Raw genomic sequence first — 66,117 nt, forward strand, 5'->3', positions numbered from 1 at the left:
TTGACTTTCCTAAATAAACAGGAATGAACTTGGGCCAAAGCATTAAAACCTTTTATCTCTTTGCCAAGCAGAACATGTAGAAAAGGAGAACTTTGAACCAAGAATTGCAAAATTCAATACTCCTATATTCATTACTGGCATCCAGGACTTCTCATGAGTTTCACTCTTCCTTTGAAACTCTCTACAACATCATATCTGTCAGGCTCTCACACCCTTAAAAAGCACCACCTAATATAAGCATACAATTTGTCATAGTCCTCCTTTAGACACATATTCACATCTGACTCCTTCTCCACCAAGTTAAAGGACTCACTGTCACTGCTGCTACATTTTCATAACCTAATGTTGTGTCTCCACCCCACTTCTTCTAGATTGTAAGCTTGCATGGGCAGGTCATCACTCTCATGTATCTTGTCTTTGCTGTACTAGTTCTATCAAATCTACATGAATTGCTGGATGTGGTAATAGTCTGCCTAAACCATATATATGTATATTTGTGTTTGTTTCATATTGCATTGTGCATGAGCTATGCATTTGCACTCACTATACTCTACGTCAGTGTTTTTCAACCTGGGCTCCTCAAAAGGTTGCTAGGGGTTCTTTGAGCATGGAGCAATTTGTGACTTCCAGGTCAGTGGCACCAATTATCTTTTTGGCAATTTTTAAGGGTGTAAGAAGCATTCTTCCTACTGACCACCATATTAATGTAGAGTGAGCTGTGGATATAGTAAATATAGATGGGGTCCTTAAGACCTGAAAGTTATTTTAGGGGTTCCCCTATGTTGAGAAACATTGTTCTGTGTTGTACTCTGTACGGCACCACAGAGGATGATAGAGCTAAATAAATAAAATAAAATAATACAAAAAATAATAATAAAAAATATCTTGATGGAAATGTAAAAGTCCTAATGAAACAGGATCTTTTCACTGTGACCTTCCATTTCTTGAGCAAAAATTTTATTTTGATTCCGAACAACAATTTGTGTAAGTTTCATGTTTACAGTATTTATGTTAATACTTAGATAATCTGTGTACAGCAAATCCTTTTTTTATGTCCCTGTAAAACATAGAGAGTATATCTATAGGCTGAAAGAAAGCAAACAATAAAGCATGACAAGTCACAGAATCCTTATACCCTTCAAGAAAATGAATAAAATACTGCCTCTTCACATGGACTCATATGTAATCAAACACTAGAGGTGACGGATGGAGCATGGCACTGAAAAGATGGTGACAAACTTTTAAATTAAAGCTCACATTGAAACTGAAACTTCAGGTAATTTAGAGGCCAAAAGGGGATACATGAAAAAATAGTACCTGCTTTTTTCTAATATTGCTCTTGATTGAAAGTATGTAATAACTGATGATGCTTGGCAGTATTATTAGCAAAAACCAGAGACGAGCCTTTGGGGAATAAGAGTAAGTGTGTACTCACTGGGCCGAGTACAATCCAACATATTAGAACCAGAAAAGATTATCTAAAGACATAAGGATTCAAATCAAATATGTTTAGTTAAAAACATCAAGTCTGGAATATTTTTTATAAAAAATGTTGTATAATATGCAGAAGGCCTATAGTATAACCAGTTGTTAAATGACGTTATATTCATGAATTGTTGCTGGATTTAATGTCCTGGCTTTTGCAATAGATAGGCATTCAGCTGGCAGATTCAATGCAGGCTTTGAGTTGACAGCATTGCCAGTACTATTCACCCCAGTGTTCTGATGTATTTGTCAGGGGATAGTAAATGGGTCCTCCTGGGGGTGTGGACCCTCTACAATGAAAACTCACCCTTCCCAAATATAGGCCACACAAAATTCTGACAGCCCAGTCCTGATAGTGCCTGACTGGCATTGAGAGGTACCAGATCTACATATGTAAAGTTACTGCTATCAATTAGGACCAATAAATTTTCTATTTTTCTAAACATTGCATACATACTATTTTTTCTTAATGTTCTAGTCAGTGACATTGGTATCCTGGGTTCTCCTCTATTAATGGCAGTGTTATATGGCTCTGTATATGGAACAGTGGTACTCACAGGGAAATATGCACTATTCTCTGAAGCATTGCCTTAAAAACCCAAGCTAGAGTTATGTCACACCCTCAGGGTATGTGTCCAAGGTGCCCGGGGCTCACAGAACAAAGGTTGAAGGATACCACCATGAAGTATTACAGTAGAGCCTACATTTTTTACTGTAACAGCAGCAAAGCTTTTAATAGTTTTTTTGTTTTTTTTTAGATGATTAACTGGAATTCAGTTCTAAAGTCTGTATTGCAGAAGTTAGCGCTATTATAGATAAATTGTAAAGATTATACATCTTTCTAACTATAGACTCCAGTCATCACTTCCAACACAGAGAACAGTAATAAACATCTCAGGAGACAGGGAAGACAGGGAAAAAACAAAAAAGTTAAGGTCAGAAGAACAAAAAATTAATAGGAAAGTACAGGAAAGACTAAGCTAGATTTCCAAGGAAAGGTTATACATGTGAACAGGCTAAGAGAACTCATTACTGTTCAGCAGTGATATTCTATAAAATACATATCTTTTTCATTCTCAAGACCAGCAATTCATTTAAGGGGCAAATGTATTAAGAAGCTTAGTGACTTGCCATTTTGTAAAATTGTCACTTGTTTTTTTTTAACCTACTGCAAACCAACAAAGATTTGATGAACTTCCACAATAATTAAAGTGGACTGTAAAAAAACTAGTAGATACTCAGCAGACTTTTTTTGTACAGGCTCCTTTCTTGTACTGAATTTTTTTACCCACACAGGTAACCTCTGCCTGCCTTATCATTTGGCGGATGAACCTCATGCAATAATTCCACTTTTAGCTTTATTGTCACTGAGATGCAGCTTTTATTTTTCAAATAATGTTTTTTATTCTTTTTATTCATCATAACATGAGCATTAGATATGGTGGTCATCATAAGGCAGGATGTTGTGATGTATTCAAGTAACTAGCCATGATCTGCTTGCATTGCACATGTGATGATGTCACTAGGTCTAAAATAAGGTATGTAAATTTAAAAATTTAATTAACATTTTTATGAGGGGGGGAAGGATGAGCCAGGGAATGCAATATATTAGCAGATTAAATTTCACTTTTATGTAAATATGGGTCCCAGGAGGTCCTAGTTGCCATACTGTGCAAGTATACACTTTTCCTGCAGGTACTAAACATGCCCCTTGTCTTACCAATTACATTATAGTACACAACATTACACCAAATGCAAAGCTTTATTTATGTATTTATACAAGGTAATCATATCCTCCTTAATTGCCTTTGCTCAAGAAAGCACCAATTAAATTCAGTTAATCTTTGCTCATAGCTGAGATCCTTCATACCCTTTATTAATTTTGCTGCTGCTCTTTGCACTTTTCTTTTTTTCTTACATCCAGCTTTGTGAAAACTGAACTGTATATTTAATTTAACTTTTTAATATTGCTTTGTATATGGGTAGGATTATGTCTATTTAATAACACAAAAGTATTGTGTGTAGCCTAAAAGCTGAAGGTTGGAATTTCATGATAATATTAAGTCTATGGTCCGCCACTATCCACTGGATAATTGCACTTCTCCTGCTTTATAAAATATGTGCATAGTTTTAGCCCCTACATTCACAACTTTACATTAAGCAACATTAAACCTTATTTGCAATGTAGCCATGTAATTAAACAGTGCTTCCTTGTCAGCTTTAAAGTCTGAGACTTTCGAAAGGGACTTATTTTCAGTGCAGTAGAAAGAAGTTTAATTTACAGCTACATGTAATCCCAAACTCTATATCATTTATATATATATATTGCATACATGCTGTTTTCATAATCATCTGTACCTTGTTTGTTTAGCTTAACCTTATGCAGATTGCATAAGAAACTGTAAAGTCTGCGATTGATGAGCGTCTCAATAGCCTAGAAAATAAATAACTATTTTGTAGTTGACAATCACTAATTTGTTTTACCTTAGGTTATAGCACCTCCAACATTTTCAGACATAGCTTCATTTTATATTCATCTAACAACTTGTAAACATGTTTATCAGCACCTCTTGAGAAAATATCCCTGTAGTACAAATAATCCACATAAACAGAAGAAAACAAGCACAAAAGAAAATAAATAATGCTGCCTGATTGCTTGAAGATTGCACTGACAAAATTACCCTAAAAAATAGGAAATTTTTAACCAAAAATGGCGTAACTCAAACATTACAGATATAGGAGCTGAGCCCAAAGAGCAACACACAGCTAAGCCAACAAATAGCTGTGTGTTGTCAGTCCACAATAGGAAGTCTAAATCCAAATGTATTGCAGTGATGTACTGCATACATTTTTTTTGCATTTTACACGAAATATCCTGGTACCTAAACTGATCCACTGATCCTTTTAGGGTTGCAGTAAGTTCCTTCCTGACCATCAGCCTATTGATTCTGAAAAACCACATTATTGGTGTGTGGATTTACGATTGATGCCAGGGTGCTGGAATACAGGCTCTGGCAGTATCATTTAATCGCATTTTATGACTCTTAAGTGTAGGGAAATCAAATGATGCAGGAGGGAGAATACAGGCTCATTGGAAATCTGTAGGTCTGTATATTTCTAAATAATCTGATGGACTTGATGCCAAAAAGGTTGAAGTTTGGGACACTCTCAATAAATATGGAGACGTGACCCCACACAGGTCTCCCGGTATATACAATAGAGAAAGGCTGGCATTCTATACCATCTTGTGAGGAGCTTGTACCCCAAATCTACTCATAGTACTCATAGAGGATTTATAAGCCAAAGACTTACACTAAAAAGCTGCTCCTGTGAAAAAGGTAACTTCTAAATCCCTTTCCCATTTTGATATAAAGAGTAAAATTGAGCTTGGGTCAGATGCAACTAGGGCTGCATAGACTTGTGACACTGGATGTTTTGCCAGGCTCTTTTCGGTGCACATTCTATCAAATGATGTTTGAGGACGGTTAAAGTACTCTGAATTTGTAAGTATAACTATAAGATGGTGGAGCTGTAAAAGTCGCCTAAAGGATCATAGAGTAGATCACCCCCAATTTCCCAAAATAGAGAGCCAGAAAGCTTGAAAACAAGGGAGCACGAGAACACTGAACACTTTTGATGTGTAAACTTTAACGGTTTTGCTTTATTTAGTTTATGTATATGGTAATAGTGCAATTCATGTTTATTATTTTGTAAGGATATTAGGGGCCTTTGTCAATGAATGTTTGTTTGCACAGAGCAGACAAACATTCAGTTTTTTGTATTCCCTAAGGGATTGTAAAACCTACTTCAAGCTGGTCACAAGGAAGTCATGTGCACCTACCAATTAATTCTACATTAATTTAGAAATGTCTTAAATTGTTGCCATCAACACAAGCCGAACTCATGCTGACCCTAATACAACTGATGGCTAGTGGTCAAATGGATATTTAATTTGTGTAATACAGAATTTTGTTGTTTGCCTATAAATTGAAATCTAGCATAACAAAATGAAGCTGCTATGGTAAAATGTAATCTGCAGGAATGCACCACCACTCTGGGTGTCCAAACATTGATTTGGGCATGAAAGTTGTCTCCTATAGCTGCTGAGATGACTGGCTACATTAACTCATAGACTGGGTGGTACAAACAATGAGTAGAAGAAAATCAGATTGTTGAGGCCTTATTTAGATTCAGATCAGTGTGGAGTCAACTATTGTGATGTGCCTCGAGAAAAGGGTGACTCAGAGGTTAGCACTCTGGCCTTTGTATCGCTAGGTCCCAGGTTCGAATCTGGTCCAGGACACTAATTGGATGGAGGTTGCATGTTCCTCCCTCCTCTCACCGTGTTTGCATGGGTTTCCCCCGGGTACTCCGGTTCTACAATCCAAAAACATGCAGTTGGGTAATTCCCCTCCCCCCGCCCAAAAAAAAAATGCCATTTGACTGTGGTAATAGCATATGACTATGGTAGGGACATTAGATTGTTATCCTCTTTAAGAGACAGCTAGTGACATGATTATGGACTTTGTAAAACACTGCATAATATTTTGGCACTATATAAATACTTGTTACTGTAATAAAATTAATTAAATAGGATGATCAATGAAATTGAGTGTCTAGAACAAGACATTGGATAGGGCTGGTCTTAGGGACTAATACTGGGTCTTTCCTGTCGTTTAGTAGAATGGCCACCTTTATCTTCTACTACTGTCAGTACAGTATAGTTATTTGTCTCTTCTATGTCCAAGTACTGATACACAGAGGTCCAACAGTATCAGTATGGACCTAGAAGGATGGTGTAAATTCCTGGAAGCTTGTCCTACAAATAAAATGTTAGTAAAAATAAAAAAAATATAATTTACAATTCCAAACTGTGTACCAAAACAGCTACAATCTCCTTACACATCAAACAAAAAGAACCTAAGAAAGGTGCTGTAAAAATGACATTACATACAATAAGGTTATTTTCAATAGAATAAGCTAATTTTTTATTAGACTTCATCAAATCACATGCAAATGTTTAATTTGCTTAATTTCACTATAGAATAATCAGTGTTCTTGCTGCAATAAAGAATCTGCTGGGTGTTCATTACTGCTTCACATCCCACTGTTCTGCTTAGTTTACTTGAATTACTCACTGTGCTCTGTGTGAGCTTGCTTTAAAGTAGGTATGTGATTGTAACTGTCAATGGTGTTCCCTTGGTATGCATAAAGTTGTGTCTGAAATGCAAAAGCACCCTCTCTGGTGTCATGGTTCAACTAAATGAATGCAAAGTGCAATGTTCCACATCAGTACTATCAGCACAGTTATATAAAAACATCTTTATGCTAATTATGGGTAACTTCAGATTTTTTTTTTTAAGTTTGAGAGTTACTAGTGAATTCAGCTTTTATGATTCATATTGGCCTGTATAATGCCTTGAAAGAAAGGAAAACTGTAAAGCTCTGAATCCGTTATTAATCAGGTAAAGCTAAGCATGGGAAAGACCACAAGAAATAGACACTCCTGGACATATCTGTTAAAAAAATAAATAAATGAGATGATTCAGTCAGCAGGGTGGGAGAGAGAAGATAGCTGGAAGTCTGCCATGAAGAAGCAGTGAAAATTAGTGATAAGTGAGCGAGTTTTTAAAACTCGATCTCGCAACGAATTTGGCTGTTCTTGCTTACCGAAAATTTTGGTAAGCGAGAACAGCCCGTGTAAATTAGTCAAACAAGATCGAATAAAAATTTTTTCATTTTAATTTGATATTTAATAGATTAACATTTTGGCAAATCAAATTTCAGTCTACATTCTACAAAATTGTTTTTCATTATGCAGTCACTTGAAATTACACAGTTTGATACACGCTTACGTGTATGTAACAGGGACATAAATTGCCATTGAACATTTCCTTTCGCTTTCTGTTATTTGTTTATCTATATGTCTAAATGAATTATTTGTTGTTTTCACCCCATACAGGAAGCTGAGCTGTAGACATACCTTCTGCTCGCATAGATTTACAGGTTTCTGTCTTGTACTAAAATTGTTTACTATGATTTCACTGCAAACTGTGAACTTTTAACAATGGGCCTGATTTATTAAAGCTCTCCAAGAATAGTGAAGATCAACTATCATTGGAGAACCTGAATGATACAGCATACCTGAAATGGATTTTATAAAATTATTCTAAAATTAATTCTAAATTATTGTAATTAATTTAGAAGATACCAGTACCTTTTTATTAAACCACCCATGAATAATTTTAAAGCATTTGTATTTTCCATGTTCTACAAACATTTTTTTGGAGTTCTTGAATGCTCGGTTCCAATTTTAAGATGAAGAGACATTTTCATGTTAAAAGCTACAGTCTGATTATTCATAAGGTTAAGTGCGCATACTGAATAAATCAATTGTCTTAGAACTGGAAGCTTTGTTTACCAGATTATAATGGACACAGACCTGAATACACAAACTCATGAATGCAATGTTTTATTTATGCTTCAGTATTACCAATGAAATTGCCACTTCATTTCTTTTAAACTACAGATGTATCAGCCCTTGTAAAGCTTTGATACATTGTTGACTGCAAGACCTGGTATTTTGTTTGTTTTCCTGAAGATTACAGATGTCCTCACCTGCATTCATTTTATTAGGTGTGTATTGATTTTTAGTGGAGATACAATAGCATAAAACTATATATATATATATATATATATATATATATATATATATATGTGTGTGTGTGTGTGTTATTTTACCTGACAAAATATTCCCATTGTGGGTTAGTTCTGAGAATGCAAGGCTTTGATTAATTGTTGACTGCGAGCCCTGACATTTTGTTTGTTTTCTGGAAGATTATAGATCTGTCCTCAGCTGGGAGCAAAAGTTGTGCATACATTTTAATGGATGTGTATTGATTTTTATTGGGGGATACAATAGCATAAAAGATGGACTCTTGGGTGGCCAGGAAAGTTACACCACTTTCATGTATGAACATGTTCAGACTAATGTTTTTGCAAATAGTTTTGAACAATTCTTCAACTCACAACAACTTGCAAAAATAGTTACCACTGTGTTACCATCTGCCCTGTGTGTTTAGGAACGGCATTAATTGAAACCCCACCTATATATAATTGCAAGTTGAATTGTCACAAATATTTATTAATAATCCAATACATATTTAAAAGTGTTACATTTTAATGTTAGTTTTCTCTTTTTTCAATATTTTCATTTTCTAATTTATAAGTTTGCTAGAATTGTTATGCAATCACGTATGGTAATATATAATTAAAACTGAGAGAGCAGAATTATTGTAAACTTTGTAACACAGATCAGAAAATACAAGACTTGAATATTTAACTGAACTGTAGAACTTTCATCAGTGAAATAACATGGAATATATAATAATACTGAAAATGAATAATGAAGCAGTCATAATATTTAATACTTCTGGTTTTAGATGAATTTCTTGAAAAGAAACCAATTATGAGGGAAATAAAAATGGTGATAGAGTTGACCTCTCTTGTTCCAAATGATAGTTGCTTTCACTGGAATGACTTTACTAAAGCAAGTATGCAGATAAGACATTCCTGATGTACAAACTTTTTCCAAGTCAGTGATTGAGAAAGGACTGAACCCAGGTAGTCAGCATGGCACTTAGTCAGCTAGACGTTTGTCGCAAAAAATTCATGATTTCAGCACACGTTTTTATGTCAACCTTGCCAAGTTGTCTTCTGCTAAGCTACCTAAAACCTTTCACTTCCATTTTACTACTATACAGACAATAATTATTCTATATTCCAAGATAAAAATACTGGAAGAGCTGATTAGACTCCTGAAGATAACACAACAAGTGTGCACCAGACACAGGAAAGATCTGCATTTCTAACACTATGCAGTTACTTTGACTTAATTATTATGTTTAAAAGACTAAAATAAAGCAAGCAGAAGTTCATATTTAGGGTATATATACACGTTACCCTGTGTAGGTGACTATGGTCATCTCCAATGAATTTGAAAAATTTGAGAGGCTTCCTGAACACTGGTATAGTGTGTTATAAGTCTGTACTAAACTCTTCTGATATTATATGAGGAAACATTATACCAGCTTTGAGCCCACTCCAATGTTGTTGCCTTGTCTATAAGTCCTTTATATGTATCAGAGACTGTTTATTGCTTTGTATCGGAATGATAATGGCTTCTGTTAGAGATATTGCTATCTTCAGTCACTGATGTTTGTATCAGGAAGCTGTCATTCACATTTGTCTTTCTGGAAAAAAGAAGGAATTTATAGCTCGTCAGAGGAAAACATAGCCTAGGAGAGTGGATAAAAGTCAAATGGATTGTCATTTATTTCCCATTTTGTTAGGCTGGGAACAGATGTTACAGATTGTTCCAGATGACTGTTCATGAAAATCTAGCATTAGTACAGCTGTCCCACTTTTGAGCAATTTACTGTGTCGGGCAACATAACAACTGTCATGAACAATAGAATGAGTGGGATGCATCCACTCAACCTCCCCCCTTCCCTGTCCAAAGAACAGAAAGACTACTGAGAAGCCCATATGTAGAGTGCTCATTTGTTACTACTGTCAAGCATCACTGAAGATCATTTTGGGTGACAGTGATTTAGGGTTGGTACAGGGCTTTAGGCCTTGGATGACTGGTTGATTTTTTTGACCTGTAAGAGTGTTGTGCCTAATGATAGCATTTTTTTTTTTGTCTCAGTGCCTAGTACTCTAGCCTTTTGCAGTACTGGGGTCCCATGTTCAAGACTTAGCCAGGATACTATCTGTAATGAGTTTGTTCTCTTTCTGTTTGCGTGGGTTTCCGGCCACATCCAAAACACATGCAGTTAGGTTGTTTCCCCTCAAAATTGTCCTTAGACTGTGTCGGAGATATATGACTATGATAGGAACATTAGACCGTGAACCTGCTTGAGTGCTGCATCATGTGTTGGTGCTATATAAACACATGTAAATAATAAAATAAGTAATAACAATAATCCTTCTAACCATAATGGGCAACTATATGGATTTTGAAACTAGTATTACTTGAAGTGCTCTAGTTACATCCTATTTGTATTATGTCACACTTACCTGTTCCTCACTAAAGCACAGGTTTCACTCTTCTGCGCATGCTTGCAGTTGTGTTTCCAAGCGTGCCTGTGTTTCCAAGCTTTATCAACTTCGTCCCTGGCTATTTAGTTTGTTCACAGACTCTATTTTGTGTTCGTGCAATGTCTTTTAAGGCCTCTAGTTCTGTGAGCTAGTTCCTGTTCACCTGTGGCTAAATTCAGTGTTTTCTGTGTCCAGCTCCTGCAATAACCCCTCGTTGTCTAGTCTGTTGGTTCCCAGCCAACTTCCCTGTGCTGTTCCAGTGTTCCTTGTGCCTCCTGTTGCTTCCAGTGTTTCCTGTGTTCCCTGTGCCTGCAGTGGCCCCTGTGTCACTAGTGTCTGTCTCCTGGATCCCTGGTTGTTGGCACCTGGCGTGTGACCTGACCTTTCTTGTTTGCTGCCTGTCTTGATCCCGGCTTTCCTTGACTATGCGCCTGCATTGTGATTTTGTAGCGTACTTGCGCACCTTGGTGTGCCCAAGGACGGCAACCTGTCCGTAACCAGCAGCGCATCATCCTCACCATCAGAGGCTCCGGAGAAAACCTGGTTACGGCTTAGACTCTGCGCCTTGGCCCTTCTTAGGGCTCACACCACCTCCATACAAGCCACAGTGCCCCCTAGTGGTCCTGTCTCTCCGTGCATGACAGTTTGCACAAACCATGTAAACACCCTCCCAGACCTCTGCAGACCCCAGCCAATTACTCGCCCAGAGGATGGACATCCAGGAAGCCACTCAAACCCAGGTACTCTGCCAGCTTCATGTGCTCACCACCACAAGCACATTTATAAAAAAACAAAAAACAATTGTGTGCTAAAAAAATGTGCTTAGGTCTCTCCTGTTTTGGGTACTTTAGGGGTGAAGAACAAACTAACTTTACAGTCCACAGTACAAACATTCTTACACTGATTGGGTCCCTTACTACCACAATTTACATTTGTAGTAACTGTGCCTCATTGTAAGCCAAATCATTTTGTCCCTTTTTTTCCTGATTTGTCCTTACCTTAGGTCTGATGTGTAGACCCCTAAAAAAGTGTACGCTTACTAACCAAAAGTGGTATACTGCACCAAACCTTTCAAAAAACCTCTGAATTATTGCAATAAATGCAAGGTTTCAGGGCTACCTGTATGCAGGTAGGAGTATCCAGGCAGAATAATGTACACAGGGGTGGCCACACTGAGACCAGGTGCCTGAAAGGAAATGTAGCCACCCCCAAATGCACAAATGCTGGACCAAAAAAAATGGGACAAGTATAAATAAATTAAAGCCTATTTTGTAAAAGAGAATTGCAAGGAAGAAAAAAGTTGAGGTAAGCTTTTAGAGCTATTTTTTTAAACCAAATAATTAATGTAACTATCACCCCTGAGCCCTTCATTAGGTGAGGACTGCCAGTATCACTTTTACTTACCAAGGAATCCCATGGCGCTCTGTCCATGCCGGCATGTTGCAGGCTGATGTCCTCAGACGAGGTGGGTAAAAGAGGGGCCCCCTGATTTCTCATGCCTCCCCTGCTACTGGGGCTTTCATGACACCTTATTGTGTCATCTTAAGCCTTTTGCCTCTGAGCTGAAAATTCTTTTACACCTAGCTTTTTTTTTTTTATTTACATTTTTGTCAATGGAATTAGTGCTTCCCAGACTGTTGACCTATATGTCACACCTTCACTATTCATTCTTTTATCCATTTTGTATGCAATATTACCCAAAACAGTGACTGTTCTGGTAACATAACAACATAAATATACTATTCACTTGTCAGTCACCTATCTAATTTACGTCCCACACATCTGCATATCCCTGGGCTTTGTTTCGCCTTACACTGTGGAGTGATTTAATTAAGGATTGATTTTGCACCAGGTAAAGTGAATCTTGGATTGCTTTAAATATGCAGTTAAAATTGCTTTACCAAAAATAAAAATACAAAAATGAAAATGGCTCTTTTAGTAAATCATTCCCTGTATGTCTATGTGAGATCTAAAAATACTTATTGCCATGGCAGCATTTATTCTTCCAACAATGTGAGCTACTGTAGATTCTATTTGTACAGACATGCAGAAATAATTTAGTAGATTTCTCTCAGTCCCAGGAGAGAGTAATATGGTTGAATGCCTATTGCTTTCTTTGCCTACCATGGATTAGAGCAGTTGAAAGATGTTGTATAAACCTTAGAATTCCACATTTAAGATCCTGCTGGAGAGAAATCTGACACAGCTGACACACAGTTCTCCCGTACAATTTTATTTTGTGTCCATTCTTGGGAAATTGCCCAGAAAAGGAGAACACTGGGTAATATTAAATACAGAATAACCTAATGAAATCTATGATATTCACAGTCATAGCATACTGGGAGGCCTGAGAAAATTGTAAATCTGGTGGCAAATCAAATATTCTCCCTGACACTTTCAGTTCTCTCATACAGAAAAATGGAGAGCAGAGGAAAACATAAAACAATTCAGCTTTCTCTGCCTGGAAAAAACTGACGTTGATGGCGTCTATTACCAGGGTAAATATGATGTTCTTCATTCATTTTCTCACACAATATTATACCATTAATGAATGGCTGCCCCCATAAGGCTTGAGGTTTGCAACAAATGAGAATGACCCAGATCAATCATCACTAGACATAATCAGAATTAGGGTTAAATGAAATGCTCAGCTGCAAAAATATAAAAGCTTACATATTGGTAATAGGAAATTGCATTTGGAAAGTCAAATGAATATATTTTATATACCTGGAAAGACAGAGAGAACAAATCCATTTTACTGGCAACCTTATTTTTTCCAGGCAGTTCTTGGAAACCCAAAGTACTCCTAAACTCAACAGGTATTCAGGCTGACAAAATGCAAAATTACTGGCTGGACTGTTTCCTGGTACCTTACCATAAGACCATATTTTGCAGTTACCTTTTTTTTACACCTTGCACTGTGAGATAATCCCAGCAGCAGCATCAGAGCTGTGTCTGTGTCCATGCTGTGTCCTTATGCCCATGTATAAACCTTCATATCCCCTACAAACATATCTCATACAATTCATATCTCCTACATATCCTCTTTACATAGTAACGTGCTACTAATCTAATTTTCAGCCCCCTGAACATAACAAGTAGCTAGATACAGAGTCACAAGCATAAAATCCTAATAACAATCAGGAAAATTTTAACATTAGGGCGACTATTTCAGGACCAGGGTCCCCAAATTAGGTTTGCATGTTTACCCCCAGGGAACACTTCCCTAGCATTGTGCACTAGGGGACTAACAAATATAGGGTGCCCCAAATATATACTTGCTCGTTCACAAAACTTCAAGGCTGTGTTCAGACTAGCGGTTAGGTTGCGTTGTGGTTACCCCTTCTTCATGCCAAAGAACCCTACTAGGAGGAGACACTCAGTACCACTTATTGCAGCCTGGAGTCAAATCTGCAGACGCTGTGGTTTGACGGACTAAGCGGCTGCTGGGATAATACATAGCTGGCCCCTTACTTTCTCTGAACCCCAATTTCTCTGAAACAGAAGAATGTTGGCAAATGGAAATGTGGGAGTACGTTATTTTTTCCCCCAATTCCCCATTAAAATGTTATACCCATCATATCATGCTACCCTGTCTCGTATAGCTATCCGCTTACTCTCTATAAACCCCGATTTCCCTGTAAGTAAAAGGGAAATGTAACTGCAAGTGCAGGAGCTTACTCCCCCTTAAATTTCATCACTATGTCGCCATCACAAAATACAAAAAGTATGCCTGTCATACCCCTGCTACCCTGTGACACATAGCTGGCCACTCACCTTCTGTAAAGTCCAATTTCTCTTTAACAGTAGAAAAAGGTAAATGTGAGATAAAATTGGGACTTTTGTGGCAACCCCCCCACCCCCCGCACACACTAAAACTTTATCACTTGTATCATACCATGGTGCCCTGTCTCCTTAGGTTCTTTGAACCCCAATTTCTCCTGAAAGGGGAGCTGTAGGTATAATAATGGCCACTTACCTTCTGTGAACCCTAATTTCCTAGGAATGGGGAGATGTAGGGACCTGAAGATGTAACAGTAGGAACATATACACCTTGGCTATCTGTCACACGAATTTCATTTCTCTGGAAGTATCCATTGCAGAGATTTGGGGGTACGAAGAAGGTTAGCGGCCCCCTATAACTGACAACACGCATTGTATGGTCTAGATTCTGCTCTTTGGTACAGGAATGGTGAACGGGGAGCAATAAATGAACGACCAGCACTGTATGATAGCTTTAGTTTTGTATCTTTTATTATTAAAATGTCACATTAATAAAATGAGCATCAAATGGTGAGTGCAGAAATTCTTAATTTGTCAGTTCCTTTATTTGGTGCATGTACGTTACAGTAACTAGAAACATTTCAATTTAATTTCATTTTAAATTAAAATTATTCTAGTTTTATACATATATCTTTATTGCTTGTTTGCATTCAAGTCCGCAGGTTTCATCTCAATGTCAACAGCAGCCCCCTGGTCCTAAAATTTAAAGAGTAAGGCTCTTGTTATTTAATATGATACTACCACTTTAATATTCAGAAATAAAAGTGATGAATAAATAAAAGAAATGAATTATACAGCTAGTAAATTAGTTCATATCATTTACACCAAATCAATGAAAAAGTGATTGAATGTGCTCTTTGCAATCATAATTAGTACAGCTAAGTACATTAACATTAGCATAACTAAGAGCATGAGATGACTCTAAAAAATACAGGAACAGGAAGAAAGGAAAAAATTTAGTCACTTGACATAAGTATAGGTTGATTGTGTAACTTTATTTTCCCAGACACCTACAATTAGTAACTGAATATTTGTTGGAGATACATGACGTATCCCACATATTCCCAGCTGTAAATTATTCTACCTTACATAGAAAACCACATTTTATTTAGATAATATGTATTAAATAATACTTTTGTTTAAAAAGCATTTGTTTTTTTCAGTTTTTTTGTTGTTGGTTTTTGCTTCTGACAAAGAAAGATTTTTTTTAAATCTTAAATTTTGGTATATTCCTGATACCTGCTTAGAAAGGGACCAAGATTCCTATATTTAAGGTACAGTACCAGAGAAAAAGTATTTTCCTAGCAACATAGCTTTTGAAGAAAAAACAGGCGGTGAGTTTGTTTGATTGAGGCATTATTGGTATAAATGGAAAAACCCACGCAAGCCTCCTCCACTGATCAAACTTGCCTTCTGGCATTACAAAAAAGTTAATAGGCAGACTGATGATAATCTGTGTGAGAATGTGATATATTTTTAGACTGGTAGATAATGATTGGTATGGACCAGTCATGGTAAGGTTGGGGCCAGTCACAGGTAGGGCCATTTATCCATTCCAGCAAACCTGGAATGGATTTTTCAAAGTCATTTGCAATTTGCTAGCAAATGTTTTGAATCCTGGACCAGATCCATTCCAGGTTTGCTGGATCACCCAGCTTCATTAACAAAAGTATATCCTCTCCAGCCTTGAAGAGCTTTAATATCAGGTCCCTTAAATCTGAACGCAAAGAAGTAACTAGAAAGCAAACTGGTATTTTTTAAGAGGAATTTGTAACAAAATCAAGACTTTTCCGTGTACTGCTATGGCACAATTAACATTTCCTAATGTTCCATTCAGGTAGCAAATCCTTACTTTTGAGGTCACATCCTCTTTAAATTAAACATTAAATTAAACATTGCATTACACTTTTTCTTATTTGGTTTCTCACCTTTATTTTTACACACAGGGAAACCCTGAATATGTTGTTAATTCTGGAAGGCTCCAAATGATAATTAGATTATTGATTCATATGTCTGGTTCTTATATGCCATCCCAAATAATGTACAACAAAATATCCATAAGTAAGGATTCTGCAAAAAAAAATAAGCAACCATTTCCATTCATCTGCCATTTTTATTTAGATTTTTGTAACATTTCTTTCATAATGTCTCACACTGACCAATACTAGAGACATTATCATACAGTGTGAGGACTACTTTAATATAAATAAGACTGTACAAAGACAAACCTGCTGAGAAAAATATTCTTTGTTTTTTGATCACTTATCTTAAATGGAAGAAGGTTATACAAAATACAAATACAACTTATTGGTTGAATATTCTAATAACTTTAAGATCACTGATTAGGGTTATCATGGTAAAAAAGACAGAAATCGAAATGAACAAATTCCCCTTGGCAGAGTTTCAAAAAGGAACTTATTACCGTTTGTACTTCTTGCACTGCCGAACACTGCACTGTTGAAAAGATATACTCTTGTAAACTTTGATGAGAGACCAATACTTTCAGGATTGTTGATCACCCATGCCCCCTCAGAGGCTTAATGGTTTCTCCCACCATAATATACATCACTACTATGTCCAATAGTGACATGAAAGTCCATGGATGGAACCAATAACAGCTGCAGGGGACACAGGACATTCACACACCATAAGTGCAATTGTTTCAGCAAAGCAGTCAGACATTTGGACATCTAGAAAAGTTCAAACCCACTATTATTTTGCAGCGTATTCTTTTTGTCAGGATTCATTTTTCTGATATAGTTGCTTTGAAATGTTCTACCTAGTATCAATATTTAAATGTAAATTTTTTATATAGCAACAGCATTTGGTAAGGGTTACTGTTAATTTACTCCTAATAAAATATAAGGAGATTATATATTTTCAGTAAAGCCACAAAGAGTAATAGGCTACAGCAGCCACTGTTGGTTGTAGGCGGGGTCAATGCCTTATCCTCAATCAAATGAGTTGGGGGTTTGGTAACACTAAATTACTGTAAGATAAAACCAAACCTGTGGCAAAGATAAAGCTAATGAACTAATTAATGAAGCAGGAAACTCAAGGCAGAAACTCTAACCTAGCGTATACATTTATTTTTGTTGCCTGTCAATGGACCATTGTACTATACAGTAGTAAAGAACAGCAATTTATCATACCTTATACTACAATAGCAGATGGTTTGGCAACCTATCGACAAGCATTGGTTTCATCTATATTATTAAAAAGCACAGCTACTCTCCCAAGCCTCTAGGTTTCACAACATGGTTTGGTGTTTAATGACAACCAATGCTAGTTTTGTCTTTGTCACAAGCTACCTATAAATGTTAATGCTTGCTTTGGGTAATGCACTTTGTACTACACCTTTGTTCTTTGCACTTACTGATTACCATAAGTAATCCATCAAATTGATATGCATTCAGCATCAATAATTAATGCTTCTTTGTATTATTAAAAGAAATGACAAAAATGTATGGTTTGTTATCTAAAATTGTAGCTTCTCTTTAACCTTAAGGAGGTATCGAGGTATTAGAGGGATAATAACTTGTACTTTGGCAAATGTTAGTTTTTGATAACGGTTACAGTCAATTGTTAGTCAATATAGCCCTTAAGATGTTGCTGTTACAGAATTCCTTGAATTCCTATTAATTCCCTAGATTGTGAATATAGTGCTGCCTTTCTCACGTTTTAAACCCTCAAATTGCTCTTCATCAAAACATGCATCCTAAAAACAATTAAGAGCACTGCTACCTACTTGGAAGTTTTGACTTTTTGTCAAATTGCTAAGCCGTTATCTTCATCTCTGCTCATGTATGCAGACAAAAGTGAAAAATGACTGCTAAACAAATGACATCCTGGTTCCCCTTTCTGTGTGCTGTGTTTGTTGGGACCCAATGGAATAACAACCAAGTCTCAAGAAGAGACTTTAACAAAGCTCACAGATTTTCTTCTGGTATATTTGTTATAAACTGATAAGTTTATATTAGGCACAGGTTTCTTTAAACATATATAATGGAAAAAAAACTCTTGAAGAGCAAATCTCCATGCAAGCAATTTAATACACATATTGGAACTGTTTTATCATCTAAATTACCTGTCATGTTGTTCAGCCATTTGTGTGATACACACAGTTCTGCCAAACTGTATAATATGATAATTATTTTATTCCTTGTTCCATTTTTTAGCTTTTAATAAGATCTGCCTATTTGCTGGACAATTAAGCAAGACTGGCTGAACTACTACTTTTCAAGCAGGTAAACCAAAATACAAACATGCATTTGAATCTATAATAATGAAATATAAGAGAATCACTTACAATGCAAGTTTTATGAAGCAAAATTATAGTAAAGTTGTGCAATAAGGTAAGGATTTAGGAAAGCAGCATTTCAGTAGTTTGATATTAAATGTAATGGACAAGCAAATATATAAATGTCAGAAATTAAGCTTTTGGCTGGAGTAAAGAACATTTTTCTAGATTTAGAAATCAAAATAAAAAATAAAAAAGGTAAATACCCAAAGAGGAAAATCTGTCTACTTGTATGTCTTACATATATACATACCAGCTAATGTATTTATATGTGTAGTTGGAGTTTATTTGTATGTCTATGTTTAGTTTACAGAATTTAACAGCCATTACTTGATATCCATTATACATGAAACTGTGTTAAAATGACCATCAACCAACAGTTTTAGTAGATCTGATACATAGGATCTTATAACCTAACATAGAAATGGTGTCCTAAAATCCAACTTCTGCCAAAAATGTTTAACTTTTTAAAAGTACAGAAAGTCAAGAAAAAATTCTCAAACGGGGAAGTAAAATAGAGTAGGGTTAAAATTCATCAGATTCACTAAATATACGTTCCAAACATTCTTCCTACTATACAAAGGGCAGTGGAGAAGGATTGGCAGACCAGGTATCCTTAAGAAAGACCATTTGAAACTTGTATATTTGGCATTAATCTTTGAGCAAATTGACTCCGGATACAATCTATTACTATGGATGTCACAGACATACCAATCCTTTGAGGCTCACAAATGAACTTCTATGATTTGGCAAAGAAGTGCTTTTTTGGGCTGTGAGGTGTTGTGTGCATCTACCTCCCCTTTCCCCCTTGTAATTGTTACTGATCCCACAGTTTTTGAGGAGTCTGCCTACATGTAATTGGATGTTTGTTTACAAAAGAGGGCCTGATGTATTAAAATTCTCCAAGGCCAGGGGAGATACACTTTCATCAGTGAAGCTGAGTGATTCAGAAACACTGGAATGGATTTATTAAAAGTCATTTGTGGTTTAGTAGCAAATAGGAATAGGAAAGTAAGAAATCCATTCCAGGTTTGTTGTATCACTGAGGTTCACCGATGAAAATGTATCGTCCCCATTCTTGAACTTTAATAAATCAGGCCCATTATCTCAATTGAAATTCCTGTGAAAGCAGATACCATCTATGAAACGTGTTGAATGTAAATTTTATCAAATTTTACCACACATAATAAAGTTTGTACAGGTTGACAATCGAAAATCTGGCCATCAACAATTTGGATCCTTCAGTTTCCTGGCATGAATTTCCCGGATTGCATTTCCAATACTGGGACTGCAGTACACTGTTTGGCCACTAATGTTTTCATGGCTCTGTTCTATAGAAACAACTGTTAGGTCTTGCTTATTATACTAAATACACGTTGAGAGACCCCTGCTGCCTGCTCCCTGGAACTGTGCCAGATGTCCACGGTGTTGTGAGAGGAAGGCTGCTCTGTGTGTGGAAGTAAGTATAAAAAAATTGGAATTTTTAAGTTTCATTCGCCGGATTTTTGATTGTCAACCTGTATTGCTTTTTAAAAATTGTACTATGACTGATTAGATCTGCCTAAAAAAGCATAGGAAAAGATTAGACCATCTGTCAGGCTTTCTATTGCTGTGTGAGATTTCCCTTTGCTTTCTGTCCTGATGATGGCGATCAGTGGTGTGGGAAATGAGGGTGAATCCCCCCAATAAAACATGGGTTGCAATACAAATCTTACACAGGATATAACCCTTCTTAATGATACAAATACAAATATATATTGTGTATAAAATGTTTAGGTAGATTTCCACTTAGAGGCATCATATGCCTTAAAACATCAATATTAATAAATGTAATCAATATTTGTTCAACAATAGAACTTGTTGGTGGATACATTATAATTCTAATGGTATTGTACTGTGCTGTAGCATTGCCAGTGTGTATTATGTAGTGAACAGCATACATGACAATGGTATAGCTAACTGTGCACCAGGCTATCTTGTTGTGCATTTGAGAGTGGTGGATGACATCCGGAATACATCTGTTTGCGATGTTTGGAGTTTTTCTTCTCTTTGTTTTTTTTGGGTTTTTTCAAACCAGTTTTCTTAGCTTTTTTACTCTCCTTGAACCATGGACCCCAAACTCCACCATTAAGCTTAGGGTTACTTCTTGGATCCTTTGGGGGATAACGCACTGGAACTGCAGATTTATTGAACTGTGCCAGTTTTCTAAGCAATTGCTTTACAACGTCTGGGTACTTTTCTGATAAGTCAACTCTTTCGTATGGGTCAGCTGTTATGTTAAAAAGCCACAAAGACTTGCCAATAGAGAGAGATACTCGCTCATTGTGCCATCGGTTAAGTCCAACATTGATGAAACTTTGTGGAGGCACCCAATCTCCATACCCAGGATTTCCAGTAAGCAATTTCCAGTGGTTCACCCTAATAGCAGATTGAATGGCAGTATTCCAAATGCCAAATCCAGCTGCCCAAGAACCATTTCTTGCTTTGATGTACATAGGATCTATATTGTGCAGAATGTCTATTCTTGGAGAAGGCATTTTTTCACTTATTGCTTCCCATATGTCATAGCCATCTAATTGCATGTCTTCATCTATAGTTCCCCCAGCCAGAGTAACTAATGTAGGAAACCAATCTGTTATATGTATGAGTTCCTTACACACATAGCCCTTGTTTTTAAAAAGTGGACTGTGCACAAAACCAACAGCTCGTATACCTCCTTCCCAATATGTGCCTTTGCTACCACGCAAAGGCCAGTTGTTACCACCGGCCATTGGTTGCCCACCATTATCTGAAGAATAAATAATTACACTGTTATTGTAGAATCCAAAATTTTTTAAAGCAATGGTAATGTTTTTAATTGCATCGTCCAAACATGACAACATTGCAGCATATCGTCGTCTATTGACATTAGTAATAGATTTATAATTTTCTAAATAATTTCCAGGGGCTTGTAAAGGTGAATGCACTGCTTGGTAAGCTATGTAAAGGAATATAGGTTTTTTAGGATTGTGGCTAGCCAAGATTTTCTGCACTCGTTGGGTGTACATCTCTGTGGAGTAAATGCCATGGTCATGTTCCCATGCTGCATTATCATTCTCATATAGGTCATATCCACATGTTCCAGGGCTGTCACATTTGTAATGATTGTAGTAATCTCCACTGCCCAAAAGCGATCCAAAGAAAGAATCAAAACCTCTATGTGTTGGCATGCATTCTTTACGATAAAAACCCAGGTGCCATTTTCCTACCATGTGTGTTGCATAGCCAACATCCTTTAGTTTCTGTGGCAAGGTCAGGTTGTCTAGAGGTAGACAGTTTGGTTGAGAAGGCCTTATAATAGAGTGCTGGAGGCCTGTGTGAATCTGGTATCTGAAAAGAAAGAGAAATATTGATAAGTTTAACGTAGTATTTTTTCCCTTTTTATTTCTGTGCACAAACTTTGGATATTTAAGTATTTACATTGTCTTAACAAGCAATAAATACTTGTTAAGGCTTAGTCTACACGCACATTTTTCCTCTTGCTGTAAAAGCCCCATGCTTTCAATGGGCTAATCTACATCAGGGCATTTCCTTTAGAGTTAACGCTCCCTATAAAGTTTTTAAAAATTAAAAAGCTGAAAAAACGCGATTCCTTGCGTTTTTCAGCATTTATAAGTGCTTGAAATGTAAACACGGTAAAAATGCAGGAAAACCGCAAGAAACGCGGCAAGCTTTAAAACGCCAATAAAAGTGCATTAATACACATATAAACGTGGTAGAAACGTTTACATACGTTTTTTTACAACCGTCTATGTAGACCAAGCCTAAAGTGATTGAAAAAGGCATTACTGTGTGAGAGTTTCACATAAACAAGAAAAACCTGGAAGAATAAAAAATTAAATAAAAGATATACAGAAGGCTAGCATTTTGTCTCAGCATAAATGCATTCATTTTAAACTACACGATAACTAGCTGTGTAAAATGTAATACATGGCATAATTTAAAGCATGCATGGGTCAGGTCTAAGTAATATACTAATCAGCACGTTTAGCAGCCAGGACACTGCATTATACCACATAGTGTACAGAGTGCAACATTAGGTAGCTTTCTCTCATGGGGCCCCTTATATTGCTTGTTAGTGGGGAGTTGTGGGAAAGGATGGCCATTCCATTCAAAGTGAATAGATGCAAGGTAGTCAGTGAGGGGTTGTACATACCTCCAAGATCAGCCCCTTCCTTTTTTCAAAGGCAACCCAACACCTAGTGAAAGCTAGGAGAACTAACAGATGCTAGAATGATATATCACCCCCACCACCACCACCTTACAATCCATCATGCATATTGCAGGATCATTAATCAATCTTCCTCATTATTGCACGTCTACTGTCCCTCTTTATAATTGTCCCCATTGGTGTCCATTTCACCACAGGATGAAATTCTGACTCATTTGCTTTACCTTTTAACCCACTTACAGCTATTTTCCCACTTACATTCCAACCTTACACATAAATACACCCCTAATTGCCCTCTTCACTATTTCAATAATTTGCAAATGGCTTCCTCGCTGATAACCTTTTCCAAGGTACAGCCTTAAGACCCCTCTAGGCATCTCCTATTAGATAATTATTAATTTATTATTAATAAACAAATAATTAATACAACTGGCATAAAGTTCTGAATTTTGTCTTTAAATTAGTCTCTTGTATTCCCCTATGCAAAAGAATGTAGGAAAATTGTGTGGCAGCGCTGAGTCATTCAAGCTCTGTTGCAATATGTATTTGCTAACAACCTGCTAAAAGAATGGAAAAGCAAAATAAGCAGAAGGGTTGATTCATCAGTTTGCTCCTGATCCTTAACTGTTGAATCAGAAGGCTGAATACATACCCTTGATGTTCTTTCTGGCATGGGATGTATATTTTAAAGCAGTAAATCTGATGTTTGCTGATGGAAAAATCAACAACTGCCAATAAAACACATTGGCAGTTCACCAGAGAACATTTGGTGAATGTCAAATCCACTGATTCCTAAATAGACCCCTAGGTGTTCACATGCTACCTGTCTGGCAAAAGCCATAGTTTTATATAGCAGTGCCTAAAAGTGAATGCCCAGGCATACACAAATGTACTACAAAACCTTCCTCCATCCCTTTAGAGCATTTTACTTTAATTATTCCCCGTGATAGTATCAGCAGGCTTTACACTCTTTGAAGGTCTGCTAAGAGGTCAGTCCAATGACATGTTCCCAGAGCTGCATCTGCCAGGAGCCATTTTTCCCATACACAGCATGTGGGCAGGCTCTTAAACAGAAGTAGGATGACCATCAGATGATTTTCAAATGAATGAGCACTGTACACACAGCATTGTCCTGTTCCATGTAAATGGTAGGGGGAGGGTGAGCGAGCTGAACCCCATTGTGCTTTCCCCCATGGAAATGCACAGCAAATGTTCCCACTTTGGCAGACTGTCAGTAGATAAGACAAGCATGAGTATTTGTCTTGGACGAGAATCTTCTGACTTGTATACATACCTTTCGCAGTCAGGGTAGCAACAACGGTTATTTAGGAGGTAAATCAATATATACATGTGGATTGGCACAGAAAGAAACTAGTGGAATAGTTGACTTTTTTAAAGTCCAATCGGCAAAGGCATGTTCTTTTGAGCTACAATAGAAAGTTGGAACCATGTGGTTATTCTTCAGTAGTTGCAGTGTTTTTAAAAGGCAAATGTGCATCTATTGGGGAGAATCTATAAATAAATGTTGGTAATATTATTTACCAGGTTTTATATACCGCCAACATATTACGCAGCGCTGTACATTAAATAGGGGTTGCAAATGACAGACGAATACAGACAGTGACACAGGAGGAGAGGACCCTGCTCTGAAGAGCTTGCAATCTAGAAGGTGGGTTTTTTTTGCCACAAAACACACTTGAATTAAACACTTTACTTGTTCATGTGGTTACATATTAAGTCTGTATGTACTATAAATGTGGTCAGGTCTGGTAGACAAACATATAAAGTGAATTCAATTGTTTAGTTAAGTTACGTATGTCTGCCTTGATCTCCCTCTGACTCATTCGTTTATTTATGAAAGAAGATTTAATATTTGCTGTGTGATGGATGAAATCACCTTTGAACCTCTGCTAGTCCATGATGTAACTCCACTGTGCCTAATATTAAATCCAGACTTTAGTTAAACAAATTATACCAAAATCTAATTCATTATTATTCACTAGAACAATCAGTGCTTGAAGCCACATTACTATTCACATTATTATTCCTTGCAAACATTTTTATAGAAAAGACAGAATAATGTATAAACAAAGGGTTATCATATTGTCCCTTATTCTGAGCAAGGAAAACAACAATTCTGTATATATATCCCATCAATATATTGCTGAGTATAGATCACCAAATGGCATTTGTTTTTAGCAGTAATGAGACACCAGGGTCATGCCATCACAGATAACACATAGAGATTCATTCTCACAAGAAAAGCTCTATGAAATGTTACCATCATTCTTTCATTTTATTACAACACAGATGAGAAAAATAACAATATCACTGATATTTTTAGCTTTGATTGGCTCTCATTGTTGAAAACAAGAAATATTGACTATATTGTATATTGTTTTGACTATACAGTTGAAATACTTGAGTTTTTATATAAATTGTTGGGCTTTATCAAATACTATTGTTGTTTACTACAACTAACAAGGTTATGAAAAAATATGAGGAAATCATACACATGCTCAACCAATGAACAGCATCAAGGTTGATAAATTGAGATGTTGTCTTTTTGTAGAACGATGGAAGGTTTATGTTTTCTATCATCAACAAACTGTAATCATAAGGAATGTCCTTATCTGTCACTTACTCCTTATTACATGGGTCAACATTACCTTCCTCATAAGAACAAGAAAGTCAATGTCCTTGCAACCTATTCTTTCTGTGCTGTTAAGGGGTATTGTCAAAGAATTTCAAATATAAAAGAAGATAAGATTTCTCTGCAGATTTATTCCCGCAGTACAGAGAGACAAGTATACTGATAGCAGTAATAAAGCAAGCCTGGGGCTTGTTCAAGGCAGAACCTTTATATACATTTGTCAGAGGAAAACAGCCAACTAACAAATATCTTAGATCATAAAAAAAATTGCCTTTTTGGGAGAATTTCTTTACCTATTTTGTGATCAATTATCTTTGAATCTTAGATGCCAATTGTAACTGATTTGGCAAATAATTTATGATAAAACAAAAGTATTTGCAGTATATCTTTTATTTGGTACACCACATTATTTAAAACCCTGGTGGCCGCTTTTTTTATAAATGTACACACAAATTTTTATCAATAATTTTGTATACAGTACATGTTCAAGAATAATGAGTTAACCCTGCTCTCTACACATTATGATATGCTCAGGTAGTCTCCGGGTTACATACTAGATAGGGACTGTAGGTTTGTTCTTAAGTGGTATTTGTATGTAGGTTGGAACAGGTACATTATTTTAATAAATGCAGCATGGTGTCAGTTACTATATAAAATGCTCACTGTAAGTTATGAACAAACAAAGCAAAAAAAAAAAAAAACTTTATAGAGCCTAGACATTCATTAACTTCTGAAGCAAGCTGTGTTGCACTTTTCCTTGGTCTTTAAAGAGTTACAAAATGTTGCAGAACAGCCCTAAAGATCACCCACAACCTCAGCTGTGTTCACTAAAATGCACCCCCCCCCATCAAGCCTCTGTCCTGCACATGAGCGAGCAGGAAAGCCCTGTTTGTATCTAGAAAATATCCTTAACCCAGGGATTACCTCTATTATATAGTTTGGATCAAAGCATTTTCTAGTGATCTAAATAATTTTCTAATTATTTTTTCAACACTTGATCATTGCTGCAGTTTTAATTGATGTTCTTCTTAAGGTAGGCTGAGACCAAGAATTTTGTAGGTACTGCAGACTCAATTTAACCATGCTACTTTATGGCACACCTGAAATTCTGTGCGGTACCCATTTTGACCTCCCAAAATGTTTTTTAAATTCCAAAGTTTATAGGTATGTTATTGTAATACCCATTTTGGTTGTCATTGTATAACAGTAAACATAAGGAAATGGTAATGGTTTTAGGCCAACTATTTTATTTTATGTTGTCATTTTTTAAGCATTATATTTTTTCACTTTTGTATGTATATAAATTCTTTGTCATGTGAAGATTGAATCTTGGGCTTTTTAGCTCTGTAAACAAAAATCAGTAGTCAGGAATCATGTAAAAGGAAATAATCATATAAATAATACTAATAATAACAATAATAATATTTTTATCTTTAATGTATGAACCAAAACCAAGAAACAAAATTACTAAATGTGTATTCATTTTTCACATGATCAGCATTAAATTCGGGGGCCATGTATGATTGCTTATGTTGAGACTTCTTGTTGACCTCTTTTTACTTTGTCTTTTATATTTTATGTTTTTGATTATAAAGATAAAACCCCTCATTTTAGGAACAATTAGAAAGTAATTAGAAGTAATTTCCCACAGAGGAAACATTATGCACTGCTAATGCTAATAGCTTGAGGCAATTAGGACATTTCTTATCATTTGTATATCAAAGTGCAGTAAGCTACAGAACCAAACATCCTAATATCTTTGCTGTGGATGGCGCCAGCTGTGAAAATCTGGAAATTCGGTCCATTATTTAGCTTTTCCTGTCAAACATATTCATCAAGCCATGTAATATTCTGTAAATGTAAAATCACATTGTCAATCTTTTGCAGGGGTTATTAACACATTATGTGTCATATTATACCTTAGATACCAAAACAGTTTTTCCATTTTCCAATAGCACTGGTAGACACTAGAAAATGTAGGAGTTAACTGAAGACCTCCAATGAATACATTCCTGAAAATAAAGTACACAACTAAACGATAATATGTATCCTTTGATGCTTCATTTTCATCTAAAAAATATATTACTATAACTAATATAAATAAGAAGTAGTATAAATAACTGTAAATAAAAAAAACTGGAATTGCATGCACGTAAAACAATGAAAATCAGAAATGTATCAAAAATACAAAATATTATCAAAAGTATAAAATAATGAAAACATTGTTTTACATCAAGCTAACAGTCCTCTAAAATATATTTAAACATATAGGGGTCTATTTATAAACCAGTGAATTTAACATTTACTTTTTCAGGAGGAGTATCTTCCAGTCCACGTGTTTCAATGGCAGTAATTAATTATCCATCAAGGAATGTTTTTAGTGAATTACAGATTCCCTGGTTTATAAATAGACCTTGTAATGTGTTTATGAATAAATAGTTTGTTTGAATACCAAAATGTTTCAGATTTCATGAGCCACATGTATGCCTGTGTTGTGTTTTTTTATTCTTTCTTTTTATTTGAACTGTTTTATTATGCCTATTGTTTTTTATTACTAAGTTGCCCCTTTTTTTTAAATCTGGTAACCCCATCTCCAATCTAAGAAGTACTGGCTGGCTTACTGGCTTCCTCACAAATACAGCCCTAATGTGTAAATACATAATACTATATTGTGAAATCCCTAAAGTATAAGTCTCTATGAGATGTATTCTTGAAGCCTTCTTAGTGAAATGTATAGCTCACTGTTTTATCACCTTCTGCCTAATGTAGGAATACACATTTACTATTCAGAGTGTCCAATCAAATGTTGTCTTTTAATTTTGGATAAGGATGGGAAGGGATGGGACAGCATTGTCAGTTTTGAAAGCAGGGAGATTCATATTATTATTAAATAAATGTTTATATTATTTCCTCCTGCAGTAAAGACAAAGGTGACTGAATGCAAATCAACCCATGCAGTGACCAAAGGCTGATTCATTTTAGCAACAAACTTAACTGAACAGCAACAGTTTCATCATCAACAGCCTGGCCAAAAAAAAAGTAACGCATTCTAATATTTAGCTTTTATAACAGCATTAGTCATGGTATTATTTTGATAGGCTTCTGCAATTTCACAACATATTTTTTCATCTAGTTGCATTTGTTTTTCGCCACACTCTTGTATTGATGATGGTAGAGTTGAACTGATGGGCAAAGTGAACCCAGCACAGCCCAAAGATTCTCAATTGGATTAGGGTCTGGCCTCTTTGGCGGTCAATCAATGTGTGATGTTCATTTAGTATTTTCAGGTAATCGGCTGTCCTCATTTTGGGCACATATGTTGCTGAGCCCAGAACCGACCAACTGAAGTAACACAGCGTATTTGCTTAGCTGGTGACTTGGTCCAGGTGTTGTTTTTTATTTTTTTTCCTACACATAAAGGATAGGGTCCTGGCTCTTTTTTACCAGGCTCAGCATGGCCAAATTACATTGGTTTAACCACTCTTTTTGTGCCACATCACATTTTTTTTTCATTGTGATTAATCCCTGATGTCTAAAAAAGATGGGGTGATAACCTTGAAGCTACATTACACATACATACCAATGGATTCATTTAACCAAGGTGTACATATCTATTCAGCTTCAAACATAAGACAGATGTAATTGCTTTAAAGTCTGGTGGGATTTTACTGTTTTTCAGTGTGATGAAATCCAGCTACTGTGTTTGGCTTTTTCTCTTTAATAAAATCTCTTCATTAAAGCTCTAGAGGTTGGAGGAATTCCTATTATCTTTTATTAAAGGACATAGACAAAAGTGCCTTGAGCACAACAACCCTGCTTTACAATAAAACTCAGCAACATTGAATATTTCTGAACTGGTGCTGCAAACTACATAAATAACTAAGGGTAGTTAATGTGTTCTCATGCGTAATAATTGCAGCTAGGTTTTAAAACTCTATACTAATAACACAGAAACAATTCATTAGCAAATTATCCTGGTTGTGGTGTAGGAGATATGCTAATGTGTATATTTATAGTCCACCCAGCTTCAGAAACAAACAGTATAGGTTAATAGGACTTCATAATTGTTTATATTAGGATCTATAGCCATTGAAAACTCCTATTTTCTCATTGTTTTCTGTTAAATATACAAATAAAGCACCTGTTTGATAAGTGCAAAAAAAAATGATTGTATCAGAAAACATATAGGTTGATAATTTTCTCTGCTCTCTACCTGAGACTTTTACCAGCATTTTCCCAGTTCTCAATGGACAACAGATACTTCATTCCTTTGTTATGGAGAAGATGAGAGGGTAGATGACCTAGTCATCCATAGATACAGTACTGAGCTTTGTAACCCCAGGACAGAGAGTTTATTACTGGAAGGGTCATGACAAAATATCTGAAAAAAAGGAAAACAAAAGCAGGGACTACATCTAATGACTATTAACCTGCAATATATTATATTGTTGTTCTTGTCTTGAAGTCTGGTTCTGATAAACACATTGAGGTCACTAAACAAGAACTTCTGAAGCCAAAGAATGAACTGGGTAGGCATTGTAATTTACATTTACACAGGAGGGAATAGAAACCAGGTGTCTGATCTGCTGTTCATGACAGAAAATAAAGCTGCCCATCTGTACACATTTAATTAAATGTTCAATAGACTTTACAGCCCAACACAGAGATTGGGTCGTTTCCTGCTACTTAATTCACATCTTCCCTACTAAAGCAGGGAAATCATGATCTATATTTTAGAACAGAATAATCTATTTTAGAACAAACTATTTTTATTGTATATTTTTACCATGGACATTGTTTTGTTTGCCCATGTTGGAGTTGTTCTTGAGTTGTGTTTTAAGTCCAACTCCAGATAGCCCTTTTTAAGTAGTTACATTACCAGCTGACCATTGTAAGTACCCCTGCCAGTATTAGGTGAACAAAACTGTTTTTTCAGCTGCAGACAGATAGCATTATCTATTCATCATCATAAACATCAAAACATAACATTATTCTGAAAGAAGAAGTAATATATTATTTAAATGATAATTATAATATTTATATATATTATATATATTATAAGGATGATAATGATAATAAAAACATACTTTCCATTATAAACATAATCTACAGTTTCACATGTTCTTTTCTGGAACAAATTCTACTTTATGAGTTAGAGATTTCTCTAATGTAGACACATATACTTACAGGTTTATTCAGCAAAGGAATATCAATGTATAAAGTGTATAAACTAAAACCATCAACATATATTCTTATTTTCTTTTATTTGATTGTTATAGTAAACTGTAATTCAAGTACCTGATAGTTTACCATACTTCATCATAATTGCTTTGTGCAGTACCGAGCTATCCTTGTAGCACATCATTAAAACTACTGTCATTTTGACTTTATCAGAACTTCTCCAGAGCCTCTGGTGATAACCAGCTTGCATGCAGAAAAAAAGCAGTACCATATTTCACAGCAAGAAAGGAGCCAGGCATGCTGGAGGTCAATGCTGGTGGCAGATAAATACAGTCAGAACAAGCTGAAGGTCAGGGCAAAAGCAGAAATCAAGAAGCCATAATGTCTAACAAATGCAAAAACATGAAAGCAGACAGATAGGTAGTTAAAGACACTGCTTTGATCAGACACTGACCAAATGTTCTGAACTCAATTTAAGAACTGCTGATTAAGGCCAGGTGTGTAGCTACAGCATGTCCACAGTGTTGAATATTGGACAGCAAGTGGCAGGGGTGAGGGTGTAGCCGTAACATGTCTAAGCATTCCATGCATATACAGGAAAGACAAAGAAACAAGACAGAAAAAGCAGAGAATGATAATAACCTATATATATATATATATATATATATATATCTATATATAAATATATAAAAATATATATATATATATATTTATTTATGCGAACATTTACATATAAAAAAGTGCACTTGACTTGCCACTAAACATTATTTGAAACCCATATTTAATAATTAATACTTACAGTAATGAAAACTTGATTCATATAGTATATATATATATGTATCATACGGTAACTGTGGAAAACACCCACTGAGCTTTTGTAAATAACCTTACTAGAGCAAAAGATTTGCTGACTAAGAGCACAAACTTACTATACCATAAAATAGACCATAACTTGTTTATTGCCCACAATGGTTTATTTTGAGTATTAAATAGGTCTAAAATCTAAAGTAAATCAGTAAAGTAAATCAAGTTATTTTACATCAGAAATTAAATAACCTTTAATTTAAGCTTTTATAATGTTTTCTCCATTTAGGTTGCCCGTTACTGTTTAGAAATGAAATAGTTCTTGGTTATTTGTACCCTTGATGGATTGGTGTAGCAGTCACAGTTGGATAACCTGAATTTTTATGATGTACTTTGTCATACAATATGTCCAGTGCTACTGTAATGAATTACAGAATGTGGGAAAGAGCTAGAAGGATATATACCATGTTGATTGTATTCATTTCCACAGATTGCTAATAGCAAATTTGGTTTCATAAAAAAATGTAAAGCATTAAATAACTCTTTCACAGCTGGCTAACAGTTTGCCGGTATTGATATTTGGGCACAAGGTCAGTTTTTTCAATCACTCCCTATTACAGTTCATTTGTTTTGTCTGCAAATACATTACAGCTGACCTACATGAAGATATATAAAAAATACCAGTTAGTTTATTAGAAAAAAGTGCATTGGAAATACTGAATCTTCATATAATCCCCAACACAGCAGCACCAAGGCTACAAGAGGAAAGCTAAGCACCAGTCTGAGGGTAGATGCTAGCACATGTGTTGACTAGGAACATCCTGACAGTGAAGAGAAGTAAGTGAAGGTTCCAGTCTTCTGCTGCTTTTCTATTGCCCAGTCACAGCTTGGGGTTATAAAGTTGGATAGTTGCAAGTCATACTTAAGGTATCAAAGAGAAAGTAATCTACAGAATCTACACACATGTACAGCTGTTCTTCAACCCACCAATCTACTGTAGCCCAAGGAACATTAACTGGAACTGCATCAAAGGACTACTTAGCAACTGGGGCCTAAAAAGACACTTGGGTTAGAAGAATGTATAAATGATAGCATAATTTACAAAGCTATAAGATATAAGAAACTTTACAAATTTTCAAAGATATAAGAAACCTACAACTGTCATGGTCATGGTCATTTTAATTAGAGGAAAGTGACCCAGTCTAGGTAGTCATTGGGAAGAATTCCCTGCCATTGCTCTCTAGGCAAAAAAATGTCCCAGGATGGTGGTCATGGGAAAAAGAATGTTAGGTAAATGCCGAAGCACTGCTGGTCATTGGGGAGTAAAGAATTATGGGGTGTTAGCTGGTGTGAGATAAAGAATGTGTTGCTGTAAGAAGAAGGAAAAATGTCCAATGTCTGAATACAGTACCCCAGCACTTGTGTCTCAGAGGCAATCCCCAAATACACTCAGCATTGTTGTTAATGTTCCACCTCCAATTTAGCAGATCAGTCACACAGTTTCTTTACAGGACTCCAAGAATCTAAGAGTCGTTTTAGATTGTTGAATCAATGAACAGAGCAATAACCATAATCCAAAACCTGCAAAAAAAAGGCCTACACAACAGCGCATGGAACAATATCCCCTACTAACTTCCATTTATACCGAATATGAGGTTACTACACAAACTATCATATTACATACACTTGATCTGTGAATATTTTGTCATGTTTCAGATGTTCTGCCACAGTGAGAGTAGAAAAAGCCTCATAACGTTTTTTTTTGTAAAAGTACTTATGTACAGAGAAGAATACCAGTAAGGAAGTCAACCTTTGGTAGACAAATATGCATTGTGTATGAGGTTCTGCCGATGGGTAGATCACTGGACTATATTAAAGTGCAATGGTTTGTCTTCTATATTTTTGTGTTTAAAAGTTGCTGCACCTTTTCCATTGCTACTCATGTGCTTATAACCCTCTATGTTGCATGTCTTATTTCTTTGTTTATATTTCTGAGATCTGCAAATTTTATTGTAACTTTCTTTCAAAATACATTTTAATTGAAAAAAAATACTCATTGACATATGATTTTTTTCACACATAACTGAACAGATATAAATAAAATGAACCTTACAGCTACATAAAGGGAATGCGAATATTTGCTCATATATGCATGCAGTTTGCTGATACAGCTCCAACACAATATTGAATACACTATAAAATGACGTATATTTAGAACACTGTCTTTATGTTCAACACATGGCTTTATTTTTTATTCATAAACTAAAATATATAAATGTGATCAATGTTCTTGAGTCTATGCATCTGTATTATTGCACAGAAAAAAATTAATAGAATTGCAACAAAACTGCACGCATAAACAGAAATGCTATTATTACAATCAATTTTTAATGATCATTGTGAATAGGTGGGAGATCGTATGTGTATTCATTAGGACTTTTCAATATCATGCAGATATGGTACACTTAGGATAAAGAACTATTCCTAGGAAACATGCTTAAAATTACGTCAAATACGGGCAATGCTATATGTACAGTGGACTATATATTCCAGTGATACTGATGTCACAATCTTTATCCTATGTTAAAAGTGCAAAATGTTCCTTATGAAAGGCCTATTGCTACCAGTTCTGCAATTATATTTCACTAAAACAATGCTGAAATGTTAAACTGGCCTAAGAATTCTTTGTTAGTTTCAAAAGGTAGGAAGCTTTAGGTCAGGGAATGAGTAAGATGCAGTAGGGAACCAACCTCCTGTTTTGAAGGGTTTATAAATCCTGACAATATATTTCTCTTATTTGGCCTGGTAAACTTACAACTGAAAGCAATTTGCAAAAACTTTCTGTTGATGCTGGAAGAATTATTGTGAGCAAACACAATGCTGTAGTCTTATTAGTACACTGGTGCCAGTTATCGTAGATGAATATCTCTCCCTCTATATTATGGAGAAGAAGAGATGGGGATGTGTCCTGTAATCCCGATTTATGATGACAACATTGCTCTTCCAAATTGTGAACATTGGGATTGATTTACTAAAGCAATTTGGGATGTTCACTCTGCAATGAATTATCCTCCTGCAAAAGATGGTTTGCTTAGTAAATCAAGTAAAGCTCTGCTGACTGCAGCCATTTTTTAAGGGGTATTGTTTGCAAAGCTAATCTGTATTCCCTAAGTGAAATATGCATTGAAACTGTACAGCATACATTCCTTTAGTAAACCAACCTCACTGTCACCCTAAAACAGAACATTTTTGGCAAAATTGATTATAAAAAAAAATAGGACCTTATTTGGCCAGATTAGGCCTTGATATTCTTTAGTAATTAAAGACAAGGGCAAGGCGTAGAGTATAGGTATACTATAAAGGGGTCAAAAGGGACCCATTTGCTATTTTACTGAAACAAATAGTTTGTACATTCACATCTTGTGAAGTAAATTCCAACCTGAAATCTCATAACTCCATGACATGATAGGGCCCAGTAACTATGAAAGTTTGTTAAAGCCCAGTTACTAAGAAGCTGTAATTGGAGTCAATTACCCTCATTACAGTGTTCTTCAAACCACCAAGGTACTATAGAGTTTTTGATAGGAACTAGTAAGCAAATCTCTAAGATCCAGGTTATATAACTGAAATGTGTTACAGCTTTTACAAGCACAACACATATATAGAATTGTATAACTTTACCATGATGAAGGGCCATAGGTAAACTAGTAATCAAATTGTCCATGCTTTGACGAAAATAGGCACCAAGCATAGCTGGAAGTATAAAACATGTAAGACAATGCCTCCATGTAGTTATATAACACTGCTTTAGAAAAAGAATTTCATGGTACATCAAGCTTTGCTTCTGAAAAGATGAAAAAGAAGTAACAATATTGGAGTCACGCTAGGCGTGCTAATTACCATTCATGTAGAGGTTCATTGACATAACAGATTCGCCTTCCGCAATTATTCTTTGTTGTGTGAAATGCCAAGACACCTATACTAAATGTAGCTATGCATTAAATCTTTGAAAGTAATTCAAAGCTTTTAAAAGTTGTTTTTCTGTCAACTGATGAGAAATATATAGAATGTTTACTTTACCTGTACTTCTCGGTAGTAGTGCAATATGGGAAAATAGTAGCTAGAGAACCAAGGAAAATCTTGTTTCTATTGGTTGGTATTTGCCAAACCTATACGTAGTATATTATAATGGGAGAAAGAAAAAGACGGCTTTTTGTAGCACTAAAAATTAGATTTTACTGAATTTATTTAGATTATAATACTCAGTAAAATCTAATTATTATTGCAACAAAAAGCCGTCTTACTTTTTTTTTCTTTCTCCTCTTTAATAGTAGTACAATATGAAAAAAGTCAGAAGGAAACCTGTCCTAAGAAAATTCAGGGGAAGCCATCTTCTTCCAGGAATCCTAATTGTCCTTGCAAACCTCGCAACTGACCCTGAACGAAATGAACAAATGAAAAAATGTCCTGACCGATGGGAGAAAAAATTATAAATAGATCCCTTCAACACATTTAGTAAATGTGTTGAAGCCTATTTCCCTCATTTTTGAGCCTGAGTGTTAAAGTGGAACTAAACTGAAAATAAAAAAAACTCACTTACTTACTTATCCTCAGATTCCTCATTCCCATTAGAGATGTCTTCAACTGGGTCCCATGCTGTCCTGCTATCCATCATCGTAAGCTGGGAGCTGCCATCTTCGTTGTTCTTCTTTTGCCTTCTGGTGACATCACCCGCTCTCGTACTGCCCAGGCATGGGATTGGGTGATATAGCCTGCTGTAAAGGGGGGGGGGGAGGAATACCAATCTTATTGGAACCTTGTGTTAAGTTCATACTCACAAATGAGTATGAATATATTGTGTTTGTGTGCTGAGAAATTCATTTGTAAATGAATGTATATGAATGTATACACAGATATGCAGTTGAATTAAAATTATATGACATAAAAATTGCTAGTTGTTCTTTTCTATGTGTAATTTACTTAATATAAAATATAATACATGACAATGCAGAGATAAAACTAAGACTAACATAGAATGGTAATAAAAAAAACCCATGTATTTACTGTTTGATAAAAATCTACATGTTGATTTCTGAACAGAGCCCCATATACCTAAACAATCGAAATGCTCACTGGGTGTTAGAAGGAACTTAATATTCAAGGCACATTGGAAGCAAAAGTAGGTTACACAGGGTCTTAGATATACTATAAATAGCTAGGAAACACCAGCACGTGGATATGAATCTATATGTACGTGACAGAAATGTCAAATCAATATTACTGCTGGGTCCAAACAGCAAGAGGTACATAAAAAATTCCAACATACATCATTCTATAAATAGAGAGGAGAAAAAAAAATCACTTTGATTTATGTGCAACACAAGTATGTAAAACACTCAACATAATATAGAATGCATTGCAAGATAGAAAGTAAATACAAGGACTGAAAAGATAACACAGTTCTGCCTATACTACATAAATAAATATTACGAACGCGAGAATAATGTATTCAACCACAGAATCACAGGAGCAGATAGTGCACCCACACAGGATCAAAATGAAGTCACTTATTGTGCATACATAATAGATTATGTGCAGGAGAAAAGATTTCATATACAGTAAGTGAATTTGCTAATGTCTTGCATACATGTACAGGTTATATTTTAAACCTTTTACATTTGCACCACAACACACACTTTTCACCATCATCTAGTCCACCTAGAGAGATTTGCACTTCAGCATAAACAGCTCACTTTAAATATCTATGTGACCAATGGGATCAGTACCCTGGCCCACTTAGCTCACTTTATATCAGTATTCTCAAACACGGTTCCTCTAGAGCAGTGGTCCCCAATGTTTTGGAGCTTGCATATCACTAAATGCATGGACTTCGGACCGCGCATGCGTGGGGAGCTGTGTGTCATTTAAAGGGGAGGAAACTTCCCCCAGAGTAACGTCATGATGGTGCGCCCTCCTAATCGGGGTCCTTCTCCTCAACCCCGCTTATGGGTGCACCGGCGAGAGCCGCGGGCCACCTGTCAGACCCACTACCGGTTGGGGACCCCTGCTCTAGAGGCTTTACAGCAGCCTCACTTCATTATAAGGCTTTTGTGAACATAGTCTGCCGTGAAACCAAACTTTTTTTCATCTCCTCTACTTTCTGGCACTTTTGCGCCATGTTTAGGTCCTTATACTTGTCATGGTGTTTCATTTCATAGTGTCTTCTTATGTTATATTCTTTGGTTACAGCTACGCTGAGTCCACACGCAAGACAAACAGGTCTGTCCTATACATTTGTGAACAGATATTCTACATCACACTTTTCTAGAAAGCTTCTGATTTCCACCTTTCTTTTAGCCATTTTTAAGATGGGTGGCCAGATGACAAGTTGCTTATGAATGTTAACAGAGGAGGGAGCGCTTGTGCATCTTGACTGACCACGGAAGATACTTAAAAATCTGCCTGCACTAAATTTGACTGCACATACATTTGTTTTTTACTAGCAAAGACAGCACCCTATACTTACAGATGCTTAAACTTAAGCTACGTACACACTTCCAATTATTATCGTTGGAAAACGAACGATCCTGCACGATATCTACGAACGATCGTATAGCACCGATCCTGCACATAGAGATAACGACACGATCGTTCGTAGATATTGTACACACAATAGATACGATCGTTTGAGCGATACAGGAACTATGTGCACGACAGGAAAGTGAACGAGCGTTCGTTGATTACGCATGCTCAGCTCATGGACGATCAACGAACGACCGTACACACGAACGATGTTCAACGATCGTCGTCCAATCCGATCCGCCGGTCCGGTCGGTCGTTTCCAACGACTTTCCTCGTTCGTCTGCGTCGTTGGTTACTTTTTTTACGAACGATTTTTGCCCAATCGATCGTTCGTCGTTCGTTTTGAACGACAAAAATTGGAAGTGTGTACGCACCTTTAAACAGATGATGCTATCATGACCGGCATAACTTGGATAACAGCAGGCTAAGCACACTGTGGGTTAATCACAAACAAAGGAAAAGAAGAAAAAAAAAACTTTATGGAGCCTAGACATTCATTAACTTCTAAAGCAAGCTGTGCTTTGATATGCAAAAGGAAACAACTGCAGAGTTTGTCTTGGTCAATAAAGAGTTACAAAAGGTTGCAGAACAGCTCAGCCCTTAAGATCACCCACAACCTCAGCTGTCTTTACCAAAAGAATTCTTCTGGAAGTCATGCAAACCACTCCCCTCCCCCTATCAAGCCTCTATCCTGGACACGTGCTAGCAGGGAAGCCCCCTTTGTATCTAGGGGTCGTCCGTATGTCGGATGTCCTTAACTCAGGGAGAACATGTAATGTTAAATTAATTTACAAAATTGCATTAATTTGTTTTATGTCTAGAATATTGATTTAAACATACCAGGTTTGGGATAGAATAAATATCCAAATTTATAAAAAAAACACTCAGCTACCTCTATACCTAACAGCTTAAAATAATAGAGCTTTTTCTGTGCTTGGCTGAACATAATATTCCTACTCCTACTACTAATATATGAAACTGTTCATTTCAAACCAACACTGTTCATCATTTATGTAAACTAAATATGTTAAATCTAATAGTGCAGAACAGATTAAACCACTTCTTTTAAGTACAAGCATATCAATTTATTGAACAAAAGAGATTAAGCTTTTTATTATGATAGCCAGTAGTGTCACATAACTCTGCTTGGTTGAAATTAACAAAGAAAATATCGTAGATGGATGGGCTTTTATATCAGACTTGGCATAAAGCCATTGTGGTTACCTCTGGTTGTGGGGAAAGAGACATAGTATCTGATAGGAATTTGTTGCATGAATAAATCTTCCTTACTTGAAAATGTAGGTGCATGCATAGCTCTAAACAGTCTAGACCAGTGTTTCTCTACCAGGGTTCTGTGAAACTTTAGGGTTCCTCAAGAGGCTGCTAGATGTACCTTGAACAATGAGCAATTTGTGACTCTCACACCAATGATCTTTTTGGCTATTTGTAAGGATGACATTCTTCCAATGGTCAACAATGTACGAGGCATTCGTTCCACTGACCACCACAATAATGTACTGTGACCTGTGGATATAGCTGGGGTTCCCTAAAGACCTGAAAGTTATTTCAAGCAGAGAGTTACCCTATGTTAAAAAGGTCCAAAAGCAATACCACCAGCACTTCAGACCTTGCTTAGTTCCAAGGAATCAAAAAATACTCACAACTACCTTGATATGTTTTGTATTACCAGTCACAAGACATAAGACTGTTAGCATGAAACACATCAAGGCACTGTCTTTGAGTCACCTGTGTCGGGATGTGAAATAAGCAGTTACTGAATATGGCACACCACTGATGAATACTTGTCTGTGAGTATTTTTCAATGCAAAAATAGATCTTGATTGAGTCTATTCTTTCACTGGAGCCAGCTTGGCAGAATAATAGGTTTGTACTTTACAGCTAAAAATATATCCGTGTATATCTACAAACAAACAAATGTGACAGACACACAATACCCTTTCACAATACATAACCGGTAAAACATGACATTCACCAATCAGTTCACTACAGCATATGTTGTATATATGGGTAAAAATAAAAATTGAGGAACACATGATACAAACCAAAACAACATTTCTTTTTCTGGAATCATGTGGTGTATGAGCTATTGTACCCTAAGGGTATGTTTTTCCAAGCACTAGACCTTGCTAAAGGACTTCATTTTCTATGAAGATAAGGAATTAAAAAAAACACCAATGTGCTTGCATGATAATAAATTTTACTGAAACAATATGCCAGAAGCAAAGAGAAACACAATAAAGCATGCATTACATTATGGCTAATTTAGGCATATTTCTGAAGGCGCTGTCCGCCTACCAGCCAGCAACTGTGATGGTATTTTTAGCTCCCAACAGAATGAAACAGTAGACTGCAGTAGGGATTTCTGGAAACCTACAATGATATTAACTGGAAAAAAATCCAATGACAGTTTTCATTACACTTGTAATCGAGCTTCTTCTCTAAAGATAGAGCTCACTTTGATGTATCACTTTTTGTCAGCTTGGAATGTTATACCTGTTTATTGATTTTAATGGAATTATTACTACCTGCATACCATCAACTGCCATTTTCTGCTGCTATAGACAGGAGATGACATTCAAAGGGAATCTTTAGTGGTTTGCTATATATTTTCTATTTGCATTCCAAAGGTCGGGATAAATATTTTTTGTGTATTTAGTTAGGTAAATGTGACATTCTGAATATTTAACAGAGGGAATTCTTGGCTGCTAATCAAATTTTTAGCTTCTCATTAGATCCTGATTTAAAAAGCCTATGGTTTACACAGTTCGATGGCTGAATCTGAAGTCAGAGAAGTAACTCTTAGCTCTCATACTCCTTAGGTATGGCTCTACCTGAAGTTTCAATTGCAAAGAGTATACCTGAATACCTACTATTGTTCTCTCAGAAAACTTGAACTGCTTAGGTTTTTTTTTTTTAATTTTCTGTAATAAATGTTTAAAAGTACGATAACACCAATACATACTAAATCAAAAAATGAAAATGCTTACTGTAATGGTAATTTATTGTGCTGTCAGTAGTGGCAGAAGAGAACTGATAACAAAGATTAAATTGTGTACAAACAAGCTTAACATCGGGGGGGGGGGGGGGGAGTATGGAGTAAATTTAGATTTCCCCAGTGCTAACACAGTAGAGAGAGTTGTTCTGATTTCAGTAAATGAGATAAGCAGGGTGATTGTTTCTAGCTATGTGAGGAGGAGAGAGACCCTCTCTGTCCTTCCTGCACTGACACCCCCCTGCCTCTGATTGGTCACTGGCCACAGAGACTGGCAGAGACATTGAACTCCTCCTTCTGGTTCCTGAGGATTGATTTTCTCCAGCCTCTGTAATGAGGTCACAAAACCGAGGGTGGTTTACACAGTAGGGACAAGGTAATTAAAAAACAAACTACAAAGGGACACTATACAGAGGAAGTAGAGCTAGGTTTGTGGATACTTTAAGGAGGAACTAAACTGAAAAGTGCCTAAAACATTCAATCCTGCAGCGCAGTCGATCGGTCTGGAGGTCTCTTCCATCGAGCCCTACATCGTCCTGATATCAATCTCCGAGCCGGTGTGCCGGGCGGCGCCATCTTCTCCTCTATTTCGGGGTTCTTCTTTCTACATCACCCCACCTAGGCGCAAGATCAGGTGACGTAGGTTGGAAAAAAAATTGCTGATCTCACTGTGCATGCGTGAGATCAGCAAATGTTTCTCTTTTTACCAAAAGGCTCCTTCTACGCATGCCTGAGATGCTTGGGGATGTGCAGAAGAAGCACCCAAGAGGCTCCCAGTATGTGTGATGTAGGTATCACGGGAGGCTTTGCGCACCTATACATTCTCAATTAGGGGGCAGTTCTGCACCTTTTTTTTTTTTTTTTTAAAGGGTGTTGCCATTATAAAAATAACCTAAACAAACAGAATGTTTACTTAACATAAAAGGGTTGTCTACCCTTTTATGTAAAGTGAAATTTCTGACTTTAGGTACTCTTTAAGGTTGTTGAATTAATTTGAGTTATGGCTTTAGGCGAGGGCAATTTTGGTAGAAATGAAGATAACTAATATATGTTGTCCCTACTAAAACAGTATCTGTAATTGGGCATCTGAAGTAGTGCTTCTTGATTTTTTTTATAATGTTACATTTTAGGGAGAGCTAAAGAGACTGCATACCCTATATCCAGAGTTAGAAAAACTAAAGTCATTTTTGTAATATAAAAATATGCAAGACAAAACAGTTATGAAAGCAATATAATTTTTTTTGTACAAATGTCACATGTACAAAAATGTAATAAAAAATGAATCTAAGCACAAATAGTAACACAAAACAACATTTGGTTTCTTTGCTGTAGGATAATAGACACAAAGTGATAAACTCAGGAACTTTTATCCAAAGTTACATTGCCAAACCACAACTACTACACACGTGACATCATCAATATACTGGGACAGGAAGGGTAGGGGACACTGGGTGATCTCAAGCCAGAGAATGAAACAGAATGAGAATTGCTACAGCTTCTAATAACACTGTAATTAGCTCACAGTATGCAGTAAAATCAGAAAAAGCTATTTCAGTACATTAGAGACTCGGAATGGGTGAAACAAACTATTGAGCTTAATAGGCAATTTTCCAGGGTGAAGTCTTTCCATTTGAAGTTAGGATACCCATGTAGCACACATTATGTACGGTATATTATATACAACATGCAATGGAAATCTAAAATATATTATCTGTAATACTGGCAGTAAAAGCATAGCAAATGAAAACTGCACTCAGTTAATAAACAGTTAACAAGAGTCATAATTTGCTTAGCTGATTGACATTATTGGTTAAAAATGACTGGCAGTTGACTAAAGAATACAGCTGCTCAGCGATTTTCAATTAATTCAACTGCATTTTAATAAGTTCAGTTCTAGACACAATACATAAAACATAAAATATATTTGGACAGGTATATCACTTCAGTATTTTGTGTTTATACGGAATATAAGAAATCGTAGAACACGCTGGGACTGATTCAGAACAAGTAGCGGAAAAGGTAAAAGAAAGCAAAGAAGTGCCCAAAGTGACCAATCAGATTGAAGATAAAATATTTCTAGTGGAGTGTTGGAGGCTAAAACTAATCCTCCTGTAAGCAAAAATACTTTGATATGCAGACACAAGATGTATTTTGTTGAGCATCACACTATAATTGCTGGGTTTGCAAGGCAATTGGCTCACGCATAGTGAATATAAGGTATATCCTGTGTTGTTATCAAAGGATATATTTGAATTGCATTCTTTGAGCCTGGAATTCAGCTTTAAACAAGAATACTCCAATATGTAGAACTAGGTACTCATGACTATGAGGCTAACACCTGGGTGATGGAAATGCTAAGTAAACATTTTTATGCAGTTCTCAAACATTTAGAAAGTTCACCAAAGTTTTCTCATTATAAGCGGATTCTGCATTTTACCAGCTTTGCCTTTCTTACTGCTTATTAAATGCTTGTCAAGGTGTGTGGTAAGTGGATGAACAGGCTGTCCGTGAATACCTACCCTATAGCTAAATGCATTCAGAAATACACTGCTTTTTACCAAGTAACAGCAGCCTATTTTATTTGAATGAATATTACCAAACGTGTTCCAATCTGTTCCTTGGCAAGTTTCTGGATAATAACGATATTATAACCAATGGGTTTGGGAGTAAGGAGTATAAAATAATTTCCAAAGAGAATACAGCTTTTGGAGGTTGCTGGATCACAGATGCATTCCCAGAATGATGAATGGCAGTGAGATCTTAGCTTCATCCATTGTAAATGTGAATTAGGATTCTGAGATGAATAGAATTTGCTGAGGTTAGTGCACACTGTAGGGCGGGGGGGGGGGGGGGATGGAAACAGAAGGGAGATATTGAATGTTTCTGGAGAGAGGTGTTTTTGATAAGGACATACACTAGTCAACTGCAAGGCAAGGGGTTAATGGACTTTCAGGGAGAAGTGAGCTGTGGTTGGGTGAGCATTAAAATTTGATAGCAGGGGTGATTGATTTTCATGGAGAGACATCAGAACATAAATGCTGGGAATGGGAAAAACAGAAATAAAATTTGACTGGGACATTTAAAGGAGGTGAGGAGTAGGTAGTGAGGGTAAATGATTTTTGATGAAGTAGCGGCCTATAAGCCATATAAGGCTTATTCATTTTCATAAAAATTAGGATGTAACAGGAGGTAATGTGAAGTAGTGAATAAGAGCCTTTGCCATTCATGCCTTGGGTGCCAAAGGACCTTATTCTGGCATTGGCCACAATGCAAAAAAATTCTGTCTTAACGGATCAGCTATTTATTTTAGTATCTTGGCTTTAGAATCTAAGATACAAAGTAACACAAACAATTTTCCTTTAAAAGAAAAAAAAAAATAACCTAACCTATTTTCAAGCCCCTTTATTAATAGACTCATATTCATAAATTCTGAGTTCTGAGCAAAGTCAATATGATAGAAAGGACAAGTCTACATTTAAATGAAGGTACAGACTATTTACTACATAGAAGATGGGTATTTGAGACAGTAAACATGACCCTTTAGGGATAAAACATAAATTGTTTATTTTACAGAACAGCTTCAGGAAAACAGAAATGGGCACCGATAAGGTCTATTTGGAACACAGATGGTACAAAGTTTGTCCCCTTGTGTCATTTTAAGGACTGCAGACTGAGACAAATTTTGAAGGCCCTAGCCCAGCATTCCTATTTGAAGCTAACACCACTTGGTAGTGCCAGCTACATGGCTCTTAAGATGTTTTTAGTTTTTAGTCTATAACATTGCTTATAGACAACTTATATACAGCCAACACTGCAGGGAGGCATTATTTCCTCTAGCCACCATTTTTTCCAATTAACCTTCCAAAATTATTTTTAGTAGGGGTCCACTGAAATCCGAAAATCATTTCATGGGTTCCTCAGGGTAAAAAAGCCTGTTCTGACCTATTGTTAAATTGGAGCTTTTGATTTGATCCCAATTATAGGTAATATTATCCTATCCTATACTATTACAGGGATAGTGGCAGCAAACATGCCTATTTGGTAAAGGTATAAAGGTATATATAAATTTAACCTCACGTGTCTATTGCTACTTGGTACGGGAGATTCTGTTTAGTCCTTGTCTCGGTGGCCACACAGTTTCCCCAATGGGCACATGGACAACAATAAAAGCCAAGAGAGATGTTCTGTACTTTTTTCACTTTGTCTAACACTACATGTGTTTGGCTTTCAAAGAACTCTCCCTAAAGTTAACATAATTCTCATCCCATAGAGTTAGTCCTGGGACAGGTGTCCCCATTGCAGGATTTTCTCTTACCTATTGCTGTGATTTAAATGTTGACTTGCCCTTTAATTTATATATATAGTCACCAGGACAAATTAAAGCGGTGAATCTACCCAGTGGGAATACAGACACCAATAAAAAACTTGACAGAAGGTCCAACATTTCCCTATTTAATCTAAAACTGTTACCTTTACATACACTGCACATTTCCCGGAAGGTATAAGAAGGTATAAAAGCACATTTAGTCCAGGAAGTCCTGTGCATAGATTTTTTGAGCGCCATAGTTTGTTAAAAATCCTCATTATATTACTGTTGGAAAATACATTTGGTTTGTATGTGATTTTATCTGCCAAAAGCACAAGGAACCCTTACAGATTATTTTACCTTTTTACTGCATATTGACAGGTGCACAGGTCATTCTACCACAGAGTACAAAAACATTTATTGTTCTAATGAGTTTCATTTTGAAATCTAGAAGTTGCTAATCATATTTCTGAGCGTCAAAACCTCACATCTCTTGGATATTTTTCAAAGGGAAACGATACAGAAACCTCTGAGTGAGAATACATGTAACAAAAGTACTGAAAAGAAAGATTTGTTTCAAATCACTCAACCATGTGGAAGGGCATAATGTTTAAGCTAGCTGCAATGTTTGAAAGACTTTTCCTAGTGACAGCCTGTCATTTCATGGTTATCACTTACATAATATATTATTTTTTGGTTAACAAGGATGCTTTATGTTGTATGCAATACAAATATTATGCCTTCAGGCCCAACAACATTTTGACATACCAACCGTGAAAAGGAAAACAGAATATGGTGGTCATTACAATGGGCTTTTATTTTAGGGGAAAAAATACCTTTTTAGAATGGAGTTTAAAAACTGCTGGGTGAAAAATTATCTCAAAGGCCATTAGCATTGTTAAAGGGAACTTTAGTAGTGAATGAATGTGTGGCCCTATAGAGAGACTAAACCCAGATTAGTATGGCTTACTATAGTGGCTCATCAGCGGGTTTTGCAGTACAAGAGTCAATGTGCCTGGAGCTGGTGAACTGGTCAGTTAGCTCACTAGCATGTGCTGTTAGAGTATGTGGAGTGCAAACACTATGCTGATCTGTGCCATACAGCACTGGAAAATATAACATTCAGCAATGTGTAATGCTGTAGTGATGTGCACTGAATGGAGGCTAGTATGTCCAGTAGTCACTCATGAAGAAATATTGACTGTATATCCCTTTATTCACCCCTTATTAACTTGGTCCAACAGGGGTCCAGCAAGAATGTACCAAGAAGTCCACCAGGGGTCCAGCAAGAGTGTACCAAGAGGTCCACCAGGAGTCCAACACAAGTGTACATGATATACATCTGCAGCCTACAGATCACTTGGCATCGCCATTCGTTTACAACAATGTATATAGGATATTTTTCTTTTCAAGGATTATTGTATAGCGTTGTCTGGAGATTTGTTTAGTAGAAGTAGTGCTGTGTTTCATAATAGAATTTACAGATGAAAATCTAGCCCGCACTTTTGCCTTGCAGCACCAAGGTTCCAGGCTCGAATCTCAGCAGGTTCTCTCTGTGTGCAGCATGGGTTTTCCCTGGGCACTCAGGCTTCCTCCCACATGCCAAAAACAAGCAGGTAATTAATTTGGCTTTTCCTCAAAATTTAGATTTAGATTGTTACTGATATACTAATATGGTAGAAACATTGGATTGTGAGCCCCTCTGAGGGACAGCTGGTGTTATGACTTTGGAGAGTGCTGCATAATATGTTGGTGCTATATAAATCTAAGTCAATAATAATAATAACTACAGTATGAGTCCAACTAGTTTAATCCTGGGTTCAATGGAACCTCCAGGTTCCTCCAGGAACTGCTAGGACTTTATTAGAACTGTGGCTGACCTATTTAATGATCCCTGTATAGTCATGGGACCAAAGCCATATGAAATGGCCAGCTGCATGACAACAACAAGTTGTTTAAAAGGGAGGCATTCTAACCACAACTGTAAGGGGGTATCTTTCCACTGGCTACCAATGATTTTATTAGGGGTTGCCCATGGCCTAAGTTTAATTTAATGGGTTCCTTGGGGTAAAAAGGTTGAGAAAGGTTGCTTTTGCCAATCCTCCCATGAGGAAAGTAAACTCATTCTTATCCAGGTACCACATATAAAGGATGGAGTAAAGGTAAGCGTAAATTCACAATGTGTCTTTTAAATGGAATGCCTACTTTAGGGCAAATAAATCCTTTTGGGTCATGTCAATAGGATGGAATCATTGGAACACAACTATCCATGTCTTTGTGTTCCCTACCATATCAGCAGCTGAATTTGCTGGGGGCCCTAAGCTCAGGGCACGTACTGACATTTGCAGCTCAGGTCACCATTGGGTTATAGGTATCATTTTATACAGAAATACATACTCTACAAGGATGCATCAGTTACTCATTGTGAGCACTAGAAAATGCTAATTATTTAAACTGCAGTTGGATATACCAACCATGTGTTTGCAGTTTCTGGGAAGGGGGCATTACTAGTTAATTTCAAAGTCAAAGAGTTACTAATAACTGTATTATAACTGTTGATGAAAAGTTTTTCCACGAAAAGAAGAGTTGGCAGTGTTTACTAGTGTTACTTTCACATGTTTTGCTGTGTAATGTTTTTTGGCCTTGTATTAAATATAGAGATTAGTAGATAACCCACTAGAGGAAGCAAACATACACACTGCAAAGCAAGAAGAAGGGTCTATGTATAGAATGGAATAGAATGCCATAGGTAAATATGCCTATCCATTTACAATGATTGATTTAAAATGATTTATTCAGAAAGATAATACAGAGGTAAATATATTTAGGAGCAGTTATTTATACCAATATACTCTACATTTAAAGCATAACTGTATTTTCTCAATCAGATGCATACTTTTTAAAACGCATGGTACAGGATAAACCTTTGAGATTGCCCTATAGAAGATGGGGGATAAACTGTGTAGAGGTAGCCAACAGCGAGAAGATTTCAGCCATGAGAAAAGGCTATAAGATTGAGGTAAGCATGCACCTATGAAGGTTGGGAGGTTGGATTACTCACATTACGGACGTTGGGGCTAAGCAGTTCCTATTATACTATCTTTTTTAAAGGTATTACTCAACCTTGTAAGACATTGGGCCTGAATTATTAAAGATCTCCATGGCTTGAGAGAATACAGTTTCATCAGTGAAGCTGGGTGACCCAGCAAACCTGGAATTGATTTCTTAAAAGTCATTAGCTATTTGCAAAGCAAATTCTGTGATGTTTTATCAAATTCCTAAGTGTTTGACTGCAAAATGCTAATAAGGTATAGGTTAGAACCACAGGCTTTTTTAGAAAGTCAATTTGCAGAATTGTGAAATACAACAACCTGCAATACATCACAACCTGCTATGTTTGATCAGCTTAGAGATCCCAAGGACATGAATGAAGAATGCTGATCAGTTAATACAAGTTACGTTTGCTCACTGCTCTATGTCTTATTAAATGTGTCTGTAAATATTGGATATATGGCAATAGAGTTTTAAGACCTTGAATATACATGTATTCTGTTATTTATTCTACTATGTATTTTCTTTATTTAAACATTTAGAGAGTAGAATAAGAGAACATTGCAATCAGGTTCAGGCAAAGCCACCAATCTGTCACTCTGCCTGAAGAAATATTATTTCCTTTAACAGCATCCATGCAACCTACTGCCATAGCTTTATTTAGCTGAAACTGAAGGCGCTGACAGCTAAATATTACACAATTTTTATAACCAGCTTTGAAAACAGTTAGACTTTGTGCTTAAGTATCTCATAATCTGGCTTTGCTGAGTAATCACTGATAAATCATATGTTGTTAAAATATTTTTTTTTAATTGCAGATTTATTTACAGTAATTCCTTAACAGACCTATATTAAAGGACTTATTGGTTTATTAGTATATCAAAGCAATGAGACCCTTTTTAAATAATAAGATTTTAATTCATTCCAAGAAGTAAATCTATCTGGTAACATTATTTTGTTTATTCAATTTATGATGCATTGACATTTTTACTGTGACTTTCTATCTACTATGACTTTTAAAAGAATCCAGCCCTCGGATCCAAAATACTTAGAAAACCAAGTCCAGGGTTTGCAGAATCAAACAATGTATTACCATGACTGTTAGGCAGAGATCTAAAAGATGCATGCAGAACAATTTGACCAGAAACTGTTGCCAATTATAGCATCTATGTAATTTTTACTTACATAGTAATAAATCATTTGCTTCTGCAAACCCTAGACTCTATTTTGTTACATATACATGTAATATATATATGTAACAAAAATGTAAACAAGGGGGCACTTAATACTGTAATATCAGTACAAGTCTATTGGTCTGTGCTAACCTAACTGAAAATTATAGAATCTGTACAAGTATATATAGCTTTTTCTCAGCAGTCCTTGGAGGGTGCAGTAAGTGAACTTTTCTTTGAGATCGTAAGTCTCATGGATAAGTGATTGGAAATGTAGTTGTTTTTTTTCATAATATTTTACAGCGTGCTTGTTATGGGTGTTTGACTTGAAGACAGACATAGCTAAGCACCCAGTAGATTTAATGACAGTCACTATATATATACACATATATATATATATATATATATATATATATATATATATAAATATAATGATAGCATCCTTTCAGTCAAGGGCAATCATTCTCCATCATATTCTCTTATATTCTGATCAGTCAGCCAGTGGAGTTCTCAGTGGAGAACATGAATGTGTCTATAGAATTAAAGAAAAACAAAACAAATATACAACAGCAAAAAAGCTAACTGTAAATGTTTAATCATAATGACTTTTGGGTATACACTAATATGTTATGAAAATAAACGGTATACGGTATATATTACTTTACTTTTTGGAAGCAGGTCAAATAAATGTGGCTAAGAGCAGAAAAAAGTCATTAGAAATGTATCTAAACCCAAGAACAAACCAGTTATATTGGGGCTTACAGTCCTCTGTTGTGATGGCATCAATATTTTTTACTTTTTATGTTCTTTTAGGGAAACATAAATATATATTTATTGTATTTTAGAGGGTGTTGGCTATCCTGTATAGGGAATACCAGGCTTCAGCAATACAAAATTATCATTACAAAGACAATGAAAATAAAGGAGGAAAAATTATATGACTCACAAAAGACTCATCTGGGATCACTTATGGATAAACAGAATAGCAATTCACAAAGTTATTTTGCATAATTTCATTAAGAAAACATGCTGCAATAATAATTTACCAAACTCTTTTTATGACAAACTTAAACAATCATTTAAAACATAACACATGGGCTACATTCACCTAAGCATATGAACTTATAAAATAATATTTATCACAATTACTTTTTTCTTTTTAAAGAAAGGCAGCACAACACACAGTGGTAACAAGGACTGTGATAGTACAATTGATTGAAGTGATTGTGCAATATGTAATGAAGCTACTAGAACCGTCGAGCCTGGGGTGAATACCCCTAATCCAGCCTTTCTCAACTATTTTATCCCTGAGGAACCCTTGAAAAAATGTTCAGGTTCTGGGGAGCCCTTGCTAAAATCATATAGGATCCACTGGTGGTCAGTGGACAGAATGCCCCCTTTACAGATAGCTAAAAAGAATTTTGGTGTTATGCTACTGACTCTGCCAACTGACATTGACATCAAAACTTTGAGTTTACCATCACATGGGAGGTCAATCATCCATCCCTCAAGGAGCCCTTATGAATGTCTGGAGGAACTCCAGAACTCCAGGGAACCCTGGTTGGGAATGGCTGCTCTAACCTATTGCGGGAGCCCATTCTTTCAGGATTCTGAAGACTCAGCTCAGTGTATAATAAACAACTGTTATTGATTCCAGTCACTTTTGTGATTTATATATAGAGCAGCCTGGAAATGCAGAAGCCCTTTTCTCTGTCATATTTAAGAATCCTACTGCCTGTACAATGAAGAAGATACACACACTGATAGGGCACACTGTCTCCTCTGTATGTTAACACATATGTATACAGCAGGGGCTAGCTGCAGAAGCTAGTGCTATCTAGAGCTTGTGCTTGGCATTGGTTTGCTTAGCATATACACAGATCTGGGATCAGGTGGAAAGCACCTAAGCAATCAAACACGCAATATCTAAAAGAATCCAGGACACCTAAGAATAAGACTGGGGGTGGCTGTGGGTGTTCCCATTTAAGTGTACAGCCCCAAATGTGCATTGTACTTTATAAAGAATACACAAATGCCTTCAATATTTTATATGCCCAAAGTCTAACTTCAAGCTGTCTGAAGATAGCATTTACCAATCAGTGTCCAGGCAGATTGTTTTTTTCATGGCTATTGTACTGTGGAATGGGGAAGCAATTTAGCTGAGATTAAAAGCTCAATGATGCCTACTAATTGTTTATGTCATTAGATAACTTCCCTGGAGTCCACACTAAAACTACTTACAGACATCACACAGATATCAGATTTCTGTCCCTGAAAATGATCATTTGTGATCATTCCCAGTGGCAGGGGAATGAACAAGCGCTGTACACAAATAAAGCATATGTTTATCAATCTGTCGGGACAGATTGATGAACAACACTAAACACATGCTAGATTTTTGCCAAGTACGAGCATGATCACTCATCTTGGGCAAAAATCATCTGGCATGTTTGCCTAAAACAAGTGAGCAATGGAAACTCCCATACTTCTGCACCTTAGGCTAGTTATATCTCTGGAATCTAAGTAGTCAAGCCTTTGACAAACAGCAGAACAGGTGCCAGAACATCAGACCACACAGCATGCATTATTCCTGGCTTCACACTGCATTATGAGGACAGTCTAAAAACTTCTTGGCTAGATCTTGTTTTCAGTGAACATCCAGTCCTTTTTTGGCCAACACTGTGTCTTGTAATTGCTAGCTGTAACAGTAAGGTGATAGGACATTATTATATAAACTACATAAATGAACTACATAAATAAAGAGATTAGGAAAAAAATGCAGAATTTGAATTAAAGCTGATTTTTGGAATATATTAAAGCTACATATTAATGCAGCACTGTATTTATTAACACATCATTAAAACAATAATATTTTCTAAATATAAGAGGTACAATGTTTTATACTTGAATCATAATGTGCTTTGTGTATTTTCTCCAGATCTGTGCATTAATCCAAAGGAAATGTTTCCTCTGGCAGGAGATTCTTGTAACAAAGACCGGTCACTGCTGATCCCTCACCTTGTGCAGGGTGACTGGTTTTGTCTTTGCCCGCTTCCTGTTGATTTCTGCACCCAGCCTGGGGTGGACCAGCTGCGTCCCTTCCACCTTTCTGCCTATGTGCAGCACACTCATGATGTCACTACTAATTTTACAATGTAAGAACTGGGTTTACAAAGACATTTTATGTATAGGAAGTAAATGTATATCCTTTGTAGCTTTAGCGCAATATAATAGACTTTTTTTTTTAAGGAAGTTATCGTAAAATGCGATTAGTGTAAATGTCTGAGTTTCATATGCTGTCTTTCCTTTACAGTAGGTGATAACACTATTCTGTACAAATTGCATTATATTTGGATGTATTGATTTAACTTTTCTCAAGGTAAGTGTAAAGTGTTTAACATTATTTGGTGGTATCCTCACTGTATCACCAACATCCATGCCCAGTTTATAAAATGTTACAAAGGCATACAGGCTAAAGGTACTCAGTTTAGGTAAAGGTCAACTGCAAGTCAAACACATCTTTCAATGATCTCAAAAGCAAATTTTAACTGATATCAATTATCATTAGTATCAATACTAAAAGCAAGTTTACCAGTAAATGAGGGACCATGGCACACTCTGCAGGGTTCACTTTCTTTAGCCCAAAGAAATCTATCAATAGATTATGGGACCTTTTTGGTAGTGTTTATTATTAGATCAAATATAATTAGTTCCGTATTGTTTTGTAGGTGGTAAGTACACAGCACACAAGTCAGACTGTTACACCAAGCTCATATCCCCCAACTGTCCCTGATTAGGACTGACTGTTTCTACATCATAGTCCCTCTTTCCTCCTCAGTTGTCTACATTTATAGATATACAGTGGTACCTTGGTATAAGTCCGCTTTGGAATAAGTCCAACTTGGTATAAGTCCTGTTTGGACACAAAAAATTTTGCTTGGTATACAACCTTTGTGCTAGAACTTGTATGGGTCAAAATGAGTCAACACCGGGCGCTACCCTTTCTTACTTCTCTCGAGATAAAGCCACGACTGCCCACAAGCGTCAGTACGCCAGTTGTTACCATTCAGTGAACAACCGGCGCTATGATCTCTCTGTGAATTACAGAACATCTCTTCCCTTCTCAGCACCATCCTAGTAGGCACTCCACTCTTTTCAGAATGGTAAAGTAAGGTTAAATTTTCATTTATTTCATCTAATTGCTTTTGTATTTATGTATTTTAGTATTAAGCAGCGTTTAAATTATTTCATAAAGCCCTATCAATGTATAATATGCCAATAACAATAGGATTTTTTTTCAGGGGAACAGATTATTCATTTTCCTTTTATTTCTTATGGGAAAATTTGTTTGGTATAAGTCTAAGGATCTGGAACGGATTAAGGATTTATACCAAGATACCACTGTATATATAAACCTCTAAAAAAATATATATATCTTTCAACTATTTTTTTCACCTTTTCTAAATCTTTTATCTAGTCTCTAATTTAATCAATGTGTTTTATTAAAGCCAATATAAAGACAAAGTAAAAAAGAAGAAAAAACGTTGTTAGTTCAACTAATCAAATTAATGATACTCAAAATGAGAGCAAGGCGGGGGGGTCCAGTGGGGGATGTTGGATCATAGGAAGGTGCAAAATGTGCCTTTATATTTGTTTTGACTCGCTAGGTAGTAAAGCCTGGATCAGGATGAAAGCCCTGAAATCTCTATCTTACAAAATTCAGTGATGGCAGTACCCATTTTTCTATCAACATGATTTGCTAGAAGATAAGAAGAGTTCATTATTAATTTGTATTATTTTACTACCAACATATTACGCAGCACTTTACAAAGTCCATAGTCATGCCACTAACTGTCCCTCTGAAGGGATCCCAATCTAATGTCCCTACCATAGTCATTTGTCATTACCACAGTCTAAGGCAGTGGCCGCCAACCTTTTTGGTCCCGCGGACCACTAAAATTACCGGCTCCGGAACACGCATGCACAGGGAGCCGGTTGTCAATCAAAGGGGAGGAACCTCTCCATGGTGACGTCATAACGCCATAACCCAGCCCACTCTGCCATCACAGATCTGAGCCTGCAATGGGGAAGTGGGCGGGTTGTGTCGTGAAACACAGTCCGTCCACTTCCCTGAGCCAGGGATTTGCACGGGGGACTGCGGCTCTGGCCGGTGAACCCCCCCGGCGGGGTCCTTCTCTTGACCCTGCTCCGGGGGGCACAGGACAGAGCTACGGACGACCGGTTGGCAACTGCTGATCTAAGGCCAAGTTTGAGAAGAAGCCCATTAACATAAGTTATTGGGATGTGGGGGGAACTCACACTAACATGGAGAGAACATACAAATGTCATGCAGATAGTGTTCTGGCTGAGAGTCAATCCTGGGACCTAGGACTGCAGGAGCGAGAGTGCTACCCACTGAGCCACCTTGCTGCTGTATGAAGTAAGATCCTCTCCAAGCTCAGGTTTCTTAGTAAATTGAGAAACGTTTGCTTACATACCACAGCATATTTTGTAGTGCCGAATGAAAAGAACAGATTGGAAGCCAAAAACTCCAGTGATGAAATTCTGTAAACTACAATTACAAAGCAGGTCATGGTGTCCATTGCAATCAGAAAAATGATCTCTGCTATGCATCATAAGGTCATTTTAAAGGAACCACTCAATGAAAACAATGAATTCATAGTTTAAACTACTCACACTTACCCTAAATTAATATAGGAGTCTTTTATATATTTTAGTGTGCCATGGACACAGTATGTTTCAGTTCAATTATCTTCTTAAATAAACTGTCCATTATAAATGTGTCATTAATCGGGTGAGGAAATGAAATATTCTCCTGCCTCATTTTAATGTTTCTGGATAAGGTCTTCAGCACACAAAACAGAGATTTAATCAGTCTCTTGTGAGAGATTAGTTACTAGTTATGGTATTGTTTCACATTCTCAGCTGTGATATTTATGCTGAACTGCATGGATCATCTGCTACAATACGTGTCAGATTCTAACAACCTGACTCATTTAACCAATCAAAAACTGTTAAATTGTTCACCAGGATATATTTTTACAGACATGATGTATACATTTGGATAACCACCCTCCATATGTGTACATATTGCTTACTTGCGTGACATCATTCTCCTGAATTGGTGACTGGACTGGACAGATGAATGTGACATCAGCAGATGATGTCATAAGAAAGGGAATGGTTACTGAGCCAAACATACCCAACACCCTGTCACAAGACAACCGGAAATATTTGTATATTTGGAATACACCTTAAAGGTCAATCTTGATCCATATGTTATGTGATATCCTGTGTCATAAGTATAAGTTTGCAAAGACTTTCTTGTGTTTTTAAGATTGTTGCTGTTTTCTTTCATAATATACTAATTAGCTGCAAGAGTAAATTGCCCATTTGCATGTGATTGTGTCTGTGGTAGGGTAGGAAATTAGATTACACACACTGGGGAAATATGTCATGTGTGTGAACCAGTATGCAGAATATATATTCCAGTTACTTCTCATAGCACCAATATGTACAGTGCTTTTTCTTTGTGAGAGTTAACTTGCTTCAGAAATATAACTTAAATCCCTGACAAGGGGATAGTTCATGCCAGCTTTCTGTAACTCCTAGACATTTCTGCAGATTGTTAGACACTGGATGTAATTTATTGCACTCGGTTAGCTAAAAGCTAATGAGCTCATCTTGTACCATACAGAGCGGAGAGCGTTTCCCTCTCAGAAGTGCAGGGATCTAGTGGTGAATCAGTGTCTAGCTCAGCTCTTCATGCTTTATTCTCCCAAAAAATCTGCTGACAATATTGTACAAGAATTTAGCAAAGGGAAATAAAACATGAGACTTGTACTTTTCATTTTGGACAGGATACAATGTGTGACACTATTCATTAGATAAGTGTTAAACAAAATTGCCATAAAATGTATTAACATAATTAACATGAATTACTAGTTTGTTAATGTAAATAGCGGAAGTCTTCCCTTCAGTTTGGCAGATTGGCAGAGGCTCCTCTCCTGCACTGAAATTATTTTCCTGATTTTTTTACATTGTAAACTTCCTGCAGTGTACCCTAGAAGTTGCAGCAAGTCACATTAAGCCCACTTCTTTTTCTGGCTGATGGACATCCAGCATCATCTACTCATTTCCCCTTTAAGTTTTGCAGTGCCTGGTCCACTCCTTTCATTCTTTTCAATATATTGTAAGTATTCATTCATAGAGATTAAGGGCCCTTTTGGACCCTTTTGTGGCTGGCAGCTCATGGGTGCATGGAAAACTGCTGCTGTGCAGCTGGTGAAGGCAAACCAAAGATTGGCACACAGTTATGGTGCAGATCTTCCAAGAACAATCATACAGCCAAAATCAACATTTTGCCTTTGGGAATCATAATCTACTGTGACCACATTTGTGTGCAAAATATGATTTCTAACTTTTCCATTTATTGAATGGTACAGGGTTGGACTACAGGTCTGAAATGGCCCTTAGAATCACATGTGGACATTACATGCTAAATGCAATCTGCCTAGGAATGCCTATTACTTTAGACTAGTATCCACCCAATAGGCAATTTTTATTTACAAAAATTCCAACCAAAAGCCAGCCCACCGCTTGTATCAGTACTCACAGAGACTGGTGACATCAGTAGTTCCAAAATAAGGTATGTAATGAAAATGGATAGTTTTTTTTCTTTTTAAAGATCATTATCTTGTTGATGAGGGGGGAAATGAGAAGCCATGTAAGGTAGAACATATGCATAATAAATTCAGCTTTAACATATATCTAAAAACAAAACTTTGAATATTTTTATATAGATAAGTATAATATATATTATAGATAAAAGCTAAAACCCTAGTCAGATTTTTCCTTTGCCTTTTTGGTTTCCATTTCCCCTCCAGCAAAGGGATGTCAATGAGCTCCTTTGCCGGTGACAAAATGTTTGCCCACTTATCAATGACCATCCCCCTTGCACATAGGAGGTAAATTATCTCTGCACCAAGGCAAGCCAAGATTGTACACTGAGATGGGCAGATGTCCTTCTGCAAAGATGATTTTCAGCTCTGCTTTAGCCTGTGCTATCAATTCTGTCTATATCACAGATAACTTTCTATTTGAAAAACTGAATCCTACACTTCTGGGAATGTTAAATTCCAGGTACCCCCCCCCACCATGTACTATTATTTTTCCCACTGTGCCTTATGTTACTACAGGACACAGTAGAGAATGAGAAGCCAGTGAAATAAACCACTTGGTGCATTAGGGGATTAGAACTCACAGAAGTGTCCAAATAATAAAATTCTCCAAGCAGCATTTTCTTTCCAATACAGTAAAAATATTGTAGGGACAGGTGAGTATTAAAAATCTTCATTGCAGGGGGCACAAATCTTTAAATCTTATATTTTATCAACAGAGTAATGTTAAGTAGCCAGTGGACTATGTGTATCATCCAGTAGCCTTTTTGTACCTTAATTAGCTAAAAAATCCAAATTATTTTTTGTAAATGTTTTAAAAATTTGCATTTGCATTATGAAAATCCAGCAGAATAAGAACATGGGATCTCAACAACTCCTCCACAATTCTTGTCCCACTTACCTTTCTGACCTGGTAAAAAATATTCCCCAGCTGCTCTCTCTGCTCCTCCAATGACCTACAACTGACTTCCTCACTCATAACCTCATCACACGCACATCTAACAGACTTTTCTAGAGCTGCCCCAGTTCTTTGGAATGGTCTTCCCCGTCCTATTCGGCTTTTTCCTACTTTCTGCTTATTTAAAAGAGCGCTCAAAACCCATTTTTTCAAACTTGCCTACCCATGTTCTTCTGTCTTTTGAAAACGTCACTACTTCCCATCACTACATATCTCACATCCTTTGTGTGTGAAATTCCCCCACCTACTACATTGTAAGCTCTTGGGGGCAGGGTCCTCTCCTCCTGTATCACTGTCTGTATTGGTCTGTCATTTGCAACCCCTATTTAATGTACAGCACTGAGTAATATGTTGGTGCTATATACATCCTGTTAATTAATAGTAATAATAATAATAATAATAATATTACCAGGTTGGACTGGAGATTGTGGTCCCAGGAGGACAGTTCTATTTAAAATATATACCAAGCCTGTCATCATCTAACAATAACTGAAGTATATTGTGCTGTAACTGAGGAAATAACATTTCTTTCAGTTCACTAACACCATTGTGCCATCTATCCCCTCTAACCTGCATTATATTAGACCAGCAGCCAGCACAGGACAATAGGGCACCAGGTAAAGTTACACAAATGTATTTATCTGTGCATTAGTTATACTGCTGATGTTTTCTAAATACTAAAGCTTATTTTGTTTTATTAAACCACAAAGACAACAACAGTTAACAACTACAAATAACAACATTGTCAGGAATCCCTTTAGTGCTATTTATACATTTATTCATTATATATAGTTGGATACATATTCAGGTTGGTTATTGTATCCAGACATTACATATTCAGGTATGTATCCTGACAGACATTACATATTCAGGTTGGTTATAATTAAGTTATTAAGCCTATCATCCAGCCCTGATCATCATATAACCTTAGTAGGAATTGTTATGGTGATGTAGGATACAAAGTTCTCAATGGAGATGTGGACAGCTCATGCTTAGCATTATGATCATGCTGTACTTACTTCCCTGTGATGAACTGACTCCTGGAGGGTGAACATATGGGCTGTACATAGTAGTTCTCCAGTTTCACTCCCTCTGCAGCTAATGAATCCAGTGTAGGAGTTCTGATCTCAGATCCGTGGTACCCAATATCCCTGTATCCGTGATCATCAGCCAGGATGAAGATGATATGAGGTTGATGTCCCACTTCTCTTTCTCCTTCATTGCTCAGGTTCTCCTCTTCTAGGTTTTCTTTGTCCAGGGACAGGTAGCCATAGGTCATAATGCTCACCATAGAAAAGGCAGCCAGTGCTCCCAACCCCAGCATTTTCACCCAGCCAGCCTGCCCCATTAGTTCCATCACGGGTCAGTCCAGCATAGCCTAGTAGCCATGTGCTGTGTGGGGGTCAGTGACCATTTGGCTTGGAAGACCTCCCTTGTCACCCAGCCCCCATCCAAAGCTTGACCTAAGTTTAGGTGAGTCACCATCCAGCTCCCTGCTAGAAGAATGTGCTTGGAATCCTCTAATATTGCAGGGTGAAGTTGTATTCTCAGTACCCAGAATCTGCAGCAGTCCTAATAGAAGAGAAGAAAGTTCCAGCTGCACAGTGAAAGAAATGAACTCAGAGCATCTGGCTGATTTTGGCAGTCACACATGTGCAGGCTGTCTTATGTTCCTGAGTCCATCCTGGTCTGCCACCCAATAACCTGGGGGGAGAAGTGTCTCAGTGCAGTTGTTCCCCCCTGGCAATTCAGAACTCCTTTACATTTGAGAAGGGCTGGGCTTTCTGTTTCCAGCAGGCTGATCACATTTACTGCTTGATGCCAGGCAGATGGAAAGAAGGCACAGGAGAGTTCACAAACTTCTAATGGATATGTGAGCTCCAGCAAGCCAGGCTGCTTGTAAATTCCCCTTACTCTCCTCTTCTCCTCCCTTGGATGTGCTGAATAATGGAAGTGTCAGGGGAACATGCTTCCCTTCCTGCTGAATGGGGAGGTGAGACTGAGCCTCTCTGTATCCAAACTCTACTACCCTCCTATCTGTGTACAGTACTCATGTGCAGAGAATGGTCTGGAATCACTGCAGGAAAAATCCTAACCTAAACAGTTTAGACAGATGAGATTTAGATGGATGAGACAGAGAGATTATGGCAGTTACACTAGTTTATCATATCTGACATTGTTCCTGCATTATCCAAATGCTACATCTATTTGGGTTTTCCTACTGTAAATCTTTTCTCTTTCCCACAGAGTCCATGGAAGGGTAGCAGATAAGATTTTGTAAAACAGCTGGTGTGTCTCATAATTGTGGCAATAACCCTAGAAATTCCAGAGATAACCCTGGGAGATGAATATTCTAGGTTTTATGCATTTCCAACAACTTAAAGCCGATGTATTATTACATAGACAAACCCCCCACAAGTTTGTTTTATGTCATGTGTAAAAACATAGAACAGATCTGTGTAAGATATGGGGGCTTTATAAATATAGATGGATGATTATAACTGCAGGCAATTGTTTTTTATTTCTTTTTTATTACTTTGTGTTTATACTATTATGTTTAATCATTCAGCAGGCATTTTATAATGTTGTTATAATGTTGTTACAAAAGGGAAAAACCCTGTTGGTCCATGTGTCATAAAATCCTGAGGTCCTTTTATAATATTATGTACATTATATTAAAATAATATTATTAATATTATTATTATTAATAAACAGGTTTTATATAGCACGAACATATTATCCAGCGCTGTACATTAAATAGGGGTTGCAAATGACAGACCGATACAGATGGTGACACAGGAGGAGGAGAGGCCCCTGACCCGAAGAGCTTACAATCTAGGAGGTGGGGGAAGTAACACACAATAGGAGGGGAGATATGTAGTGGTGGGAAATAGGGTTTTAAAAGGAAGGAAAGGTTTCAAAAGACAGGAGAACACGGGTAGGTCAGTTTGAAAAAAAATGGGTATTGAGGGCTCTTTTAAATGAGCAGAAAGTAGGAGCAAGCTGAAAAGGACAAGGAAGACCATTCCAGAGAGTTGGGGTAGCTCCAGAAAAGTCTTGGAGCCATGAATGTGATGAGGTTATGAGTGAGGAAGTCAGTTGTAGGTCATTGGAGGAGAGAGTGTTAAAACACCATACAAGGTTCAGACCTGCTTTGGAATCAATTGTTCTTGCATAGCTCTTTGCCGATGGTCACTCTTAAAGAATCAGGCTGTGCAGTGAACTGTGCTAATACTCTCATTACATAGTTACATACTAGGTTAGATTGATAAAAGACATAAGTTCATCAAGTTCAAATACTAGGGAAATAAACATATCCCAGATAAAAAAACTCTATAGACATAGTTGGTCCAAAGGAAGGCAAAAAAAACCCTGGTACAATTTGCTTTAACGGGACAAATACATATTCTCAATGGAGCTGCCACCAGGAGAATTGGCATGTAGTGTCTCCCAAGTGGCAGCGGTTGCCTGGCATGAGGAATTATGACCAGTGTATCATCAAGAAGTGTTTGTAAATATGTTGTAGGAGATCAGCAGCACTGAGTTACAACAAAGAAAACCAAGTGAAAACAAGTATTTTGTTTAAAAGCAATAGCAATAGTTTATGATACACAGGGCTTTAGGAAATGCTGGTCAGTTAGGGTTTACAGTTACTTAGGAGGGTACCAGCAATAAGAAAATATGAAGGCTGTCAGGGCCAATCTCCTTATAAAAATGCACATTGCCGGCTGTCTCTAGTTTTAATATTTGGAATCTCTAATGGAGTCAGTTCTGATATAGATGTATTTTTCAAGTAAATGATCCAGAAAGTTTGTGGGTCAGTACAACAACCTGACAATTAGTATTTATAGATATGAACAAGATAATTTATGATTAGTTGGCAAAGCAGATTTTTAAAATGTTTGATATCTAGTTGCTACTTTACTTTTCAGTAAAACTCCAAGTGTGACATGGTGTTTCTCCATAAATTTCAAAGACACCAGTCCATGAGTCTCTTTTTGTGGGCTATGATCTGTTAGGGGAAGGAGTTATAACAACTGTGCTTTAATAACCCTAAAATAACCTCAGATCTCCGCTCCATCCTAGTGACATACTATGCTAGATTCATTTCTTACACCCTTTAAGGAGTGTTAGTTGTTGGGTCCCTATTATGTATGTCAAGTGATGGAAATGATTCAGGGTCCTTTTTAAATGTTACTATTATTCTTTACTAATATTCTCCTTCATTCATATTGCACCCAGTGCAGCACTGGTGCTGGAATTTTTTCACACATACTAAGGATGGGCGAGCCAGTTGACCTAACAATCCAGATGACATCCACACAAACATGGGGAGAGCATGCAAACTCATTGGGAACCTAGGAATCAGCTCTGCGGAGGTGAATGTTCTAACAACTGAGCCATCCCTGCTGCCTTACATTAATGGTCGGTGGTGAAGTGCCTTCCACATTGATGATTAGTGGAATGGGGCTGTGGAAGTCAGTGGGAAGAATGTGGCCTGTTAATATGTAATTGGGGAAATGTTCTAAAGAGTTCCCCTGCTTATTAAAAAGTATTGTTACTCTTATTAGTGTTAACATTGGAGAGATTCTGCCCTTGACCTTTCCCTAAAAGAACACTGGTAGCAAAGGAAAAGATTGGGGGGGGGGCTTGCACATTTTTCCCTGTAGAATTGATTGAGTGCATTTGCAGCCAATCAGATCGCTTATACATAAAAGTCAGAAACTGGGTCTATGAAAAAGTAGGTCATGGTTTGCTGTTTATTTAAAAAGACATGGTTCTGAACAAGTTAAATTAGGAATGATTCGCAAAAGTCCACCACTTTCAGCCAAGAAATATGAAAGTGGAAGTACATGGAAATGCTTTGCATGTATGTAGTATGTTACATGCACAGTTAACATCTAAATACCTGCTAAAGCCTAAAAAATGATTGACAAACTTTTAGACCTCCCAATAAATCCAAAACTAAAAAATGGACTTTTATTTTAACAGTATTACCACCATATACTATCACATACCTTTATGAAACTCATAATTATGTATTTTGTATGTATGTATGGTGTATGTATCTAAATATTTTCTGTATTACTAAGTTTAAAATGTTCTTTCTGAATATTTTACTTACAAACATTTGGCCACATTTCTGGGAAGTGTTGATTTTGATTACTGGTTATGTCAGTGCTTTCTCATAAGAGGCTGAATTTGCCAAAGAAGAGGAAAATCTGAGAATGCATATTTTTCTGTAACCACTAAGCAGTCAGCTTCCCTTCAGCTTTTTTTTTCTTCCTCCAGAGAACTAGTATTTACTGCAATATAAAACTTAGCATGAGATACAATGAAGCAATGTTTATTGAGCTTACAACATAGCCATTTATGGGTAATTGAACAGTGATGGTCTCATTAATTAACAATGCTATAACGTAAAAAAAATGTCTGATAGAAAATGTTTGTCTAATATGTCCCAGTTGCTTAATGAATCCAAGCTTTTATCTAGTGGATAACTTTGTAAAAAGATTTACTTTCGATAAAGAGGCCAAAGAAAGTTAATTTTTAGACACAGTAAAACTTAGCAGATTTGCTGGCATGGTAACAATAAAAATATACATAAAGTTCATCTGTGTTGACTGCTGCCCAACTCATGTCAGTTTTTACATTTGTAAATGAATATGTAAAAGAAGTGGAAATAAATTACAAGGTCGTCAATGTTGTTGAATTCCTATTTCTTAATTAGTTTGTCATCTTTGTTTCTTTCCGGTTGTGGAAGAAAGGTATTCACCTTAATGTACAATAAATGATCATCAACTCTGTCATAAACATAATATAAGACCGTCATTGAAGTTAATGATCTTCAGTCTGTAGTGATTGCCTGGTGAGCTCTGGATCCTTGGGTTCCTTTTCTCCAAACCGTCATTCACAGACACTTAATGGCTTCTACAGGCACAACTAAGCAGGGCAGAAGAAAAGTGAAAAAACAAGCAGTGTCAATGGTGCTTTGTGGGGTATGAAAATAAACACTAAAGCAGAATGTTCCAGACTTGCGTATACTGTGAATAATGTATACTATTTAGGTTGTTTCAGGACACAGGAACAGAAGATATGAAGCTCAAAAAAGAGAAAGAAAAAAATACATTGTAAGAAAATTGAAAATATCTATTTATAATTAAAATGGTTTTCCATGGAAATAAAACTTGAAAACCTTTTTAGGGTGTTTTTTTTCATTCACAAATAAATGCATTTAATTCTTTAATTTAATTAAAAAGTCCATTGCAAATATGTTACAATATTTGCACAACCTATATTTTAAATGAAGAATATGGAAAAATGTTATTTAGTGCAGATCAAACACAATAAAATTATTTTATTATTTAAACCACTTTTGTAACTAAATGTAATTGCTAGCCCTCAATATGACACCATGAGAGAGTGAGTATTACCAGTTCTCTTTAATCAGTCCCCCATAGAAATCACAGTCCTTTTACAGTCAGATTATTATTAAATAAATAACAGTGGGTTAGGAATAACTGTGTCTTGGCCTGATGTTAATTTTAATAGACAAGATCCTGGAGTGGTAAATTAGAAATGATTCACAGTCGTCTTTCCCTCTAGTCAGCTGTGGGATCATGAAAGGGAAAAGTGCTTAGGAATGTTATAACAGACATGTTAAGTATATAGTTAGCATTGCTAAGTCTTGATATATGATTGAGTAGAGGCACACAGGGGATTCCCTAAAAGATCTCTATTCAATTCTGCTAGACTGGACTAAACTGTTGTTTTAGGGTCCAGAATGCTACTTGATGATAAATAAATGATCATCAGGCAAATATATAGCAAGAGCCCACTTTATTGTTTACTAGAAGTGTGTTGTGGTAAAAAGGGGGGCTTTTTGTAGTCTGTTTAGGTGCATTGACATCCCATTAATTTTATACAGAGTGCTTTAATGCAATGCACATTAAAGCCCATAAATGAATTAAAGTATACTTGCCTGTTTGGAAAAATTGTTGAATGTGTCTCTTACTTATTATCATGTTGACTTTGACGTAATGTTTTTGCTTTTAATTTATTCTGCTGTACAACCTGCTGTTGTTTACAATGCTGGTATTGGTTAACCTGTTAGTGTTAGTGGTTTCTTTGGGTAGGTCTCCAGCCTCCTGCCAGTCATTTTGAGTTGTTAACCTTCCAGGAGGTTGTCATGGCTTAAGATATGAGTACAAACTGGGTGTGTATAATGGAACTGAGATTTTTCCTAAGATGCACATAATGATGTATAATATAGGGTGCACATAATTAGAATGAGAGTGTATATAAGGCTGTGTATGTAGAGTTGGGTGTTTGGGACTAGATAAACAGTTCAGCTAATTTAAATTTATGAAAGCTCTCCGTGGCTTGAGAAGATACACTTTCATCAGTAAAACTGGGTGATCCTGCAAACCTGGAATTGATGTGGTCCAAGATTCAAAGCATTTGCTACCAAATAGCAAATTACTTTGAATAAATCCATTGTAGGTTTGCTGGATCATCCAGCTTTACTGATGGAAGTGTATCTTCTCCAGCCTTGGAAAGCTTTAATAACTCAGGCCCTATGATGGAGGGTTATTAGCAAGTGTAAGGTATTTCTCTGGAGGTCCATTGATTGTAAAGTTTGGAGGAACAATGATGGTGAAAAACAAGAGGGATACAACTGTTACCATTATTATAATATTATTATTATTAATATTAATAATAATAATATTAATAATAATAATAACCACCTGGGCGTTACACTGATATCTAGATTTCTGTACCAAAAGCGTTACAGGTTTTAATTAATTTTTTTTTTT

At 36.5% G+C, this 66,117-nt stretch overlaps 1 protein-coding gene across 1 annotated transcript; it reads right to left on the reverse strand.

Annotated features, from left to right (window-relative positions):
- Window positions 1-15,176: 15,176 nt before the first annotated feature.
- On the reverse strand, window positions 15,177-60,512 carry ARSJ (arylsulfatase family member J). The gene is made up of 2 exons (XM_072405763.1): window positions 59,320-60,512; window positions 15,177-22,039 (listed from the first exon to the last, which is right to left on the reverse strand). The coding sequence occupies exons 1-2, from the start codon at window positions 59,655-59,657 to the stop codon at window positions 20,626-20,628; spliced, it is 1,752 nt and encodes a 583-aa protein (XP_072261864.1). The 5' UTR covers window positions 59,658-60,512; the 3' UTR covers window positions 15,177-20,625.
- Window positions 60,513-66,117: the final 5,605 nt, after the last annotated feature.

This window comes from Pyxicephalus adspersus, chromosome 3, assembly GCF_032062135.1.
Source record: "Pyxicephalus adspersus chromosome 3, UCB_Pads_2.0, whole genome shotgun sequence".
Lineage (NCBI taxonomy): Eukaryota > Metazoa > Chordata > Amphibia > Anura > Pyxicephalidae > Pyxicephalus > Pyxicephalus adspersus.

What these genes read in the sequence shown, in the direction of transcription:
- ARSJ (XM_072405763.1), bottom strand. Translation starts at nt 59,657, where the DNA reads ATGGAACTAATGGGGCAGGCTGGCTGGGTGAAAATGCTGGGGTTGGGA. An exon ending in AGTCAGTTCATCACAGGGAA is followed by an intron (nt 22,040 to 59,319) that starts GTAAGTACAGCA and finishes CTTTCTTTTCAG; the next exon opens with ATACCAGATTCACACAGGCC.